The following is a 72,089-nucleotide window of genomic DNA, read 5'->3' as shown; positions in this document are numbered from 1 at the left end:
GTGGGTGGGGGCACTGTTATTATTTGCATGACTCACATCCAAGTAAACTCATCTGCACTGAACACAGCAAGAAACTGCCAAACACATATACACATTGTAAAATCCTGCATTAGGGACAGAATAACAACAATCCACAAAGCAAACAACATAAACATTAGCTGTCTTTCATGGCTCTTGCAATAGGAAAACCTCAAGGAAGTAGAGCTTTGAAAATGAGACAAATTGATGAAACATCCACTAAAAATTACTTAGTCACAACAAGTTCCCTGCTCACCAGCAGATTGTTTTGAGAAGCTGCTATCTGGAATATTTGAGGCAAGGCAGCTGTTTCCAGCCACCTCTCTCCACAGTGAGCTCTGCATGGAAAGTGTACAGTGAGAATATGTGGAGGCAGTGAGTGCCTATATGATGTCACTCTGAAGCAATCAAACATCTGAGTTTTGTTTTATTTCATAAGGCTTTTTTCATTAAGAAAGCCAAATGTCATATTCTGTTATCCTAGTCCTTCTCACAAAAGGATTATAGTTGTCTAGTTTATCAGAGTTCATTTTTTCACTAACAATGCCCACATTTCCTTCTCCTTACAGTATGATAAGACATTAATCTTCATGTTTCTACTAATCAGTCCAAGGGTTTTAACACTTAACACTTTATGGCCAGAAAGCAAAAGAACTGTTGGCATGATATAATTAAATTCTCTCTCACTGAGCCTTAACATGTTTAACATCACCTCTTGCAGAGACATAATTACAGTAAATTGGAAGAGCTTCCAAATTCAGTCAGATCTCCTGAACAGTAACTGCATTCTTCATTCCTGAACCCACAGCTGTTAGCATTGCTGTTGAGATGTATTTAAAGAACCTTCAAAGAGTAACAATGACATACCCATAACAATATTAGGTAGAAAATCCTACTTACAACATTGATGATTTGTTAGATATCTGCAAAATGCTTGATTTTCTATTTAGAGCACAGTATCCAGGACTTAATCAAAACAATTTAGTAGATGTCTCTCTGCTCTACTTTCTCAATAACCAAATGTACACTAACAGATATCAATTACAAACATTTCTGATTAGAGATCCTTAGGGGAGTATCAATGCCCAGGCCCTGGGCTTCAGAAAAATGAATACCAGGTACGGTCATTTAGAGGTAAGATTCAAGAAGAGATATAGAAAAAATTAATCATCAAAGCAAGCTTTAAGCCTGTTTGTCATTCTCACAGACAAAGTAAGCCAGAGTATCAATTGCCTTGGGTCTTGGGAGAGTCCACCCTTGAAGTTTGAGAGAGGGCCCCCTGATGGGACTGTCACAGATACCCTAAATCAAGATTCTTCTTTTTGCTATTAGCTTAACGTAACTTACTCTCAGTTTTAATCCCTATATGTATAGGATTGCACAGACAATTCCGAAGTTAAGAAAACAAGTGTTTTGTTTACTCAAATGTTCTCTTTTGCAATGCAAAACTTCCATGCAATGACAGCTGGAATCACTGTACACATCAAAAAACCCCCTTCCAATATCATCATCAAAAATAACTCCAAGAAGATACTGGTTTGCCATCTGCATCCTCTGCAGATCCACTTCCTGACTATTGATTTATCAGAATTTCCTTCCCTCTCTGAGCAGAATCGACCATGTACAGTTAATTCATTGACCAAGTGAAAGAGAAGACGTGCATTTCAAGGGACCTCACAGCTGAGCGAGTGCAGCCACCCTTCTGATTCACACCAGCACATCTCTGTTCTCCATAAAGAACTTCCCTAGTCTTTTCCTGCTGATCAAAGTATTGCCCAGTGATAACGTGGAGCAGAAATGGAGGTTTCTTGGTGGCTGGAGGCAGACATGATAGCGCTCATGATTAACAGATGTTTCTGCTTTATCAGAAAATGATCTCAGTTTCCACCCTCTAAATTTCTCATGCTAGGGGAAAATCAGACATTCGAGGTGTGGGAGGAGAGCTGTGTTTTCCTTTAACCTAAGAACCAGCAAGAGCTCCAGCCAGCTCTGGCACATCCATTTCCCCTTACTGCTGTTAGCTTTTAGGATGGGCAAAAGCCATTTTCCTCTCTGTCTTGCTACACAGAGTGTTCAGGGCAGATTTCAAGGCTGTTATATGCTTCCCTAGCCAGACCTAGCAGCTGGGCCTGGGGCCAGGAGTCCGGCTCATTGTCCAGAAATGTGATTCTGATTTGGACTTTGTGATGGGTGAGGGAGCTGTGCTGAGTTTCCTTGGGGAAGAAAGGAGTTTGGCCAAAGCTTTGTAACACAATACAAGTACAAACCCCAGGGCTGGAGAATGCATTGTGATAGAAGGAGCTCTGGCCAGCCTCATTTATATCACTTGCAGCACTCCAGGACTTGCAGCTGTAACTGTATTGCATGCTAGTGTTAAGAGATCATCACTGTGTTCACAACCATGAAAGGGCACAGGAACTCTTCAACATATGACCTAGAGCAAATGATTCATGCTCTCCTCACAGCTGTTTGCTCCTACTTTGAACAGCATTAAAAATACATGGAGAGCAAGGAAAGTTTTTGTACTGGTATCCTGCTTGTGAATAGTCCTTCCCCTTCGAAACTGTTAAGTGTGGAAGGGCACAGAGGCAGGTAAGATAACCTTCCCTGAGCACAAACTTGGTGGGATCTTAGGTGGACACAGCTTTAATTATTTGAGCTGTTTGCATTTTGTTTATTTTCTTCATTGTTATATGATTACATAAGTAATCTGTTTTTCATTATTTATTCCTTATCCTTTCAATTTCCTCAGGAAAGAATTGAACAAAAGAAATTTAATAAGCAAAGAAAGGGACCCACAATATTTCCAAGGTCTTCCATCCTACAGGCTCAGGACTAGAAAGAAAGTTCCCAAGTGCATAACTACAAACTATGACTACTACAAAAATAGGTAAGGTGCTGAGAAAGCAGGGATGTGTGCTTCCCAGTTAGACTGGTTTACCTTGCTCAGCAATAATCTCTGGTGCAGGGATGGAACACAAGATTCCCTACCAGTCTGCAAAATCCTGAGCTTTGACTCTCTTTCTCCCCCATTCATATTGGATCCTTGCCCTTATAACATCACCTAACTTCAAGAAAAAACATGGTCAGAGCTAAGAAAGTAAAGGGTGGCCTCTGAATTTCTGTTTTCTTTTTTCTATTGTTTAAGTAATCACTGTTTTACAAAAGATGACTTAACTGGGAGATTGTGCTTTCATAGTTACCTGTGCCAATCTGTAAGAGAGGAGTTGAGGCTTTCACTCAATCAGACTGAGACATCTTGTTTGTCTGTGTCTGCTTATCTGCTCAAGAAAGGAAAGGAAGTCCATCTCCACTGCTCCATTTTAAAATCTATGCTATTTCACATGTAACTACAGTAATAGGTAAGCTTATTTAAGTTACCCACAATATAACAGGATAGTATTCACTAAAAGCAAAAAAGAGAGAGAGGACTGCAAGGATAGAACAAACAACTGCACATTTACAGTCTTCAGAGTCAAAGAAGCCAGGTGTTCCCAGCAGGGCAATCAGCTTTGCTACATGATAGCAGCAGCCCCCAGAAGCAGGAGCCCTGCCTGTTCAGTGAACAGGACTGCAGCGCTGCAAAGCTGGGTGAGGTGAGACAGGTCTGTTCTCACTCCCCAGCTCCTCCTGGGAGAAGAGAATTTTTCTGCAGACAGACCTATGCCGTAAGAACAAGCTTACTCCTGGGCTCCCCAGAATCTCTCCGTTCTCTCCTTTCAGTCTCATTTTTTTTTAATTAATTTTGGCTTTGTGACAGCTTCCCTTTCCTGCCCTGTTGCTCTTTCAAGTCTCACCTCTTCCCTCCACTAGCTGTCAGTGCTCTGCTTTCACTCTCTGGTTGCTATTTAACTTCTTGGTGCAAACCCCAGACCACAGGGTCTACCCCACAAGTCTCTTTTTCCTTTCTCCTCCTTGGACTGTGCTTATAGACTCTCATCTTACTAAAGTACAGTGGAAAAAGACCTCTCCTTATTTTGGCTCCCGTATTTATGCTACCATTATAGAAACAGTCTGTCGAGAGGCAGAACAGCCGTGTGGGTGTTTGGATTTGCACGCTGCACAGCAGGATGCTTTGACACTTCCACCATGCTCATCAAGTTAAAAGTATCAAAGAATTTAAAGTACTAATTGTATTAATTTAAATACTAATTTGACTCCGGAAGGTCATTTACAGTGACTAAGCTGGATAACCACCTAGAAGGTACTAAGCCTTGACTCAGGCTGAAATAGGTGACTCAGGGTGCCGGGCTCCCTTCAGTGATGTCTGACCACATGCAAAAATCCAGTGTACTGCAGGCCTTCCAAGAATTTTTCTCACTACTCAGATATTATCTATAGGACACTGCGGAAAGCCTGAAAAAGCTCTGCAGAAGCTCTTTACTGGATCATGGTGCTGTTGTTGTACGTGAACATGACACATTTTCACCCTGTTGAATCACACTTTTTTAATGACTACATATGGGATCTGGATCCAAAAATATTTTAGTGTATTAGTAAAGCTTTTTCTTTTCTTTGAAATCATGTGTTGAAGCATTCTTATGAATCACATCACTTGATGCCCCAAGTGAGCAGAGACACAGCCCCTCAAGATATCTGTGGAATCTCCTCTTGTCTACATCTTGAAGCTCCTTGGCCATTTGCTTAAATTCTTGGGGAAGAGTCTCCATCTCCTGACTCAGTTATAATATCACTCGTTTTTTAATCAGGACCATGGGGAGGAATCAGAGCACTTAGTGTGTGACAGTTGATGTTCCTGTTATTTCACTGTGCTTTGCTGTGCTTTTATTGCTATGTGTTATACTTCCAATATTTGTGATCAGCGGTATTAGATAGCAATGCTTAACATATTCAAAACACAGAGAGTCAAAAGTGGAATCACTTCTGTATCCAATAGTACAAAACCACTGAAATACTTTCAATTGTGCTGTGGTTCATTTTTAAAGAAAAAAATAACATTTTTACAACACGCACTGGATTATAAATTCACGCTTTGCATGTGAGGACATTCTGTGATCCTTCACTAAAAGGCAGTTAGTTCATCGGGGACCAACACATGCCAAATTAACTAGAGAAGAGCCTAAATTCTCATCAATTCAAACAGGAAACGAGAGAGGAAGAGCGTTTTGTTTTCCTACACATCATTTCAAGATCAATTCTTCTAACACCAAATTTAGAACTGCTTGGAACTAAGCCTGGTTGAAACAATTGAATGATTTACTATTGTTTAAAAATAAACATGACTCTGGAGTATAGTCTAAAACTATTTCTGTGGTTATTTTATTCCTTTTTAAAATTTTTTTTATTTTTTCTCTTTTTTATGTAGAGGGAGAACAATTCTTCTTCTATCCTGCTTTCAACAAAAGGACAAATAATAACTCAGGCTCTGTTAATTAACAGTGGTAAAATGTTTCTTGACTTTGGAATGATTTTTTTTTTAAATTATTATATTGTATTTCAAAAGAGGGGGATTAAAAAAAATATGATGTTATTACTGTATGTACATAAACTGATTGCTAACTAAATGAGGAATATATCATAAGAAAGGCATGACTTGGAAATGGCATCAATCTCCCTCTGTTTTCAATTATACATATTCCAGGCCAATTCCCACAGTTTGTAGTGGAAGAAGAAAGAAGATGTACTCTCTGTATTACTAAAAGCCAAAATATTAAAGGGAATTCTTTGTTGACATGAGGCACCCTACATGAGCTTATATATTTGGGGCGCCTGAATAAAGCTAGGGGGGTGCAGGCAGGTTTGTGTCTTTAGACCTATTGCACAACTCTTGGCAGCCAGTCCCCAGGAACAGGGGAGAGCTGCTCCAGTCTTTGCCTTGAACGCCTTCCCTGACCAAGGCAACGTCTTTTTTTCTGAGAGGTCTTGCTGTGCTTTGTTCCCATCTGTCTGTGATGAAAGAGTTGGCTGGCAAGCCCAACATGATCATGCTGGGGATCATGGATCCTGTACGGGCTTTTTGTTGTGACACATTCTCTTTCCACCCTCCAGTGATCTGTAGAGGAGCTCCTCAGCATTTATTAACCATCCAGACTATGTCTGGTGGAAATGCAAGCACAATGTTACAAGACTTCATTATTTGTCAGCTTGTCAAATCACCATTGAAAGAACTGGGTGTAAGTTAGTTTCTGGTGAAAATTCTTTATCTGAAGAGGTATGTTTTGTGCAGTATCCAGTGCTCCTTGGATTCAGTGCATATCCAGCAAAGTGTGAGCATAGCAGTCCTTTGTCTTTCAGCTTGCAAAGATATGGGTTCTGCACTGACTTCAACCCCCCTCCACAATCCACAGAAAGGCCTCACTAGCTTTCTAGACTTGAGAGAATCGAAGATGAATGGCAACTCTGAGGTAAAAAGATTTATGAACTACTGGAAACTGTGGTTCTATGCATGGAAGTCACTGAGGTAACATTCTTTCTACTATGAGCTGGTTGACACACAAAATCAGTTTTCTTCCAAATGAAAATCCAAAGCTGTCTATAGAGGCAGCAAATCCAGCACCACCTTCAAACAAGACTTGCTTGTCATGAGCAATCAGCGTGCAGCAGCTGACATCAACACATAGTCCATTTCATGACTTCAGACCTCTGTTAAGCCCAGAGAGGTTAAATAGTCCAGCATTTGAGAAGACAAAGAACTGAGCAAATTCCTCAGCCTTTCATTTCTACTCTGTTGAAGTTAAAGTTATGAGAACAATTAATTATATTAATAATAAATAAGAAATTATTTATTATTATTAATGGTTGTTTGGAAAACTTTAAAATGAAAAAGGTTTAATAGAAAAATAAATGCTTTATTTTTCAGTGAAATACAAAAACAAAACGAAGAGCAGTGTACATTTTATTTTCTCAGCTTTTGAGGACAATTCTAAAAATGTCATTTGAGATGAATGCAAAATCCTGTTTTGTTGGTTTATGTGAGCAGGAGTGCTGGGCCAGATGACCACTAGAGATCCCTTCCAACCTCAACCACCCTGTGCTTCTGTGAAATGGTCAAGTGAAAGTCAAAACTTATTCCTAAGTATTTCCTTCCCCCACTTCAAATTAGTTTACCTAATTTGATCCATGAAGTCCCGAGTCCCTCTGGTGTAACATAAGGCACTGCGTATGAGATTCTGACAGAAAACTTTCAAACCCAAGGATATAAACACTTCCTCTCTCATTCCTGAGATACTGCTGTTCTTTAGTTTCAAGTACTCTCTCCACCCCTAGAAGCTGCATCTGCGTTAAATCAACCACTTCATGGGTGGTGGAGTTTTTTTTTTAGTTGGTTTTGGTTTTATTCTTATAGAAAAGGATACAGTATCAACAGAAATAAGCATTGAAGATTTTTATTTCACACAGCCCCTTTTCCAATTTGAAAAAAATTAAAACCCCAAGCAAAGAAAGGCACACTGCTTAAATGCACTATGGTGACCCCCAGGCAACAAATGCAATGCATGTATTTTTCCCCCTTGTTGCCATAGGTAAACATTTGTTCTGCAGTGTTACATCTTTGTTAGAGTATTTTGTAGAAAATAATTTTTTCACCTTACCCAGAGACCCTCTTTTTCCAGCCAGTTACATAACCCCTACTGACTTCCCACTATTCAAAACATACAAAAGGAGATAAATTGGGTAGATGGAACAAGTGCAATTAATAGGAGAAACTGTATCTGATTCTTAAACTTTGTATCTTAAGACCATGTTTTAAAGAGTTTAATTTAATCATATTACTGGAAACCCTTTGAAAGACTCTAGCATGATAGGATTTTTTTCTCTCTTTTGTTTGTCTACTTCTCATTCATAGTCTTTCATGAGTCTTACAATAATGCATTGTTTCAATCTGTAATTTATTGCTGCTATCTCCCATAACACCTTGAGAAGAAACAGGATCAGAGATTCTTTCAACAGGAAAAACAGAAATGAACTCCACTAATGTCACCCTCAGGGCAACAGGGAAACAAGTTTGAACATTAAGCAAGCACTTTCAAAACAATACAGGAAAATACAGCTATGGACATCTTTAAAGGGACCTAGCTAAAAAAAGCCAGTAAATGCAACAACTTTTTTGGCAACATATGAAACTATACTGTAACTCAAACCTGGTTTTCAAGGTAGCTTGTATTTTTCCTTCCAATACATCATATGCTATATGGCCCTATGCAGAGAAAAAAAAAACCAACCCAAACAACAAAACCCCCACACTTTTGGACAACATATGTTCTTAAAGTCATTGACTGCTTCTATACTCTTATTGAAGCTTTTCTCTTTTTCATTGCTTGAAGTTATGCCAATCTCAGATCATCTAAAGAGATTTAAAGAGAAAAAAGTTATGGAATGAATTATTTCAAGTAGGATGAACTCTCCATTTAGTGTATAGAATACACTAGAAACTTAGACATTACAAGGTAAATGACTCAGTTGCATTTTTTATTGTATTAACTACTACTATTGCTGACAGTTTGAAAATAGAAAAAAATCCAGCACAAAGCTAAGTAAGTTTCAGTACTGTTCATGATTTTGGCACTGGCATGTTAAGAAAGCCGATTTGGTTTTCTTTTTTAATTACAAAGACAAAAATAATCACTTCATTGTTTGATCATTGAATGTTATTTTGTATTTGGAAATCTGAAAAATCTTTTGTAAATCTTGTCTGTCACAGGAAGCCCAATGGAAGTTTACTTCCTTGGCTGATCTGTGTTCTTAATGAAGGTTATTTCACTCCAGGAATCCCATCCTTTGGTAAGCATTACCTATGAAAAGGTTTTTTTACTCTGCATAAAACCCAGAAGCTGAAAACTGTTTTGTATTGGTAACTTCCTTTGACATCCGCGTGTCACATATACAGAACAAAACCAGTAAAAAAGCTTTCTTTTAAAGCTGCAAAGCCTCCTTTGCTTAAGAAATGTAACATGTCACATGTCAAACTTCAAACCACTTAATATTTCATATAGATACTGTGACCGAAAAAAAAAAAAAAAAGATAGGGTTAACTCCTTTTCCATCCAGGTGAACATTGCTCTTAGGTGTAATAGGTCAGATTTTATACTTCTATCAAAGACTTACATTTCAAAGTGATACAAAAGGCATTTAGAGTATAAGTTAATGGCAACAACCAACAATCTGTTTTCAGAAGATGACTCCTAACACGTCCCACCTCATCAATTTTTTAATGAAAGCATCCAAGAAAAGTCTGATACAAAATGGAGGGCAAGCTGTGAGGCATTCAGCGCAACCTAGGCAGTTTTGAGAAATGCCCTGTAGATATTTCAGCTTCACTCTGAGCTACAGCTGTAGCTACACTTTTTCTACTACATAATTATTGACATCCCAAATTTTCGTTCGCGAAGCTGAGCCATGAGAATTATTGACATGTGGGTGGAAGAGAGGAATGGAAAGAAATCTTTCTCTTTTCATTCCTCATTCAACAGCTTCCAGTGTTAATCCCCCAGCTGAAGAACTGAAATCAGCCTACCTTCATGATACCTGTTTATTCAGAAAATAATACTCTACTTCCAACCTGAAAATATTTTACATCCAAAGCTTTCATTGTTTTTGAACTGAATGCAGAGATTTCCTTTATTTGATTACCAGTTCAGTGTATTAAATAATTAAAATTTTAAACAAATTAACATAATTATTTTAAACTTGCCATATTTTGCATGTAAATAATCATCAGCTGCATAGAAAAAAATATTAAAATAGCAAATTACTGACAGAATCTAGTTTCCAAACAGACTTCAGATATTTTCACAATCCAGAAGTTACCGCAAAACCAAGGGTCAGCAAGAAAAACTGACTCAAGAGTAATGGTCACTCACGTTCTGATAGCCTGCCAAGAAAATTTATTTATAAAATAATAATAATAAAAAAACCCTCCCTTTACTCAATGGCCAGACAGTGATATTAAAGAACAGATTCAGTCCAGTCCCTAGCAACACTTGCCTAAGTGATCCACCACCACACCTTCCCTCTTGCATCACCAAGATTTTGCTGGGGATTACATGAGTCACAGGAGCTTTATGTAAATATTTTAAAATGGATTCAAAACGTGCCATTTGAATGCTATTTTACAGCATATTGCGGTAGTCTGGCTCCCTGGTGGCAAATACCTGCAGAGAATAGAAGGACTTCAGCTACACTCAGCTATTGAAAATTCCTTTTCAGATAAACTAGTAGAAGTAGCACTTTTAATCCAAAGTTCAGGTCACAGTAGGGACACATTTTCTCCCTGATCAGCTGGGGTAGCGGACTCACTGCTGCTACAGTGGTGACAGCAGTGCTAGGAGGAGCAAGCGTCATGGTGAAGGACTGCAGTGCTGCTGCAAGTCACAGGCCAGTAAGAAAAATCCTAAATCTGATTACATTCAAAACACAAATTTATTAATCCAGAACAAAATGCTGTTCCTTGATAATGCATCTCAATATCAACTCCCAGATCAGCTTTATTCATATGAACACAAAATAATTTACCTACTTATTAGGTAAATAATAATAATAATAATAATAATAATAATAATACTTAACTGTGTTTATTTTTTTTGCAAAACCTCTTATTAAAATGGGCTTGACGAAAAATTAAGAGCAGAATGTTAAGCCATTTACAGCTAGCATGCATCAAAGGAAACTGTTTATCAGTACGAATGAAAGACAGGACATTTGTAAATGTTTTATTTACTATATTAACACAGCCAGGCAGCCCTACTTCAGTTAAATGGTTTTACAAGCACCTTGATTAGAAGAGGGTCCTAAATTCAATTACAATTTCTTTGTAACAGAGAAATTAAAATCAGGCCAAAGAAGCTACTAGATATTACACACGCAATTTGAAACACTCCATATTTCTGGCATTTGTTCACCAACCTTCAGAAGCACCAAGCAGCTCAGAATCTTTTATTTTTGTATCCTAAATCAAAAAATGAGCTAATGTTATTAACTTCTGAAGAAATGTGGACTCAGAGAAAGCTGTCATTGTAAAGCTCTAAGTTTTCCTAAGGCTCAGTCCTAATATTTGCTAAGCTGCTCAGTCACACTCTCACAAAGCTTCTGAAAGAAAAGAGACTTGGGCCTTCAGGGTGAGAAGACTTGAGTTCAGGCTCTGAAGTAAGCCTGACACACTGTAGGCTTGAGCAAGCTGCTGTTTTCTTCAAGTGAAGTGCAACAGTACTCAAAGCACAATCACCTCCTCTGCACAGCTTACACTTGGGCAGGATGGAAAATTAAGAACACTGTAAAGCACCCTCCTTCTCCAACCAAGAGATTTTAGTATCAAGGACTCTCTAAACTAAATCAATTACTGACTAAAGTTGAAATAAACTCTGGTTCTTACAACTGTCTTTTAGTATACAATATTGAGAAGAACACAATTATAGCTTGACAGTCAGCATAAACCTAGAACTGGTACAATTTTTTTGCGTTTAGTTGTAGAACAAGTACATGTGCAAGTGTGTTCTGGTGAGGCATATCAAGTTACTTCTTGAATTAAAGCTTATTTGTTTTCCCAAAATAGTTTTATCCCATTCATTTGCCTTCTTTGTTACCAGAGTCCAGAATAGGGACAATATGCTGGAGGCAAGAATAAAAAAAACACAAAATAATAATCTCTAGTTAGTTAGTTGTTTAAGATGACACACATTACACTTTTCAAGGTATTTATGATATGTACTCTGATTAAGTAAAAACCAGTGCAGTAGAGACAGCACCTGCATAGAACCTCAGAGCTTCATCTACTAGAAGGCAGGCCTGCATTTTTGGTGTTTTGGGTTACATATCAGTTTTGGAATGTCTCTCAGAGACTTCAGAGGCCTGAATTACAGGCACAGTAAGACGTGTTCAACCCTCAACTGCCCTCATTCTTATTGCCATTGAAACAAGTGCAGCAAATCAGATAAAACTACCTTAAGTCAAAGCTCATATATTAGCCCTACGTACTGCTGCAATTTTCACACAATAATAGTTTGGAATATTACTGCACAAAACCAGAAAAATATTTGGATACATAGAAATAAATTCCTACATATCAGTTTGCTATAAGTTTACAATATTCCTGCTTTCAAGGATAAATACGATGCTTGACATACATTCATGTGTGGTAAGATGGAAAGCGTGTGTGGAAGACAGAATGGAAAGCTAGTCTGCTACTGAGGACAGCAGAAGATCCTTTTACTTTCTCTGTGAAAAGCCGTCTTAATTCTGAAGCTGAGACTGTAGCAGCTAGCAGGAGTTTGCACAAGAAGAGCTTGATATGTGCATTATGTAGGAATTCACAAAGTGCAGGGCAGGATCCCATTGTAACAGTGGCTTTCAACCATTAGCAAGGCTGATCGGCCCTGCACGAGTGAAAAAGCTTATCTTAAATGGCCTTTACTGGGTAAGACGGAGTTACACACGCAGCCAAAAAAGATACAGTACTCAGAACAAATGAACAAAAACTCTACCACATGGCTGGGGTAAGAACAAGATGCTAAACCAAATTTTTTACAAACATCCTGGATTCTTGTTACTATTCAAAAATTTTGTATGTTTTAACTGAGCAGTTCTTTTGATTCATGTCAAAGATATGAGCAAAAGCTTTCCAGGGCTCATTGCAGTGTTCCTTCACTTTCCATTAGCAGTTTCTTGAAGTACATAACATAGTGGTTTATTACAAGAGAAAAACATCAATGCACAAAATTTAGAATGAAGCAAGGCAGAAAGAAAAATTGTGTTACAAAAATGAACCTTTAACTAGTACAAACTGTATCCAGTTGGCTCTATGACTATGTAATTATCTCTGCCAGATTAAGATATCTAGTGGGCAAGAAATAAAACACATTTGACCCAGGAAAAGTAATTTAACATCAACAGCTAAACAAATTTGGTTGAAAACTGACTTTTCAAGTTCTTAATGGAAGATGAAATAAAGGTTTAGTTAGGTGTGCTTGACATTGTAAGAATATTTTTTGATGCTTAAAGAAACAAATTGAAATGAGTGTTCTGGACAGTGTTCAGGTCATTAAGTTATGAAAATGTCAAAGCAATTAGGGTCATATAATCAAAGTTAAATGAGAAGTCCGAGTTAACACTTTTCATTATTGATGTGCTACCTGAAGTGATTTTGAAAACATACTTTTTGGTGCTTCTTCCACACCATCTGAAGCATGTTCCAGCACTCCTGTCTTGTTCTGGAAAGACTTAACAACTCCTAGAAACAAGGAACAGTTGTTTTTTCTACTCCGTCTCCTCTCCCCTTCACAATTTTCTTGGATGAAGAACCTCAACCTCCTCCCAACACAAATGGAAGCAAACTAGGTTAAAACATTTAAAAAGATATAAAGGTTTATTAAATGAATCCAGATTTGACAGATATTACATAAATTAACAGCAATAAAGTTTTACTAGGGTTTATGTACAGATCACAGTGATTTTCATTGTGCAATGAGGGCTGACTTTGTAACTTTGAACAGTACTTATACATGTGAGCTACAACAAGCAACCAGCAACATACAACGTTAATTCAAGTTAACCTCGCAAGTCTAGCAGTTCAAACTGATTATGCAGCACACAAATGCCTGCTACCACTATCACTACTTACTACACAACAGAGTGTTTATAGAGCAGTCAAGGTTTGCCATAGAAAAGTGCAAAACATAGAAAGTCTGTACACAGTACAGTACAAAAAGGAATCATGCTACAGTCATTGAAAGCTGAAAAACAATTCTATAGCATAGGAAGCACTGCATCACAACTCTTCTGAATGGCAAGCAGATGGGCTGAGGAACAGCCATAGCTTAATTGCTTTCAAAACTGCAAAATCCCTGTTCATCCATTTAAACATAGTTTAGTACCTCTATTTGACCCATTAACAATGACTTTCTACAGTGGAAGATCACACTAGTTAAAGCTCAGTAGCACACATATTCATTGATCAAGCTAATTTACAGGAAAATTTACAGCATGTTCTTCATTGAAATCATGAAGCATTTATATAATTTGGTTAGAAGGCAATTGAGTTTACAATGCAAGTTAATCACTTAAAACCTCAAACTGGGCAATTAAAAATATATATATATATATATATAAAACTCAAAAATAAAGGTTGGTTTTTTAATGTTTAACATTCTTGTTCACCGACGTGGAATACCAAAGGCCTAGGGGCTCTTTTGCAAGACAACAGTCCTCCCGTAACAGTCTATATGCAAAAACACGTGTTAACAGAAGCAATCAAAGTAAAATGAACTTCAGAGAATACCTTACTTGAATAGAAAATAAAAAAAAGTGTTCCAGTCTTCTTAAAAAAAAAAAATAAATCCATAAATCCAGAGCTCTTAGTGCAGTGTATATCTGCATGAACTCTCAGACAGAACTACATTAGTGGGCCATGAAGTCCCAGCAAAGACTTAATATAAAACAGGCTGACTTGTGCAAATAAATTAAATGGTCTGGTAATAGTTCATTAAGTCCAAGACTGTAGAAAAAAATAACTGATCACTTCAAATAATGCTTAAAAAACGGTTTGGTTGTAGTTTTTAATTCAGGATTTGAATTAAAAAAAATTTGAAAGCAGTTTTGTCCTAGAAAGCATGTTGACGAGGTCAGTAGTTACAGGAGTATGTACACATGGCTCTGGAAACAATGTAAAGTCAATGTAATAACTTTTTGCAATTGATGTACTTCAAAATCAATTCCCCTATATTAACACAAGCATCAAAATACGTAACCTCAAAAAAAAAAATTAAAAAAAATTCTAACTTGTATACAATCTACCTTCACGTTCATGTGCATTCATACACACAGATTCATATGCACATGATGATATTTGCTGCTACTTAAAATGAAGCAATATTGCAAATACTTCCAAAATACAGTGTACTCAAGTTGCTAGAAAGACATTAGAGCAGGATGAAAAAAGACTCCTTACATCTAGGGTTTGAACCCTATACATAGGAAATTCCTGGCAGCAGAGACTTCGGGACATTTTTTAAAAAGCAGGAGCAGAAAAATCAGGCTTTACTATATATTCAGTCTTCCCTCTGATATTCTGAAGCACCCAGCATTCAACAACAACTATTTGACTAATGAAAAAGGTCTGTTATGGCTCATGCTTGGAGAGGACAGCAAGCTTGAGACAGAACAACTCCTGTAAGAGCTAGCTAGAGCCCTTTTTCAGTATGCACTGAACTGCATGTTTACAGTGAGTCTTCATGTGAGGAATCTCACTTCAGACAGCGTAAAATCATTCAAAATCCCGGTTTGCAAAGAGACATAATTTTAACAGAACTTCTTGAATTAGCCATTAAGATGCACCTTAAACAACAATAAAACATGCCCTTGTCTTTCTGCTTTCAAGTACTATGGTTGCAAGTGTGAGGCATTGGAAATTTTAGGTACAAATCTTTTTTAAAACGTAAGTATTTTTATTTTTTACAAAGAATTATAAAATGTATATAAGATGATGAAAAACTCATTTATCCTTTTTAAGATTTTTATTCCTAAAGAACTTCTTGAAAAACATTATTTGAAAAATAAAAATCATAGACTCTGCAAAGTACAAAAATTTACATCTTTGCACAATTCCTGTGCTTTAGTTGTTTTGTATTCATTATATACATATATACTAATTTGTGCTTTTAATTACACAAGTTTAGTATAAACTTATAAAATTCAGTCTATGAGTTAACTACGCAAAAAAGATCTGAGAATAGCAGGAAACTTAACCATAAGTTAAAAAAAATAAATCCTAAAAATACTATTTTAGTGAGTCTACTTCAGAGTAGACTACCATTATTACAATTAACTAAACTAATGTTAAATGTTTACAGCAAAAAATCATTCTTGCCTGCCTCCACCTCTTTGGGTATTTACTATATACTAATACACACGTGTGAATTCAGTATCATTCTTAGCCACAAAGAAAATTTTCATTTACATATGAACTCCATCATTCTTCAGACTTGTTCTTAGGACTTCAATTTTCTTCCAGCTTCTAAAACAAAAAAAGGAACACAAAACAGAAGGTGGAGTATGTGAACTGAATAACAAGTATCAAATTATCACAGTTAAAAGACAGAATCCAGGGTACAGAATTAATCTGAAAATCTTATTCTTCTAACTAAAGCCTGCATTCTTAATAGAAAAACCTTGCAATTAAGAACAATCACATTACCTTATCTGTCAAATCAATCTAGATATTTCTTTTTAACACATTATTTTAAAAGATTTAAGGACAGGACTTAAATATCTCTATGCAAATAATTCTTCATCACTGTAGAAAACCAAAGCCTGTGAGATAAGTGATCTTTATCATTCCATAAGCCATTATGAATGAGAAGATGTAATTTCTGAATATGGTTCTCACTCTGCAATGTTTTCAAGATGGCTCCAGACATTTGGACATACCTCATCCATTGTAGATGTTGCTTTCAGAAGTTCTTGAAAATTTCTAGATCTTTAGGAGGTACTGGAGGTGTCTTATTCCAGTCATCTTCAGGATAAGCTTCAAAATTGGAAGTATCTCCATCATTGGACACTTTGGGTACTATAGGAGGCTAGTCAGAAAAAGCACAACAAAAACGTTAGTACAGTTTCCTCAGTGATCTCCCCCCATCATATTAAAGCAACAATTCTGTAAAAGACCAATTAAACAAACAGGGTACAGATTTGCAGTTCACAGATTTACAATTCACCTAATAATGAACGGCATGACAGAGAGAAGCCTGCAGAAACACATACACATTCCCATACCTTGTCTATTTTGCAGTTAAATAATGTGGTTAAAACACACTTATAATATAGAGACCTATGTTATTGACACTACCTCTAGCTGCTTTGCAGACTGAAGATAACTACTGCAAAACATTACTACAACTAGGCTTCCAGGCACATGCCATCATAGCATAATCTGCCACTCTTCTTCCTCACTCTTCCCATCATCTGTGGCCTATGAACAGAAAGGAATGTAATCATATTAGGTTCCTTTCAACTAAGAAAAAGTCATCATAGCAGTGTGGGAGACGGCTTTCTAATTGAAGGAGAAAAGCCTCCTCTTCTCTTTGGTTTTGAATAGATTGATGAGTTTTAAGGTGGCTGAAATGACTAACTTCTCTATATCTCACACTACCTAGTAGGTAGTGCTTTTTCATAACCTAGCAATAAATTCAAACAGGTAAAGAAATTGCTGCACCGTAAGTCATTTCACAAGGATGGCTGTAAAAGCAACTTAATTCAAATGGATCTTTTTTATGAAACCTGAAGGTGCTATGAGAAGTATCTGTTTTCTCTTTCTCTCCTCAGAGGATCCTTTCAGTTTCTAGTACTGCCCACCAGTTTCACAGTACCTGTAGTTTTTCCTTGTTTTATATTTAGCATTCATATTACTTTACCCTTCTGCCCACAGGCTATGAGATAAACCTCCTTTCTGAAATATTTCATTAATTGCAGAGGTTAATGTAAGACAAACCCCTTTTCTGTTTCTTAAGGGACATTCATCTCTCTAACCCCTTCTCAGCAACTGAGAGCTGAACTATCATTGTGAGTCCAACAGAACACTTTAGAATGAGAAAATCTTACAGATGATCACTGAACTGGCTAATACAAGTTATACCACAGACAGAACTATAAAGTATAACAAAATGTTACTCTGCATCTCCTCAAAAAGATGAAGGTTTGGCTTCCACTGCTTGTGAGACCTTATCTGATTTTCTGGGCTTTTCAAATCGATGTATCATCAGTAGGGCCCCTGAGAGGTGATACTCCTAACCTTCAGCCAAAAGCAGAGTCCTACTTTTGCACCCGGCAGTCTCAGTACACTGCCCAGATGCTTAAAAAATGTGTAGATTCTGTTCTGTTCCAGAGAACTGTCTGCTCCACTGTGGGCAGCGCCCATACCCCCACCTTCCTGTAGGTATTTTGGCAGGAAAAAATAGTTTTGTGAAGCGACACACAAAAAGAGACAACAAAAGAAAAGAAAGAGAGAAAGGATGATTAACGAAATTATTTTCTCTCTTTCAGCCATTAGTATTATTTATATAATACTGATACTTAAGACCTTATTAGGATGATGAATCAATGAGTCATTTGCACACTAGAGAAATTCACACCTTTTACAGGGAAAAGGGAGCATTATGTGCATTATTTCATATTTTCAATCTCTTCATCAATATGAAATACAGTGAGATTGTGAAAGCAAATTCTGAAGAATAAAGCTGCCTCTAGAAATCACCAAGCAAAATTCTGACCCAATTCACATCCCTGCTCTGAAGTTTAGTTAAGCAGTGTCTTGTCTTCTAAGAACTTAATGTAATCATCACAAAGATTAAGAAACAAGTTTTAGATTCACAAGTGTGACAATGACTCTTTTTAAATTTTTTTAATTTAAAAAAAAAAAAAATTAATTCTTTTTAAATAAAAATGCCACACAAAGGAGGTTTGGACCTGAGATATTTGACTGTATATCTAGCAATCAGGTTTTAATTTGTTTAATTTATTTGTTATTGATTTGGCAATAGAGAAGGTTTTCAAAAACTTCAGAATTTAAATACTTATAAAACAGGTTATCATCCAGATTGTGGTTTTTTGCAGATTTTCATGAACAGAATTTACAGTAAATAACTTGCAAAATGTGACTTCATTACAACACATTACATAAAAACGTGTGTAGTAATGATTAAAAATAAAACAAACTTAAAAATTTATGAACTTATTTCTGGTAAAGAAAAAAGTCATCTACGGCTTTGTATTAGGATGTTGTTTACAAGAATGCATCAAGAACGTTTTAGTCTCTTCTAGATTTTTGCAAGAACTCAATTTAAGATAACTAGCCAGAAATTAGGTGTAAGAAACTAAAGCAAAAAAAGAAAAACAAACATTTAATTAGTACTTGATTGACTGCATATGGCAACCTCTGTTACAGAAAATCACTGCTGTAAGAAATCATATGAGTTAGAACTCTGGGGAAGGAAAGAAAGAAGGTAGTTTTAGTTCCAAAGGACTTGAAAAAGCATTTTGTAATGTTGATAGCTTTAGCAAACATCTGCCCTCATACAATACTAGAATTCAGTGCTGTTAAAAAGTGTGTTAGAATTACATTCATAAATCCTTCTCTTTCACCTTTCCTATTCCTCCTACTCCCATATGCTTTACATTTTGTTAAAGCATTTACCTGAATTGAACTTGGCACAAAAATTTAAAGCCCAGAGTAAAATACTTCCATAAATGTAAGGGCAAGGAAAAAAAAGAAAAAGAGTAATCAAACCAACAGACTACCAATCCCCTCCATCCCCCTAAATAAAAAAAAACACATACAAGTAATTATTTATAAAACCCTAAAACTGAAAACTAAATGTTGTATTAATTAATCAACATAAGCAAAGCAGGCTTTTTTTTTTAGACATTTTGTAAGTAGACAAAAATGCAAACAGACAGTCATACAATTAATTCTGCATTATAAAAGGGCAAATATGCATTTAATTACTGAAGTGTGCATATAGACATTTAGTCATACACACACAAACACACAGATGCAACAGCCAACAAACCTTCAACAGATCAGCTTAAATGAACAATGAGTTCTCCTTGTGATGTCCTACACAGTATTTCGTGGAATATACCTTTAGTCTCCTTTGAGGTACAGCGTCCCAATCTATAGACCTGAACCATCGATGTCTCTTCACATCATCTGCTCCATTCTTTAAAGAAAAAAAAAAAAATCAAAATAACTATTTTGTTAGTTATATGTATTCCAAACCCTGTATTTCAGCATAAGACCTGTGGTATAAAAGCAGACTAACAGTCTATCCTTTTTTCTTTTTTCGGGTGATAATCATTAAAAAATTCTACAGTATAAATTCATAGTGTTAATTCCCTAGCAGATCCTGAGTTCCAGCAATAAGACCCAAATGTTTGGTTTTTTGTTTGTTTGTTGTTGCTGTTGTTTGTTTGGCCTGGGGTTTTTTGGTTTTGTTATTTGTTGGTTTTCTTTTTGTTGTTTGTTTAGGGTTTTTTTTTGTTTTATTACGTTTTGGGGTTTTTTTGCATTCTTCTGACACAAAGGAGATCAAGAACAGGCTTTAAATACCCTCAAAACCATTCACTACAGTTCTATTCAATTTTATATTCCCCAACATTTTTATTCAGATATACTTTCTAATTCTTACACTAATAAAAAAATAACTGAGAGTTGTTGGTGTCTTAAATAAAATAACGTCTGGGAAGCACAAAGTTTTCTCAAATATTACAGAAGTTTAGCGCTGACAGCAAGAGATTCTCAGTACTGTTACAGAAGTAAATATATTAGAACATTTGTTTTCATTTCAGATATACAGTTAAAGGTGCCTGTTTTGATTATGTACATAAGGAACAAAAATGTCTTTTTCCTTTTTCATGATGAAACTTGTTTCAAGCACAGGCTCATTCTCAAGGGATTAAGCACTGGGGAAAAACAGCTGGTTCTCTGTTTCAGGCCTGATCACAGCATAGCACTCAAGATCATACCACATTCAACTCCACAAAATGAAGCATATCACACATTTTCAGATTTATGTGGAGTGAGACTATCCATTGCCTCATATTCTATGAGGCATCAAGAAGAACAGTATATCACCTAATTCCCTCAAAAGCAGATCTGCCTCAATGTTTCATCAGAAAGCGTCCAGTGGAATTTACCTCTTTTTAAACCAATTACAATCATGGAAAAGGATCAGACACAAGTCTGACCTACTGCTCCAACCCCACAGCCTGCTTTTCATTAGAACTGGTTTTGATTTTGACATTTTAGTCAATTGCAGGGAAAAACCCCAAAACAAACCTAAGCAACCACAGACTAAAACCGACCAAAACCAACACAAAAGCCAGCCAAACACATTTTCTAAAACCTATGTTTGAATAAATCAAGGTTTGCTTTTGTTTTTGTTTTCCTTCAAAACTGTCAAAAGATATAAAAATTCTCACTGGTCAATCAGTTTTAAATTTTCAGCTTATGAAATCCTCCTGCTTCCACCCCTGAAAAACACTGCAAAGGATTCTGAAGGGATTCTGAAGGATAAGAAAAACATAATTTCCTGGCTTTTCTTGCCAGTCTGACTTTGTGCCATAAAAGACTCCAAAATAAAACCCTGGACAGCTGGTTACAGCATTTACACTTATATCAAAAATATCTTAAAGACACCTGTATGACTATGCATCTTCTAATTTCTTCACTTATATACACCATTCAATGTGCTTTGGGCAAAAAAAGTAAACCACTAACCTCCCTTGCCCAGAGAAATAAAAATGTTATTTGCCCCTAAAGAAATAAAAGATTACCCAAGCTAATTTCGGTATCTGCCACACTGTAAGAACAAGAGCAAGTCAACAAATAAAGGATTAATTTACTTTGCCAGAAGGGTAAATTAACCTATACTGAGTTCGTGTGGTGTTCTGGCTAGCCTGTTAAAGTACTTGAGCTAATTCACATGCAGCTAACTTCTCACTGAACTACCAATCCCAGCTGTAGAATCAAATAAGTTTGTCATACAGCTCTCATCATCTTGACATCATACATAGTACTACATAAGGACAGCTCAGAGAATTCAGAGGACTGCTTTGTGTTTCTCCTTGACATACCACAAATACAGGTGTATTTCTGAAATGCTACCCAGGACATGTGAGCACAGTCTCTAGTAAGTTATTACTTTCAGAAGTCTCTTCAGATTAGGATGCCTAATTCTTCCTGGTGGAAGACTATTTGGCTGTGCTTAATCAGCCCCACCAAGACAATGACCAAACATCATGGTATTACAACAACCCTTATACTCTTGAAAATAATTTTTAAGTTCCAAATATGATTAGTGCTCCTTCCAGGATTAACAACTCTAAAGAAAGAACCAAATGAGCTGGCCCTGTGTACTACAGGACTTAATCCTATGTTCCTGGTCTCATCTAAATTTTCAAATTAATGAAGGGGGGTGGTAGTGGTGAGTAGGGAGGGAAACTATTACGAAGGATAGCATTAACCCAAATAGGAGTATGATTTTCGGAAAAACAGGAATACACAGACTAAACTTTGCATTTGGGATTGCATAACCAAAGTAACATATGGGAAACTGTAACTTTCATGCTTATAATAACAAAAGCTATAGAGGAGCTGTTCTACATCTTTCCTACAGAATTCTTTCAACTTTGTGCTGTTAGTGTTACACCTAACATTTTACACTGACCTTCATATTTCCTAGTCGTCTTGTTCTGTCAACCACAAGCAGCTTCTTAATAAGGTCTCTGAAGTAAAGAAAATATGTTCTCTGTTAAACAAAAGTTATTTATATTTGACTGTCACACAAATACAGACCTATTTCCCTTTGACCCATTCATTTCCTCATATTTGAGAACATTTTAGAGGAAATGATAAAAAGAATAACCTGTTTCAAAAGGAACTTGCAGAATTCTTGCACCTTCAAGAAACAAAGGAAAGAAATTTTCTCCCTCCTCTGTCCCTTGCTAAGTAGCACTATTTCTTTCTTTGTATTTTTCTATTTTGCTGGGCATTCCAAATCTCAAAATGGATCTCAAACCTCTTAGGCAGAACACAACCCTAATATATATAAAGCAGATAACGCTGCACCCTTAACTTTATGCTAAATATCCAGAGAAACCATGGAAGAGTTAGTCACCTGCTTAAAGCTAGTAACATCTGTAAGCTTCATTTCACTGAAAATGAAAATTATTCCCTGAGATGCATTGAACAGTTTTTCAGAAAGTTAAATCAACATTTTAATAGTATAGAGACTCTTCCATTTTAATAGCAAAATACTTTGAATATTAAGCACCAAACAACTACAACATAAATCAAAAGTATCATAATCTGTTGAATTACCTTTATTACTTATGAGTTGAGGAAAAAATATAGCTTCGTATTTCTGCAAGCAGTTACTTTTTATCTCAAAGATTTTGCTATTTTTTGCATAAAGCAGAATGGCAGCAAAGAACAAAAGTTTAACCATCCTTATTTCTACAATCTCAAATAGACCTGAGAGATGACATACTGTATGAAATGCTGGGGAGCTACAGAGCATGGTTATTTCTAATTTTTAACTTTACAAAAAATTTAAAAAAGTGTCAATAGCCTTATTTACAGAAAAGAATGCAAATATAATAATGACATGCCTGCCTCTCTCCATCCCTATCTGTAACACCTACTACCCAAAAATCAAAACAGTATTGTGTCACCTATGCTTGAAATCACAAAAGCCTTTGCATAAAGAATATACAAACTGAGAGTGAATGTGCTGGATTGTTTGAAAAGCTGTTGTATTTGGCAGGAATACAATTCTAAAATTCAACTGGAAAAATATTCAATTGCAAGATAAAAGAATAAAAAAGTCCATGTTGAAAGTAATTTTTAAAACTCTCATGATCATGCCAGACAATCAATGTTTGGATTAGATTAAATCACGTGACCAACTCCTTTTACAGTCACCTTCACAGTTCTTCACAGACAAGACCTCTCCTTACGGAAGAGTCAGTTATAGAATTTTTAATTAGAAAAACCCATTACACCTGCAATATACCTCTAATGATTGCAAAATACTATAAAACCCACACATGCATATATAATACTGCATATTGAACTAGGCCCCTGCTATCACAAATTTAAGCTGATTTTACACTAGGACTTCTGAAGTACCAGAGTTCATTCAAGTAGTTATGTTGAGAGTGATTTAAGTGGTACGTATGTATACAAACCAACAATTCAGTGTTTGCTTCCTGCTCTCCTAATTTTTACTCAAATTATCTCATTCTCTTTCTCCTCTTTACTTTTTTACAGGGACCTGCTACCAATGAGCCTTGTACAAGGTGGAAAAGCATTTAATATCCTAGAATATGCAGAAAAGTAAGCGAGTCATATTATCAGCTTGAAGTCTACCAGATATATAAGTTTATCTGGACTGCAAGTGTAAATGCAACGTAAAATATTTTCCAACATGGTGTTTCAGAAAAGCAGAATCTTGTATCTTGTCTTCTAAGAAGATCCTTCAGAAACAGTGCTTGGGAGATGTTTAGAAAGTAAAATATAGTGTTGGAGTCACAGACTTACTTTACATATAAATCCAAATGCCTCGGGAAATCTATTTTGCCAGCAAGAATCTTCTGATATATACCAAATGGATTGTCATCAAAAAATGGAGGAAACCTATTTTAATACAGAAAATTTTTAGAGGTTAGAAAAAGAAGTTCTAAAAATCTTATAAGCAGTATTAGGTTATAGCAATTCCCCTCGGAAATAGCTGACTACGTCATTCTTTTTGGTAGGGCACCATGAACCAAATCTTAACTTGAAGAATAACTTAAGGCTCTCATTGAAAAACTGCAAACATTTCTGTACACAACACGCTGAATGTAGAATTAAAATTAGAGGATTACAACAGAATAGAAAAATATAAAAGTGTTACATTAATACAGTAAAAATATAATTTATCAAACAAATTTTCAGTATTAGAAGTAAAAAATACTTTGCCTTTATCTGTAAAACCCATGGGTATAGTTTCCAAAAGAGAATTACCATTTTTGACCTTGTCCTGTAACTGCAGGCACACTGTTCAGAACTCTCAAAATGTAGCTGTCTTTCTGTGTGGGACAGATTAAGTACTTATTTCATAACCTTCCCACGATGATCAGTAAATCAAGATGCAATTAAAATTCTACACTTACATTTTCTACAAAGTTCTTCATGAATTTATGAGCTAACAGAGACTGCTTCTTGTTGTACAGCTACAGTAAGAACTTAAAGAGTTTTCTGTTGTGCTTCCTTTACCAGCACAACATATTACCATGATTACTGCGAGAGCCTCAGAGTACATCAGGGTGCATCAGTACAGCCAGTATAGGCAGCTTAGCCCAAGTGCCAAGAAATTTCCAAGTGTCAGTCATGTTTTAAAAAGTTACCACAAGAAACCTTCTAAGAGAATAAAGAACTACTCATTCACTAATCTCAGTCCTGCTTTGCCTTCCGTAAATGACTGAAGCATCTCTCTTACTATGCTTCTGTCTCAAAATGCCTACAGAATAAAAATTTAAAAAAATGATTTTGAGTGTCAACCATATTCACAACATCCAAATACTATTACAGTTCAATGTTTAAAACATTTTCACATGACCCTAACATTTTATAATTACTTTCTAAGAGAACTTAACTGTGTGTATACACACACAAATACAATGCTGGTGATTTTGGAAATCACTGATAGCACAAACAAGGGTGAAACCAAAGCTTCTTCGTTTCATGTTCTTTCTTTAATTTTATGGTACTTGAACTAGCTTATTCCTCAACAAGTACTATACATCACTTCTATTCTGTTTTCAGCAGTACTAATTTCTTCATTTTTCAGCTGATGGTCAAGTGGATTAGCATTTCCTTTGAAATACTGTAAAATTTGGCCATGGGTAAAATCAAATTCCATCAGAATAGTTAAGTAAAGGTGTCTGTAGGCACATAGTAAAAAAACAAGTAATAGTTCAAAGCACTGAAATGCACAAAAAAACTATATGGTTAAGGAAAGACTAAAGAACATTTCTTGGTGGTGTTCAGAAAGCCAGAGTAGTTTCATTATGAAAATCTACTTTCCAGGTAACTGGAAAATAGAAGAATCTCAGGAAGAATACTTTGGTTACCAAAAATTCCTGCTTTGACGCTAAAGAAAGGAAAACGCTATAAGTATTTAACATGCACAAAATTTTCCCGCACAAACTATCCTGCACAAAGTTTTTTTTTTTAGTCAGGTAATACTAATGTTCTTCACATTCTCCACAGCAAGTTGACAAACAGTACACTCAATTTTCTATTTGTTATTACATATTAGCATCTATAAATGCATAAAGCTATCACAATGAAACTTTGTGAATATGTATTAGAAAAGTGCCAGCTGCAGTAAACACATTACTGTACACTGAGGTGTGAAATCAATAAGAATAAAAAGTGTGATTTTTTACATATTTACATGTTTAAATTGCTCTCGGCTTTCCCACTTTGAAAATTCAAAATTAGAATGTCTAGAGCTCTTAAGAGAAATTTAAAATCACACTTGGCTATATAATAAGTTTATGGCAATGCTGCTTAAAGTGTATTTGAACTATATACAAAATGAGAACCGCTTTCAAAGATTACATAGTTTTCTTACGGGCAAACCAAATAACTTGATTTTGATGCTTCTTGTAAATGTCTGTGTTCAACACAGCACAGTTTTTAGACAAAACAACACAAGTATTGTGCTGGAAGTACCTAATAAATCATCAAAAAAACCCTTGAGCTTCAGACTGTCTTCACACCATAACACAAAAACAAACAGCTGCCTTTTTTCCATCAACTGAAAACAAGTTATATTATAAATAGTAATATCTCTGTAAATGGGACAACAGCTTCAAACCATTCCTTTTGCTAACTTATGCACAGCAATGGCACTGACATTAGTCTCAAAGATAACAGATAGTCTGAAGAACAGAAGTTGTAAAACTTCAGGTGAAAACACCCAAGTCTGAGAATATGAATCTGCAGACAAGAACCATTACCACCTAAAATGACAGACCAGTACATCATGTATGACCACCAATGCAAAAAAACCCCCACAAACCCCTCATTAATAGGCAAAACTCAGTTAGCTATGTATTCTGATGACAGTACAATTATGACTTAACATATTTAATGTTAAATAACAAATATATTTTCCTCTATGGGAAATTGTAACAGAACTCTTTTACTCAAACACATCTTCCAACTCTTTGTATTGACAGTTTGTTTAGCTTGTTTAGATTAACTCTGTGTTCTGTAAAGATTTCTTCTCAACTTTGGTTCTCCCTGTTTTTTCCCTTTCCTATATCTTACTATCTTAAACCTAAATAGGACCTTGCCTTAAATCTAGTATGTGCAGAACTAGAATTCCATGGGCCTCTAGAGATTAAGACAGGGAAATAAGACACCACAGAACAGGAAAGTGTGGGTTTGTTTGTTTGTTTTCAGAAAGATGATTTCCTTACATACCCATCTACCAATTCTTTTCAATTGCTTTTGGGCTTCAGAGAGACTAACTTCAGGAAATAACTACCAAATGTCTTAAGTTAATTTACTTGCAGACAATAATTTAGTCTTGAAGTCAGGTTTTGTTCACCTTAAAAAAATTTCTGTATTTCTTAAAACTTCTTTGGGTTTCAAAGGATAAAGTTACCCAGGACTGTTTATGCTTTAAAAGCCTCGATAGCATAAATATCAAGCCACATCTTCAGTTGGTGAGGAAAAGCATTTAAAAACACTACTGTCAACAACAGTTAAAAGCTGATAAGACACTAAAAGCATCTGCCCTATGTGACAACCCATCTAAAGGGAACACATACAAGCCATAATCTCTGCCTCCCTCTATCCCCCCTAAAAAAAAAAAACAAAACACAGACCTAAGTAGTATAAAATTACATTCCCCCCCTCAAAAAACCAAAAACCCAAACAACAACCGCCCCCAAAACCAAACAAAAAACAAAACAAACAATCAAAAAAACCCCCAAAAACTCCAAACCAAACCCTATCCCAGTTTTGATAATGACTGAGAGCTGCTTTTTATTTTTTAGTTTTGGATGGAGTCCCTATTCAAAACAGCATTCAATTATGAAGAGCACGTCTACACAAATACTGTAGTAAAGGCCATGAAAAACTCGCACGCAGCTGACAGCTGCTCTGTCAATCAGCCTATATAAGGCCTCAACTGCTTTTTAGAAAAGTGCAATTTACGTCCATTGGTTAAAGGTCTCTAAAGCCAAAGTGTTCAAATTAAGCCACCCCACCCCACCCCCCCAGAATCCAGATTTCATCCCTTGAGCCAGATGGTGTCATGACACAGAAGGCCCTACACAGAAATGACTGCAGCTGCTCCCTTTTTTCATGAAGAAGATATGCCAGTCATATTTCAGTAGAATATATAGCAGTCATAATTCAGCACCCTCCAGTCTTGAGGTCTGACTCCAGAAATGAGATCTTGCTCGATTACCACCTGTAGGCAGCATATTAACTTAGTAAAATAGAAACTTTGCTTCTCTTATTGCTCTAGTAGAAAGAATCCCATCAACATCTCTGTAAGGCACACAAAGAAAAAAGGCCTGATATCCACTTACATTGAGACCACATAGACCAGAGAGTGGTCCCACTGAAGCCTGTGGCAGGAAGGTAAATCACTCAGACTACAGCTGGGTGACTGCAGCACCTGTGCTCATGTTACAGTACCAGACGCTTTCACCTACAGTTTCCTGCTGTCTAGGACTAAGATTAGCAATTCCCAACAAGACTGCTGGGAATTGCTTTCATCCCACTGAGAAGGATTCCTCTTGACCAACTTGGGCTGCTCACTTTACAGGGAGCGACAGAAGAAAGGTGAAGCCTGGTCTCTGCACAGATCAGCCTACATAAATAATGACTTTGTATCAGACCAGTCAGCAAAAGCTGCCTGGGTCTGTAAGAACTATTACACATTTTTATGCTTTTCTGTCTACAAATTGCCTTGAGATTCAAAGTCAATGCATATGCAAGCCTCCAGGATATTAAGAAAGCAAGCAGTGGGCAGCAATACTGTCCTGGGATAAAGTTTTGATGCTATTGGGTGGACTTCTTCACAGTAATACACACAATGAATTAGAGCTCTGAAGTGATTATCCATCCCCCCAGGGAATCTGCTCGATCAGGCAATCTGATGAGCTTGTCCAAACACTGGAAGAGTCACCAAAGTTACTCTGAGTGAGAGTGACAGTGCTAACTAGAGAAAAGGATGAATAAATCCAAGCAAGGACATTTTGTTCTGATCACTCTACAGGGCTGCACATCTACAACGAAAGGCCACAGAGGCACCCTGACACACATGTGGGGACTGAGAAGGCATAGAGCACACTCAGTCAGGTACCAAAAAGAATTTCTAAGAAACCAAACTGATGAAATATACTATGTTTCTTCAGAAACTATGAAGGTCTTGCTTTTGCCTGGATTTGTTCTACACCATGGCAAAGCCAATTGCTTTCAGAATCTCTCTCTTTTCTGTAAGCACCTTCATGCAATGCAGCCACAACAAAAAAAAGCCAAGGAAAAACATGCAGATGGCCTTGTTTAGTACATAAGCAGAATTTCATATCCTCCCTAAATCAGTTATTTATTGTACTAAAAACAGTATTTCTTTTTTGAAATCAGAGCAAACTAAGGTAATTACTTTTATATAACTAATACTAGAAAGTTATAAACGGTTAATTATATTAATGCCAGTTAATTTAGTTTAAATTTGTATCTTTAGGAATCATTGCTTATCAAACAATTTCCAAAACATCAAATGTAGCATTTGAACAAACAGATTTTAAATACACTTTTAAAGCTTTTCCCTGTTCTTCTTCCTCTGGTTTAAAAAAAAAAAATAATTAAAACATAAGTGCTCAGTAGTAATACAAAGTGTATCAATACCTCCCACTTGCCATTATGTATTTTTACAAACTAAAGCTCCCACTGCAAGTATTATATTGCTATGCTAGAAATTAATTACAGAAGTAACCCTCTTCTTTAGCCTTTAAAGGATTTTATGAAAAAAAATCTAAACTTTGACAAAGCCTGAATTTCCAAAACAGATGGGGAAAAGAGCAGCTGTTATAAAAGTCTTAAGTAAAACAAAAAAAAAAAAAAAACCCAAACCAAAACAACAAACAAAACCAACAAATTCAAAACCCTAAAACATTCCCATAAGAACAGTGATATCTGTACACAGGAATTGTACAGCTTCCCAATCCTTGCTTCAGAAGTAAAAATTAAACTAGTATATCAATAATTTAGCCCAAATTTGCTAATCTAAATATTGTAAACAGAACTTGTAAAGAATTCTGTCTTACTGTATTACATAATATTGCTGTGATATAATAATTATCACTTACCCTGACAACATCTCAAATATAAGAATTCCTAAGGCCCACCAATCCACAGCTCTTCCATGGCCTTTACTTTGTATAACTTCTGGTGCAAGGTACTCAGGAGTGCCACAGAGAGTCCACGTTCTGGGAGTAAAATAAGAAAAAAACCCCACAAAACAAACAACAAAATCAGATTGAAGTTAAACTGAAACACAGTAATAGGAAAAAACAAACACACAGATATACCTTTGTATTTATTGTATACAGAAACAGAAATAAGGCCTCTACAAGATCTAAACAGACTGCTTTGATGATGCTCTCCACTTCTGTAACAGAGATACATGGAAATGAAGAAACTTCTTGGCTGTAGAAAATGTCTGTGGACTGAGTTTGCTGACTGGTGGTATGGTACTCTATCCATTAGCCTGCATGTTTCTTTGAGAGTACTAACAGTGGTTTTCACCCTGTGAGCTGCAGACCCTGGGAGTTCATGGACTACTACTGACAGGCACAGCAGAAGACAAGCTTATTGGCCTTTTCCAGAAGAAGGAAGAAGTTTTGTTTATAAAAACAAAGGGAAGAAGGGAGTTAAAAAAGTAGTAGTTTAAATCAGTAAATAGTCACACATACAAGACAGATCCATTTTACAATCTAAGTAAAGTTTTTCAAATAGTATTGAAATGAAATCTGTTATCACTTCCACAATATCCATTAAAACATTTTGTATTTTTTAGTTATTTAAAATATTTACAAGGTGTAGTTAAGCAAATGTGAGATATGTAAGCAGCACTATTTTTGATATATTTTAATGTCATTTTTAGTCACAGCTTTCTATGATAAGGTAAGGATAAAACAGTGTTATACTGCTAACTAATTGAAATGTATATTTTGAGTTCTGTAAAGACATGAAATAAATTGAAATTAAGCAGATATGTTTACAAAGATCAAATTACAATTTGAAAAGAATATTCTGAAACCAATTCTTCCAGAAATATATTGCTCTTCTTTGTAAAAATGCCCAAGCAGAATTTGCCTGGCTTCACTCCCCTGATTTAAGTTTAAGTATACATTTGAGAAAAAATATGTGCTTTCATTCTGAATAAATTGCACTTACTCAATACTAAGTCAAAAGATGAAAAAGTGCTCACCAATTCAGAGAAAATGAAATAACAGCACAGAATAAGAAAGAAAAAAGTGTATCGCATTTTAAAAACAGTTCTAGCTAGATATGACAAAGAATAAAGTCACAAATGGTCACTGCACATGATTTCTACCTTGCACCAAAAAAACCTCTTATTGAATATTTGTGAGAGCAGGAAGAATCTTTTCCAAGCAAACTGGTAACATGCTCCTGAACAAATGCATTAAGATGAGTATCAATCACTTTTATAAGTAATACTAATTCAACAACTTTTCTGAGACTGCAGGGAGGTGATTGTCCCATCCTACTCTGCACTGGTACAGCCTCACCTTGAATACTGTGTGCAGATCTGGGCACCTCAATATAGAAAAGACATTAAGTTATTAGAGAGCATCCAAAGGAGGGCAACTAAGATGGTGAAGAGTCTGGAGGGGAAGCTTTATGAGGAACACATGAGGTGACTTGGTTTATTCAGTCTGGAGAAGATGAGACTGAAGGGAGACCTCATTGTGGTCCTCATGAGGGAAAGCAGAGGGGTAAGTTCCAGTCTCTTCACTTTGGTGATCAGTGATAGGACTTGAGGAAACCACATGAAACTGAGTCGGGGAGGTTTAGGTCAGATATCAGGAAAAGGTTTTACACCCTGAAAGTGGCTGAGCACTGGAACAGGCTCCTCAGGGAAGTGGTTACAGCACCAAGCCTCAGAGTTCAAGAAGCATTTGGACAACGCTGTAAGGCACACAGTGTGACTCTTGGGGCATCCTGCACAGGGCCAGGAGTTGGACTCAATGATTCTGATGGGTTTCTCCCAACTCGGCATATTCTATGACTATGAATTATTTTAAAGAGAGCTTTTGCAAGGTGTTTTTCCCTTGTTTTCCTTTTGTTTGTTGTTTTTTTTTAAGCCTTAGCTTACATTCATGAAAATATTTAAGATAAAGGAAGAGGAGCTGTACAGTCAGCCAAGGCTTTAAATGAAAAATTATGACTTGAATTTCTTCAAGCTTGATTTTCCTATGGCGAAAGCTAAATTACTCCAGCTAAACTGTCAGACTGCATTAAGACACACTGTGCATCCAATGTGCTTCATGGCTCTTGAAACTACCTTCATTAGTGTAAACAACGCATTTTTAGTTTTTATCATAAATTTATCTAAAAAGTTTAAACTCTCATTTTCCAGATCAAGCATACTGAAGAAAACTCTTACTTTCAGCACTGCTTGACACTACTGCCATCTAGCAGTTGCATGGATCAGCACTACGGAATTCAGAAAAAACAGCAAAGCTCTGTTGTCTTTTAAAACAAAAATTTCTCCCTCTCCCAAATTTAAAAAGCTATATGCAAAACAGCATTGTATGGATTGTTAATCATACTGATTTAGCCAGCTCTGCAAGCGAAGCAGCTGACAGTTTTATTGTACTTGGGAAGAAGAAGGTTTTCATCCCTTATCAAGGTCATTCACATACAAGAAAAAAATAAATCATTTGACCATGACTTCCACAATGTACTGGGGACAATGTAATTAAAATGACTCAGTTACCATACAGGTTATTAACAAGATCTTTTTATGGAAGCAAGAGGAAAACTGTGAATTAAGCAAAGGCTAACATGACTTGAAGTCTCCTAGCTGCACGAGGAAATAAAATTTATTACCACCAAGAAATTTATTCTCATTGACTACACAAAAACAGGGAAGAAGCTTGTGTTCTTTTCCAAGCTATGTATTTGTGCTGTAGTATGTGTAAGACTTGTGTTTCCCCTTTTGTTGGTCAAGAAACAAACTACTTAATATTTTGGAAAACACATAAAGTAAGAGCTATAAATAGATAACCTGCCTAAGGTATTTTTTTATTATTACTATTTTATGACTATTTCATACTCATCTGAAACACCAGATCATCCTTTTGAAGATAAATTACAATGCAGAAAAATAAGAATAGACTGTTCCCTTCAAAGTGCTAGAAAATATCCACTGCTCTGGGTTTTCAGGATAAAAGCTGAAATGCAGGTAAGCAATAGTTGATAAGGTTGAACATTTAATTTTAAAATGTGGAAATAAAACAAAGAATCTACTGTAGTTACAAAGGTAAGCTATAAAATAATTATTTGTGGGACTTATTAAGAGTACTATTTGAAGAAGTTAAGTCTCGATGGTTCATGTATTTTAGCATTCTACACCATTCAGCATCCATCTCTGTAGTAATTGACAGGCTTCTAGCATATGAGCCAGAGATTACCAAAAATGTTCTTTTTGGTATTCTGGTTATTTGTTTGTAATAATATTAATAAAGATTGCTTTGTTTCCAGCCCACAAAAATTTGTTCTGCAAGACATTCTTGCTTGTTTCTACAGTGACAAAAAATACACTTTGTAAACCAGACTTACTGTGTCTCACTTAGTTTTTTCTCTGCAGTATCCACTCTGTAGAAAAATCATGAGGCACATTCAGCTTAAGCAACAGTGCAGAACCATCCTGAACATATTTAGGATTAATCACTTCAAGTTTCTAAAAGACTTTCACAGGTAATTTTTTTTTTAGGAATATAAACTGAAGAAACTAAAATTAACATTCCAGAAAAAAAAAAATGAAAATTTTAACTTTACCTAAAAGTTTTATAACTTTCTGAGTGAAATCTGAGCATAAAAAAATATACAAATCCATGCAGATTAGTTTTGAGCTTCTCTGAAAGAACACAGGAATTAAAAAAAACACAACCAAAAGTATATACAAAAAAAGACCAGATTAGAAAAAAATTTTAATGAAAATACTATACATAAAAAGTGGTATATACTTTTCAGAAAAAGAAAGGTCTACAAATGTAATGGCTGTAAAGTTCAAAGCAAATCCTTTCTAGAACCTTCACGTAACAATAATTTATAAAAATCCCCTCCCCATCTCTCTTCTTGACATTGCCCCTTTTTTAAAGTATGAATGTACTTACAAGAAACTAAAAAGGTTATTAAGTCTTCAGTTAAGCAACATCAAAGTGGAAAAGAGAAGAAATAAACAGCAGCTGAGGCAAAGACACACTGTTTTGGAGAAAAATTTAGAATTTTTAAACGTACACTACGACTGCAAAAGGAGGAACAAGGATAAACAGGACATACCAACAAGGAACAGAAGGAGAAAAGAAAAACCTCCTCTCCTTCCTCTGTCTATATAAAGAAAATATTAAGAATCTAGCACTTCAGAAATTGTACTAATAAGAAGGTAAACGTGTAGGTTGCTTCCCAGAGTGTGAACATGAGCTATGAGTCAGACACTTCTTCTAAAGAGCAGCTTAACTGGAGATGGACATGGTGAACGCTTCATGTTTTCACACAGTTTAACGGGAAGGAAGGAAAATGTGTACAGCAAAACCTCAATTAAGCAGCTACAGAATCTTTCATGTGAAGTATTATGTATCAAGAATGTGTAATTGCATCAAAGGTCTCCTGGAGACCATGCTTTAATTTCCATATCATGTCTTCTCTCTAGGAATATATCTGTTGATCCCGAGTGGCAGGTTACCTCATAATGTTTGAAAAACATTAATGCTTCTTGTCTTATTTTAGCAATTCATATACACTGTATATATACACACACATCTACAAATGTGTACATGTACATGTAAGATTCATATGTACAGATGTCTGCCAACATAAAAATGACAAAACATAATTTTAATTAAATAGCCTATGCCATAAAAAAAAAAAGAACTTACTGGAGTGCATTTGTGGATAAATGGTGACAATTGTGTATTTTTACAGTGACAAAACCAGGTTCATAAAAATGACTTCAGCTAATATACTAGCGAGTGTACTATTGGAACTATCGCGTAGTTCCAATAAAACCAATAACACAAAAAACTAAACCAGACTTACACAGGTGCAAGTCTGTGCTCTAACTGATAATGTTCTTGCTCCTTCCAATGTTATGTTCTGTATTTATATTACCTGTTGTACATTTATAGTAAATCAGCTAGGAATATAAAACTACTACAGTCTTCTATGCTTCAATTTAACACAAGCTAAATCGATTTCACTTCCCCTCCAGGAAATATGTGAAACAAAAAAAAACAATTAAAACCAGTAGTGATAACTTGTTTTGATGTCCTAAAATGCATTCGAACCAATCCACTCATAGAGATTTATCTTCCAGGTTGAAAAATATACTCTGATGTGAACTATCACCTTATTTAACTAAAGGTTACTTCTGTTGTGCCTTAGAGCCACAGAAATCCAAATCAAGAATAACCACTAAGTGGCAGTATCTACATGTCAAGAGAAAGTCATAAGAATTTGCAGGAAAATGTCTTATAAAGAGATTGTCCCACTTTCTTACATGGAAGTAGCATTACCTCTTTCTGCAAGAAGTTATTTTGATCTAAAAACAAAGTATTAAAACAAAAGGTCAGCATTTGGATGCCTATCTGCTTGCCCAATGGATATTAAAATGTTGATATTAAAATTCTACGGTTTTCAAACATACTTGCAGACCTTAAAGGTGAATAGAACCGGCTTATTAGTTATTAGTTGTCTACCATTCTTCTGTGCCAAGGCAACCCAGCACTGTGTGCATGTAACCCATGGGGAAGCAGATATTATGACCTCCATAACATGATTTGATTTCTTATCTGATTTTCACTTTGTAAGGGATCCATTAAGTAGCTCCCTCAGATCCACTCTCCTTTCAAATGGATGTTGTAGAATTATCCTCACACACTGAACCATCTGTTGCAAAAGCAGCATCAAACAGGTACACAGATGAGTGAAGAGAATAAGAACTAATATAACACCTAACTAGCTGCCTCAACTAGAACAATATAATACTGTTCCCCTCAAGAGATGGTTCAAGGACATAATACCAAACTTTGTCACATTGCTTTTCTGATACGACAGGTTAGATTTTCCTCCGTTTTCTTGAATCTCAATGCTCTTGCTTCCTTTTAAGAACATGCATGTCATCTTGGAAGAGTAGTTCAAACAGAGAGAAAAACCCCTCTGCATTACCAAAAAGTTTATATATACTATTAAAGCTTACAGTAATGTAAAAGTTAACAGTTAAATAAACCAATTCTGCTGAAGCTGGCTTCATTGGTTTTGTCTAGATTTTTGCAGTTTCATTTTAGCAACAGGCTAACAGAGTATGCAGTTTTAAAATGTTATGCTCACACTTCAAAAATCTCTAAAAGGAAAGCAGAAGGAAACTCAAATTACAAAACATTTAGCCATTCAATATGTATGGAGGATTAACGTACAGATTTTAATATTTGCTCATATTACTTTACTGAACTCCCTTTATATAAGATGACTGCTGAAAACTTCAATATACAAAATCACTCATCTAAAAATATTTTTCTACTGTTGCTTATGTGTGATATTGCTCCTAGTTATACTTAAGGGGTAATATGGGTTTTCATGCAGCCATTTCAAGATGATCACTACCTTCATATTAAATGACTTGACATGTACGAATCACATGGGGTGTCAGATGAAGTGCTGAAATCAAACCTTTTTGCTCATAACTGTTTAGCAAGCAAAATGTAATTACCATAAGAAAAACCCACTTACCTATCCACCAGCTTTTTAGCAAATCCAAAGTCAGTAAGTTTGATATGTCCTTCTTTGTCCAGTAATATATTTTCAGGTTTTAAGTCTCTATAAACTATTTCTTTGGAGTGCAGGTATTCTATTGCACAAATAATTTCCGCAGAGTAAAACAGTCCTGTGCTGTTGTTGAAACGCCCCATGTTGCGCAGGTAACTAAAAAGTTCTCCTCCTGGTACATATTCCATTAACATATATAAAAAACGTTCATCGTGGTTGGTCCAAAATCTGTAATAAAAGTATTATTTTACTGAATAAAGAAATTATGTCTCCAATTTGCTTTAGAAGAAAATTTCCATAAAATGTATGTAACTAATTTCTGATGTCTAGTCTGCAAATATTAAACCCCCAAGAATCCAGCAAGATTATGTAACAGACATTCAAGGTAGCTGATTTAACCTGCAACGTAAAACAGATAGCTGAGGGTGAGTACAGCACAAGTCAATGAAGTAAATTAACTGATAGACTCTGTTGCACTGTACAAAATAGGTCTCTGCTAAGCACCAAATAACTGACTTGATATAAAGACCAGACATTTCTTACACACCTTACATTTTATGTAATGAAACACTGTCAAAGTGATGGGGGTGAGCAGAATCTGCTTTTGTAAAGACTTTCATGACAAAACGTTCAAAATAAGACATCACAGAGTTGTCCTTCTATCTCTTCTTCCCTCAAATACACAACCCCAGCTAAAGCATCAGATCACAATGCTTGCTCTTCTATGGTATCTTTTAACAAAAAGCAATAGGAAAGCAAAAATGACAGCAAAACAGGATTCATTTCTGTGCCTCAGAATTAACCCAACGATAAGTACCTTCCATTCCTCAGACTGCCACCTTCAATTTAAGAACTATTACTGTGGTACAGTCATTATTAGTGTGCAGTAAAGAACAGTAAAGAACAGGTAAGGAAGAAAGAAAATAATTCCATGTGGCTTTAAAATGCTACATTACAGAATACAGTAATCTTCCCTCCCACATTCCCCTAAACTAAGCTGTTTTTCTTTCTATCCACACTAAACAACTCACATACCACACACCCAAATGTAACTCAACTGCTAAGAAGAAACTATCTGGTAACAACACGTTGAAGAACACTATCATTTAAAAAAAAGAGACAGCCCCAATTTTTTAATAAAAGATAGAGAACATTGTATCCCTACCTACTTTATTGATACAAGAAGAGAGGCTACTTTAGCGTCTAGTAACTGCCTCTGCAGTATCACAAATACTTCTGCAGTATCACCTGGCACTTAATCAGAGAGCCTTGGCAAAGACAGGCAGAGAAAACTGAGGTCCCAAACACATGAATGACTTTTACTCAGTAAGGTTTTATTTTTTAATACCAGCACTGAGGCAACCAAGAAAATGAGATGGACTGCCAGACATCACTAACAGTTCCTCCATTCCTTCAAAATGATGAAGAAAGTAGAGTCCAGGTTCGCCTTTGCTTTTATGGAACTTCTTCCCTATGACAGCCATCAGCATAATGAATTGACTATTGATGATGTCCACAGTATCTTTATTGACTGTTTGCAAAAACACTCTGGAGAAGTACTTTAGGTAGTTAATAAATAATAAACAATGAAAGAAGAACAGGAGTGGGCAAAACAAAGCAAACCACATATTTAAAAGAACATGTACGTGGAGAGAAAGAGCAAAATCTGACAAAGAATACAGAGGGGAAAAAGTGGAAGATCCAGACCATTAAAACAAAGTAGTTTTACAGTAGTTTCCACAGAAAAAAATGGATACATTATTTGATATACATGAAAAAGAGCAAAATTAAGAACTTTGATACTTGCAATGCAGATTGCTTTAAATGGTAATTCCAATACAAAAAAGAAGAAAAAATCTCAGAAGCTGTGATCAGAATAATATGCAATTCAGCTTTACGACATGAACTTTCGATACCATTGTGAACTCTTACAAACAACCTGTTTTAGCTTATAGGTCTACAAGACATAGTGGACTTTTATTAATTCTTGTTCTCTTGAAAAAAAAAATCAAATGATACATGTCAACATTACAGCTCACTATGAAGTGCTGCACACAGAGGTGTGATATATCACTCAAACATGCAGTAAAGATTGCAAGAGCACCAAACAAAAAGTTACAAAAAATTGTTTTAAAAAAAAATGTAGATAAATACCATCCATATTTAAGATGGTGAAGCTAACTGAAAATATAAAACCCGAAAGGTAGATAACACAGTTTTAAAGGCACTGAAGCAGAACTGTATCAATTTTTTTCCCTTTTTGTTAAACATTTAGTAAAACACTTTAAAGAATTCATAGAAAAATCCACATCTATTGGGCAGCTGAAAAAAGCTGTTACCCACATAAAAAGCTACAGAAAGTGTTATCTGTCATACAGTCAGTGATAATCACCCATGAAAACTTGTTTAACCTAAAGCACACAAATATTATTGTGACTTAAATTTTAACTACCTCATTTCAGCTAGGTTGCTTTGAGTCTCCTTTGCCAAGGGACAAAGGCATCACATGGACAATTACATGAGCACAGCTGATGCAATGTCTCATTGGACATTTCAACAGAAAAGGCAGAGTTCTAGAAGACGTGAAAAATGTTTGCCTTGCACACAAGTAAACTTCCATTTGAATTGTGTCCTTTGGCAACTTTAAAAATCTGATATTTTGGAAATAAGGTATGAATGAAATTCAAGAAAACTTACCAGTTTGAATTTTTGATCACTTCTGTATGGACATGAATCCTTGCATCCCTATCTCTGACATGTCACACAGGTCTCTCTATTCTCACTCTTCCTGACACACAGACCTATTTAGCTGGGTTTTTTTTGCTGGGTTTGGTAGGGTTTTCTTTAAAGAATTTACTTATGTACATAGACATACACATAAAATCCTGTTCCCCTTGTTCTGTCCGTATTCGAACCAGTCTAACCAGATGCACTCAGCCTCTTCATCTTGCTTTCCTCCAAGCATCTCAAACTCCACACACACCATAGAACTCATCTTACTGATACTGTGCCATACACAGGATTTCTGAACACTAGCTGGAAACTAATAGCATCATGATGTTGGAAAAAGCAACAACACACCAGAGAAAAAGCCTCCTCCTGCAGGGCTCATTCCATCTTCTGGATGACTACCCTGCTGTTCCTTTGCTCTCTGATACTTTCTGAGCCCTGGGAGGAGACTGCACTCCTGGCAGCTAGAGACTAACTAAGGCTAATTTTGTCTACTTTTATGTAAAACTGATTAAGGCAGGTAAATGCAAAACAAATCTTGGTCAATAGCCCTGTATCCATGCATGAGAAAATATAAATGGAAATTAACTTGCAATTACCCACAGTTTTAGTTATCCAATTAATAGATCTGGACTCAGATACACAAGAAATGCTGTGATGCTCTGAACAGAAAAGTATGATACCTTCTATCTTTAACAATGGGATTATTGGGATCATTAGAATTACTATAATTCCATGAAAAAAAAAAAAGTGTTCTTTATGAATTGTGTTTAAAACATGTTTCTCAATAGGTTCCATCACTTAACAACCTTAAATACGGGAATATCAAAGTCCGAGAAGTGATGCAGTTATTTAAACTCCTTAAAAATAAAGTTTCCAAGAGTTCACATAAGTTTTTAAAAAGCAGATATTTAAATTTAATAATATCTTTAGCTAGATACCTACAAGATATACATATAAAAATACTTTTATCACATTTCTAATATCAAGAATCATTCTAGAAGTCATTTTGATAAGCAAATCCTAACAATTCTTCATTAGTGTTTTCCCCTCACTTAAGATTTCTCTTCTGCAGTATGAAAATAAGAGACAGAAAAATTCTTATCATAAATTATTGCTTGAATGTTTAAATTATGCATCTTGATTTTAAATTCTTCATTCTTCTATAATAAATATTTTAGTCCAAAGTCTATTTTAGTCTGGATTATGTAATAGAAATTAAATGCTCAGCATTGGTTAATTTACATAAGAAGTTGCAATGAGACCCTGGAATATTTTAACTGCACTCAATGCATGAGTTAAATGAATTAAAAAAACACAAGAACTTACAATCTGATCAAAAAGGGGTGGTTGACTTCTTTTAAGACAGACTTTTCGTTGTGCACGTGTTGCTCTTGCTTCAGTCGAATGACATCAGGAATGCTCATTACTTTCAGTGCAAAGTAACGTTTGCCCATTTTTTCCTTCACCAGATGAACACGTCCAAAGGTACCCGTGCCTGAAAAGTTGAAGTAGAAACATCAATTTATTGTAGAAGGAGAAAAAAACCAGTGATAACTTGCTAAATCAAAACCTACAGGAACCCAATTCCAGGTTAGTTTGTTTTGGTTTTCCTCATATTTTCACATATTCTACCTGTTTTCACAGAATTCTTTTTCTTGGGATTTCTCGATTTTGTCAATAGTGATTTGATAAAAAATAATGGTATTGTGATACTGCAACTCTTTGGATAGATACTGGAAGCGTTTCTTGCAAAGAAGAGAAATGGTCCTGAGAAAGGGTAATGGAGATGCACACAAAAAATAAGTATGTAATATGTAAGTTTCAAATGTAACCAATATAAATGGAAGAAGCGAAACTGCTGCCAAACGCAGAAGAAAAGCTGGGAAACACTCTCTTCAATTTCATTATTTCCATTTATTAATTATTAAAACTAGGTAGTTCAAAATCAATCAAGGCTTAAAATGTAAGAATTCATAATGCAAAGAATACAAAATACAGAATCATGATGACAACAAAAAAAATAAAAAATATTCATCTCCCAAGGTTCGGTGACTGAGAACAGCTCCAGTCTCCAATTATTCAGGGTAGGGAATTATTCCCTTAAACATGCACAGAGAGGTGAAGTGATTCAGTAGGATAAGGAAGTGATGGGAAAACAATACTTAAAAGTTGCTGACCTTTCTAAAAAGAAATTAAAAAAAAAAATCTGCTTATAGCGCTGCAGCATTTTATCACTAGGAAACAGTAGCTCTCTGGCACCCTTTTTTCGGAGTTAATGTATTCCTTTTTCAATTCACTCTTAAAAATATAAAAGGAAAATAAAAAACATATTGACTTTTAAATAATGTATTAGTATTTGTCTATTCAATCATCATCATCATACAGTAGTCATTAAAGTTCCTTTTCAGTGCATTGAGCTCATGACAATCATACATAACTGAACTATTTCTTTTAGTTTCAAATGAAAGTTAAAACTAGAACATTTAACCACATTACTATCTGTAGTGCAGCACAGTGTTACACATTTGAACACACATTTCAGCTTGTTGCATGGTTGCTTATTATTTTTCAGCTCATTAAACAATGCCATGTAGATTCCATTACAGAACTACACCAGATACTTTTAATCCCATTCTGACAGAAATATGGGCTGCTACTTGGCATTCAAACCAAGTGCCTAACTTGTAAAAGGTCACTCTCTCCAAAAAAGTCAAAATCTTATACTTGAGCTCACAATCTTCCCTTTCCCTGCACATACCCTAGAAAGGCAGCCCACAGATGCATTACAGTTTTATTAATTGGTATGTCAATTGATTTCAGATTGTGTTAATCAGTTACCATCAATCCATACTACCAGACAATTTTAATTTTCTAAGATGTGTAACATGTGCAAGGAGATGAGTACGTATGTGAAAGGAAAGGGGAAAGAGACCAACAAATGAACTTTTAAAACTGCACTATTTGGGGAGAAAAGACAAGGGAATTTTTGCCTCTGGTAAATTCAAGAAACTTGAGAATTTATTTTTAAAATGTTTGTTTTCTGTATGTCTATTCTGACCTAAAACATTTACATTTTATTTAACAGTTTTTCTTTCCAGCCATCTGTAATATTGTTTAAGACAACTGCATTTACTTAAAAACAAAACAAAGTACTCATTTTACAAACTAGAAACTACCAACTCCAGCAATCCAGTTTTACGGAACTTGCAGCTCCCCTAACAATACAGTTTTCAAAGCCAGCTTTTGAGATAAAACTTCTCACTACACAAACACATCAATGATTACCATTGTCCAAGCACAAAAGATTCTATCAAAGAAGTTTTACGTTCCCACCTGTCCCAAGTTACAGTTCTTTAACCATGAAAACTCTACAGAGGTCTCAGAAAAAGCCTGCTGTTATAACAAAGTAAGCCATCAGGTTACCCTGGAAAATTTATCATGCAATTAAATCCTTTAATAATGTAGTCACATTACATGACTATACCTGTAAACAACTTTATTTGCTCAGGGACAAGCTTTTGCAGTAAAAAAACTCCCATACAAAAAAATTAAGGACCAAAAGCTTCCAAGCAGAGACATCTGTTCAAGCTGCTTTGAATACTGATTATTTACATCTACGTTGAATGAACAGAATAAAAAAAAGTAACTTAGGTTATTTCAAAATTAGGAGTTGAAATTTTAATTCTGAGTAAAAACACTGTGAGGGATAACTACAGTCATATTGCACACTGAAACTAAAAATCACTCTTCATTTTTGCAACTTTCAAATGTGGACTCAGGGAAATTAACAGTACTAACCCCATCAGCAAATGTGGGTTGTACATGCATTTTGATACCTGTATGAACAAAGTGCTTCCACAGACATATGCAACAGGAAAGTCAGAAGTGAATACATACCTAATTGCTCCTAGGTCTCTAGTGATTGCACGTTTCATGACTTGTTCTACTTGTTCTAGAAACTTTTATTTTAGAATGCTTTACTTTTCCTTACGCTGTTGGTCTAACTGTACAAACTGCTGCTCAGAAATAACAAAATCACAAGTTCCATCCATTTTCAAAGAACCTGTCAGGGACTTATTTAGCAATACTCCTAAGTTTGAAAACATGGCCTCCTTAAAAATGTCTCTGCCAGGAACAGCAAAGCTTGGCAAGCTATTCCAGAACAGTGGCAAGCACCTAATCTAGAGTGCCTCCGGGAAAACCAGAAGACCACACAGACAGGCGAGAACACAGAACTTCCCTAACCAGTTTTATTTTTGAACTGATCGCAGGCAGTCTTTTTTCAAACATCTTTAACCCAATTTCAAGCAATGATGGAAATCAACAAGACTGTATAGACTAAGAAGCCATCTAATATTTGTTTTCAGACATCTCTCATAATATGAATTTTCTAGCCATCATCTGCATTTATAGCTAACCCAGCCACTAGGCCTGCATTAGCTGGCAGTACCCAGACACACACCCACCACCCTTCCATGGGACTAATTGTTAAGCTGGTTTTTTTTATGCTCAGCCAGTCTTCAAATAACCAGATAAAGTTTGCGTACAAAACCGACTATAATTTAAATATCTGACTTCAAACTTTTGGTCTGGGTCCCCTGCTCATACTTCTAGCCATTTCTGCAAACATTTTTTAAATTTTCTTCCTTGCAACTGGGGGGGCTGGGGGAAGGAACAGGTGACGGTCAAAGTGGAAGGCTGAGACAAGATGATGTTATGGTTGTTTAGCATAGTCAAGAAAACCTAACTCTTTTATATAAACAGGTCTTCTTGTGACTAGGTGTAAATTCTGCTCCTCAGATTCACAGTAAGAAAACTAAAAAACTGAAGCAGTGAAGTGGCAGTGTGTAAGACAAAGGCCCAACTCCATAAATTTGAGGGAAAGTTTTTGGAAGCAAAGAAAGGTAGGGTTACCAGCCTTCCATCGAAGCACCACTGCCTTTTGTCCTCCACGAAACAGACACTAAACTCACAGAACAGTTTCTGTTAATCCCTGTGAAAGGACTGTTCAACCTTTTTCCCTGATTACCTCAGAGCTTAGTTGAATGAACTAAATGAATTCAACCTTTTGTGACAGACAAGTAAACATTCCTTAGGATTACCTTAAAATAGAAATATTTTATACTCGCATGCTATGAACAAAAGGAAATTCAGTATATACAAATCTGTACTTTATTCTACTGACATTTATTTCATACTTGGTTCAAACCAAGGGAACTTCAGGGACCTTGTACCATTCTGGATGAGTTCTGAGAATTACCAAGTACTATCCTGCTGAAGGAAGAGCAATGGCTACATACACACATGCATATCCCTACCTGTCTTCATAGCACATATTATTAGAGTTTTAGAGCAAAAAAAGCACCTCAGAAAATTATACTTCAGCTATTATTAGAAGGTCGAAGGCAGATTTGTGCAGTTTAGTTTATTTGTGCAGGCCCCTTCTCCCTGATAAGGCATATGGCAGGTGAAGGTTTCTGGCCACAAAAGAAAGCAAAGAGTGCCTGTGCTATTTACAACATAATTCAGGATTTTCAGGACTAAATGGGCAAACAGAATAAAAATATGCAAAATGTTAACCACTAATTCAGTACATTCTGCTTACAACAGAAACAATAAATTTTTTTGACCCCACTGCTTATTTTATATGGTTGTAGAGCTTGAAGGAATGCCAGCAATCTTCTCTATTAGGTAACCTTCTCATGTTAAACGCACACAAAGGGCCAAAACCTGCTGAGGACCAGCTTGGCCTAAATATCAAATGCAAGAAAGGCATTTTCAGTCTTACAAAAGCTGGATTCCCTAATGCCATGCCAAAATACCACAGCCAGTTTCCAGGATTTTACTCTCTTTGAAGCCTGGTAGAAAAGAATAAAGAATGTGGGAACATTTCTGATGCAATTTTAGATACTTTTGATGCTAGGAAAACCAATCCTGCCACTTTTGTTTAGCTAAAACAACTGGTGAGTCGTCATGTAGTGACTATTTTGCTATTGATGTAGGTGACTAATTTAATGCTCAGTTTGCCTCTTTATTTGCTCCCATTAATTAGGCCCGGCTGTTCCAGCTTCCCATCCTTTTAATCCCCAGCTCTTTCTTAAAACCAAGTTTGCCTTGCTTAGATAGATACCATCTGTTTTAATGAAGAATAAACTAGGTCATGTGAGATCTACCACCCTGAGGGCTGCTTTCTGAGTCCCAAAGGGTTTGGTACCGACTTCGACAGATGCCTACAAAAACCATCAGATGCATTCATTTTTATTTACAGTTAGAAGAAACATTTCCTACTGTGACACATATTAGTCTTTATTGAGAGCCACAAGCATAACAGACTTAATTCTGTTGAATATCAGAGATGAACTAAGCAAATTGTATCACATTACAAATTCACTACTGAATGTCAAATTCATCTTCCATTTAAACTTTGTCTCATTTTGGGATGGAACTTGAATAGCCTAGTCTGGGAAATGGAGGCTGTTACTAATTCCTGACGAGGAAGTGGCACAGCAAAGGAAAAGAGCCTGCCCTAAACAGACCAGTAATCAGAAGATTAACACTTGAGAGAGAGATATGGGGAAACCACAAGGCACAAGTAACTGTGGGCTTCTACAACAAATGATGCAGATGGCACATCAAAGGACAACGCAAAATGAGGATGATGATTTTGGACATCATAGTAGCCAAGTTCACATTTTTATTAATGTTTCAACACATAAACCAGTGTCAACTGAAAATGCCAAATTCAGTGTCTTTGCTGTTCTGCAAGTCAGCTGCAGATTGCTCATTGTAACTCTTAGACCACTGCTTTTATAGCTCTGCATCACTCTAGAGGGTTCAGATCTACAACTGAAAAACATGTCAGAGAAATAATGAAATTTAAAAGAGGTTCTATAGGAGGCCTTTTTTTCTGTCTAGAACTGCTCATCTCATACTCCTGAATATAAGAAGGAAATGTCAACCCACAATTTTTGTAAAGCTTTTGCATATCCTTCAATGATATGCAGTGAAATAAGAGACAGTCTGATTAAAAGCACTTAAAAGCACAGAAAATAGAGATGCATGTGTAGTGTTCACCCTGTGCAGCTCTGCCAGAGCAGCTTGCTTCTATGATGCTTTTCATTCATGCACTGTGCTATGATTCAGTTTACACCAAGTACCCCGTGGATAGAGAAAATGTCTTTCTACTTAGCAAGCACGTGAGATAACAAGAACACAGTAGGAACTATGACCACCACATTCCAGGTAAGACCATCACTGTTCAGACTACCTGTCCCAAATATGGTTTTGCCAGTGGCATATCAGTGGTTTTCCCTTACTTCTGTTTTGGATTATAGATTCACCCCTTGTCAAACCATTTTTAAATTGGAAGTTCAGTATCATTAATTCTTTATACCAGCTCAGCTGAAGTCAAAAAGAAACTAGCAATGCATGTTCAAAGTACAGCCTAGCTTCTGACTCAAAGGGGCTGCTGTAAGAAATTTCCAAAGATTCCAAAGACTTAACATATTTTCATGTTCCTTCTTACTTGGTATACAAGGAGTCTATAACAACACACCATTAAAACTGCATTTAACAACCTGGAATTCGTTATAGTCTCTTTTCTTAATATGCCAGAGAATACCAAGGAATTGTGTCAACAACTCTCGTTGTTGACCCACCCATTTAAATCTTTCTGAACTACAATCCTAATGAACTAAGGACACAGGAAAAACTACGCTAATTAATAGCCATCAGTCAAGTTTCCTGTTTTTCACATAGTTCAGACAGGTTTCCAATTTCCAAAATGTGCCAATCAACTGAACGTTGATGATGCAAGTTCCTTTATAATCCCAGATTTATCTATTTTTTTGGCTCACAAATTATTGTCTCTCTGTAAAAATACTTTAAATATCAAGGTGTCTTTAAACAAAACAAGCAGAATCCTTGAAAATTTCTCCTCTCTATATTCTTTATTTACTTATTTGAAATACCAGGGACCAATAAATAAATACTGCTGGTGATGGTAACCTTAAATCCATTCAATTTCTAAACAGCTCTTAGAACACTGAATTTACATGCATGTCCCTTCACAAAACTTTAACATCTACAATCTTCAGAACAATTCTCATAAAACTGGTATTTCCCTACTTGAATGGTACTTTTGCAACTCTTCCCATGCCTTCCTCTACCTATGACTCGTGAGACACTGATAGAAAGAAGATGAATAAATGAGCAGATGAAAAGCTTTTCCAAATAGGAGATTGCAAAGTCATTATTAATTTTACTTTTACCTATTTAAATATTGCACTTGACATATAGATAGGCCACAACTGCAAAACTGTTTTTTTATAAAAACAGCTCAAACAGAAACCTTTAAAGATGAACTTCCTTTTCACCTAGAAACTAAGCTTCACACTATTTGCTGAACTAAATTAAAGCCTATTGAAATTGCATATTTTAAATGATACCAAACACCTTCTAGAAATTAAGTGTATCAGTCTGTCTTGACCTGATTTTAAAAAACCTTAGTCTATCATGTTTTAAAAGACAAACATAGCTAAGCTAAGAATCAGGTACCTGTCTGGCTAGCAACACATGCCAAGCTAGAACACTAGAAAGTATTAAATTCTCTCTTTCAACTGATGAGAATTTCAGGTAATCAAAGCATTATCAAAAAGTGTCAGGTTTTAATAGTTGGAAAAGAATCTGTAAATTGGAAATTATACTAGCAAGATAGACCATCTCTGGACTTTAAAAGGTTATTTCATTCAAATCCTATTCAGAGAATTACTTCTTTCAGGTAGGGAGAGGTTAAAATAAACACATTAACTGAGAAGAATGCAAATATTAAAGAGAAGGATTTTTAACCTGTTGGTTTCTTTCTAAATAATTCCTCAAACAACAAAAGCCAGACATGCAAACCCCACATCTAGCCAACTTCTGTCCATTAACTGGTGCCCAAAATTCCCATCAAGTTTAGAGTAATTCAGTATTCTTTCTAAATCAATTTGTGCTCTAAGTTAATCTTTTATAATTGCTTTAATTATTTTTAACTGTTTAAAACCACTACGAAACAGCTTCCTTAAAATGAAACTTCAAACAAATTGATGGACATTTAGGCTAAAAGTAACTATTTTTATTCAAGGGTGTTACACTTCTACTTACCACAAACAAAATGTGTCACAAAGTAAACCAGACTCAGGCAAAGAGAAGGAAAACCAACAAGATGAATAAAGTAGTATTCTAGGTATCATAAAAATCCCAAATAAAAATCATTAAAAAATCATAAAAATCCAAGACTCCTTTTGATTGTTTAAAAAATGTAATAAAAATGCTATGACAGAAACATTTTTCAATACAACCCAAAGTGATGAATCCTGATCTCTCTTCAGGTACTGTTTGATTTTGCGTCTGTGAATGGGTGTGAGTTGCAAATATATAGGTCCTGCTTCTTGAGCTGGGATTAGTACTACTCTCAGTATTTTGAATTGGATGTCCCAGAAGCAGTCTAAGCCAAAAGGGACTGACTAATTTTCTATGAGGACAAATGCCTTGCAGTTTACCTCTGGTAATATATAAATAATCAATTCCAGTAAATCATTAATACATCATTTTCACTTATTCTATTCAGTTAATGCGATAGAAGTGTTTCCCAGTGATTTTTTTTTTCCCCCTCTCAATGAAGGTAAGAAGCAGAACATATGCAGGGACATCTTAACATCGGAAAAAAACCAGCCAAACAGAAAACAGATCAGTTGCTAAGTTTCATTCCCACAATCAAGTTTTTACCCAAGAGAACAAACAGTAAGGCTTTCTCTCTCCATTTATCAGCACTTCTATCTTCACCTTCAGTTTCCCTCTTTACTGGAAGCATTTACAGAACTGTTTGGTTTGTTGCTTTACTCAAATTCAGCATGGAGATATTTAGTTGATTTTTCACCAAAAAAACCCTCCAAAACAAAATAAACCCCTCAAAACTAAACAAATTGCCATGTCACAGTCAGGAGCAGACTGAAACCCTTTTTAGGTAACTTCAACTAAAAGAAACAGTCATTTTGGTCTTAAAAATTTAAAACAGCACCTCTATAGAAAACACACTACTGTTCAGGTACTTGAAATATTGTTCCAGCAGCTTTTGCTGTCAGTTGCTACAGCTGAACATATGTTGCCATGAAACTATTATATGCACAAAACTCACAATTCTACACACAGAAAACAGAAAACCTTAAAATAAAACTGGCCAGCCAAACAACTACAAAACATGTCTGTGCCCAAAACTCATGTTTTCATCTGAGAAAAATAAATAGAAATAAAATTTTGATGATTAAGAAAAAAACACAAATGCAATAATCTGTGAAGGATTATGGAACTTAGTTCCATAGAAGTTAATGCTACATGGATTCTGATAAAAATCAGATCCATGCATGGATCAAAACTTTAACAGCAGCCTCCTCTGAACTGGGTAAGCCTAAATGGGGGTACTTCGGTTGCAAATCAGGTCTTGGATACCTACTTTCTTTTCAACCCAGAAACGTCTCTACACACTTGTTGGATTTTTCCATAATCAGCACCTTTTTGCCTGTCCTAAAACTCAGCTTTTCAGAAAGAACTACTTGCTGCAAGTCAGTCCCATATTAATGCAAAGAAAGCATGAGGCTTAATATCCCTGTGTCCTTTTAAAAAGCAAACAAAAAAAATATCTTGTTGAAGTACAAAGGTTTATTATTGCTGACTAAATGTAATAAAAGCCACATTGTTGGTACTTGACCAATTTCCTCCTTCACCAGTGCTGGACAGAAGCCTTTGAGGGACTAGTACCTCTTATAATACATCCCTTTCAATTACATTTCACTTCCATCTTCATCTAAAGCAGTGTTAAAGGAGTAACAAATTGAGAGAGACACTTCACATAGTGCATAAAAACTGTCTTTTTAAATACTTTTCGAACAGATTAAAAGCATTGTAGAAAAACCATATTAAGTGGTGAACAGATAAAGTATAAAACTGAAGAGTAGATTATGTTGAAGAGCTCCTGGATGAAGACAGATCTAAGACTTAGACTTAATTTAAATGCACTCAGCACATTTTAGTTCTCTCATGCATTTCAGGAAATAGCTAAATAGGCAACTAGTAGATTACCTAGATTACCTATTCTCTGCTATTTTGTGTGTTACCACATAATTCAACACAGAAGGCCCTGGTCCAGAAACATACTTGCATATTTACATACACGTGTACCACCAAAATTGAGATTCAGCTTGAAAGGCCGGGTTCAAAACCAGATACATTGATATTCAGAAAGCAAAATGAAACTAAAGCTCAGTGGTACTCAATACCTACTTTTCCATTCTTTTTTCCAATCACACTTTTGACCTCCATTTTTAAATTTTAAACTGACCTAGAGCTAATTCAGGCTATAGGAAAAAAAAAAAAAAAAACCAACCACCAAACCACAAACCTCTGGACATTCCAGTGAAGACAAAGCCTGACCACTGAATAGTAGTTAAAGGCCTCAAAGCATCAGAAAGTTCACTGTTCACAATACATCTTAAAATCTTAGGACTGGTATTTTTGTAAAATGTCATACTGGAGTTCTTTCTACATTCAAAGATAAAAGACCACCACAAAGCACCACGTAGCTCCATATCATCTCTTTACGGCTGGACATTAAAAGATACAATCCATGTATGTTCTGAAAAACTGCCACTGTTCTTGCCCTGTTTCAACTTATGATGGAAACTTAAAGTCTTTCACAACACAAAAAAGTCAAAGTAGTAATGTTGCAGGTTAAGGCAGTACTCCAAACACAAGGCGAGAGACAGAATTTTTCCCATCTTTTAGGCAAATGACCAACAGTCTCCCTAGACACTTTGAATTGGAACATCCTCACTCATTACACAGCTTACCTTTGGACCAGATAGGTGGAATCCCCTGCAAGTCAACAGAGGAGAAAAAAGGCACTTCTATATTCAACAGAGTAGTTTTACAAATCCAATTCATGAACACAGAAGTACCTATTTACCTCTGTTGATTCTACACATGTAGGTTTGATAGTCATTTACTCTGCATAGGTCTATATTAAGACAGAAGAAACCAACGTCAAAGTTATACAGTCTGATAAGTGCATGCAGGATTTCATGACATGGAAACTATTGACACAGAATGTGCTAATTTGTTAAGGAAGTACACATTTGTGAGGTTCAAAAAAGAATTGTTAGCAACTCACTGAATTCTTCCTACATCATGAAAACTATGCCCAATGATACCTATATGACTTTACAATCTTCAGCACTGTTATCTAAATATAACTTACTGGCACAGTGTCACAAATATGCTATTAAAATGCCAGCTCATTCATCTAGCATTTTCTTTTTAAATCCTGATAATAGTTAAACATTACACACAAGAAAGGATACAGTTTGTACAAATAATCACAGTTCAAACCATATCCAATTTGGAAGCTTGAATTTATCCATAGTCTGTAATTTTACATGTTATTCAAGTTTATACAGCACAATAGTCTTAGAAGGTACTTAAAACTATTGTTATATTACTCTCACTTCAGCTGTTATGCTGGCAAAAAGAGAAAAATATTTCTGATATAATTAAGACCTTTTCTAAAATTTCTATTTAGTTTGATCTTCATTTTGAATGGGTTGTACTGAGTACTAGAGATTTTATTATAATATGTACAAAGGACTTAGTGTTGTAACTACAGCAAAATGAATACCTTCACGAAAGACTCAAATAATAACTCTGCATCTCTAAGTTACAAGCAGTGCACTGTGCCACTACAACTCTGTATTCTATCTTCTGTAAACAAAGTTTTACAAAACAAAATCAAGCTACAAGCCAGTAAGAATCTCCCAAAATTCTTTATCAATCTGGAAAATGCACTGCAAATTATTTATTTTTCGTTACGGGTCAATACACTGAGAATTCATGATTGGAACAAAGTATTCCTCAAAGGGAAGGCTTTGTTTATATTTATAATGCAGCATCAACTGATATTCCTGAGAGACTACAGCATAATGATGCATTAGGTATACAGAATTTACTTCACGTGTTCATTACCTTTCCAAATTCTCACATAGTATACCTTACAAAAATTAGTATAACTCTGTACCAGACAAGGTGATGAAATCACAGTTGTTTGGCACTAGTATGGACACCATAATATTCTCCACATAAAGAACTATTATGCAAGAAAGCGCAAGTAAGTCTACAATATTCAAATAAAGTTATATCTGATATGGAACTGGAACAAACACAGTAAGTTTCAAAATCCCAGTCTTCACTAAATTCCATTCTCGAACATTAAACATTTTAGAAAAAAATCTCTATAGTGCCCAAGAATTACATTAGTAATAGAACACTAAGAATATTATTTGTATTAATATCTGATTTTACTGAAGACATGCCAATGGTAATTTGACAGTTTTGTCTTGTGTAAACACTTAAATTGTCTATCAGAAAAGGACCATGGTCTGAATTTTTCATGCTACTCAGAATTGTATGGACCACTTGTTGCTTTTTCTCTACAATGCAGAAAAGTAAGTCTAAACTTAAATTCTGTTCTAACTTCAGTTCAGCCTAGTATGCGACTGAAACACAGAACGGACACATTAATTTTTTCTACTGTTACTATAGTTTCTTAATAGGAAAGAAAAGCCACTCTACCAATTTTCCAACAGTTTCAACTGCCCTTCTCAGTTTTTATGCACACACTTTCCCTCCCACCTCAAAACTGGGATCCAATCTCTTTCTCCACTATTATACCTCTGAATATCATGCCCAAGAAACCCATCCAAGTCAACAAATAAGACTTTAAATAGAATGTTGTACATAATTGACATTATTTAAATGAACAAAAATGAACCAAGACAAGAACATTTGAGAATTTGTGAAAAACGACACCCAAACTTTCATGAAACAACTCTGATTTTCAAAGTGACTCAGGAAACTAAATGAACAGGAAAACAGAAATCAAGAGGTGAACAGGTCACTACAGTCAATAGTAAAGTAGGTTTCAGAGGCTGCAGTATCTATCATAACAATATCATTTATTTTGCAACAGTAAGGATAGACTTTTTGACAGATACTTGATGGCATTTCTGTGGTAGACATTGTTTCAATACAATCTTTTTTTTTTCCTTAAGCATAAAGTCATCTGAGGTCCAATTTTTTTAACAAAATTTGTATTAAACGTAGTTTGCAAATTTCATACATCTGAAAACACAGATGGAAAGATGCAATATGTCAGAAACAGGCAAGGATGTAGGTGAACTCCCTACACAATACTTTTTTTCCCATGCAAAAGCAAGATTGACATACAAGATTATAGAAATAAATCTCATTTAAAATGACTAGTAGCTGCTCCTGAACAAATATATTTAAAGAATAAATATATACGTATAATAAAGAATTTATCAGATCTGAAATTATTCATGAGTCACATTATGAAACCGACAATCCTTCATGTAGTCACATGAAGAGCAAAGAGAAGGATAAGGTTCAAAATTCAATACCAATGACACAGGAAGTAAAATATCGTGCACTACTTATGTCCAATCACACACAGACCAAGGAAAGCTTAGCAAGCTGCAGAGTTCACTCTAAATTTCCAAGCTAAACACCGTGGAAGAGCTAAGCTTGTTACTTCTTGGACTATTCATGACAAAATGCAGGTAGCTGATTTCACACTCATTTTACACTATTTGATAGCTAGTTATTTTGGAATGGCCAGCTTACCCAATATTAAACAATATGTGTAGTGTGAGAAGGTCTAAATCTAAGAAAATCAAAACCTGCACTGCAGAACACTAAGTCCCTTCCATTAAAGGCACAGTATATGTGACTTTAAATTGCATATAATCTTTCAAAATACAGATCTCCAGTGCCATTCCTGATGGCATTTGTGTTCAAATTTATTATTTCTCAATTGTTTATGAGTAGTTCTTTCTTAAATATTATCTGTCAATTCAAGGACTGGTTTCAATAAATGAAAATAAAACATCATCTCATCCTCATGGTGTAGGATTTGAACAATATCATATCAATCAAGAAGGAGGAAAACAGTAGGCACATACATGAGTGTGTACCCTACACAAATCTTTCCATAAGACCTGAGAACTTGCCATAACATCTGACAATCTTTCTTTCATATGTCAAAAAAATTTTGTTCCGTTTTTAAATGCACTGAGAGAGGACCATGTAACTCTTCACATATATTGAGTTTGGGCTGACAAAATCTCATCCCTTCTAATGACCCAGTGTTCAAGACTCCCCTCAAATTGCAGAATCTCATACTAACAATTAATTGGATTCACACATTAACATGATGGTGACTAAGCACAGGGTAGCACAGTGGCAAATCACTTAAGATGTGTACATAAAAGAAGTCAATTGAGATGTTAAAAAGTGCATTTCAGCACAACTGTTTGGACAATACACTGACTCAATGCACATGGACAGCTCTCCATTCTCAGTGGACTGGCTAATTTAAGGAACGTCTCAAATGGAAAACAAAGCTTTAAACATAAAACAACACAAAACTCCCCCAAAATCCCATCAGTTACCTGTGACAGTTGAAACCACCAGGAGATCAGAATCTACAGATCTAAAATTGATTAGTCCATAATTAGTGTTATCCTTAGTACACCCTTTCTCACAAACTTCTACTCTAGACACAGTAGTTTAACTTTTACATATAGTGTATTTAAAATACTGACAGAAATCAACTATCAGCATTAAGCATTTACTGACTGCTTTGTTCCACAGGCGATTTCTCAGTTCTTAACTCATAATGCTCTGCATGGTCATAAAGAGTATCAAGTATATTATATAGTAGTAATAATAGTGAAGACTAGCAGATAAACCTTACTAATAGAAACAAAATCTTCAACTCATCATATCACAATTACAGTCACAATCTAGTCAGCCACACAGAGCCTTTTTTATGCCCACAGTATTCTCACTTTCCAGTCACTGAAAGCAGTTAGCTAGTCACCAGTTCTTGGGGATTTTCATGGACGAAAAAGCTGGACATGACCCATAAATGCACGCTTGCAGTCAGAAGGTCAGTCACATCCTGAGCTGCATCAAAAGCCAGCAGGTCAAGGCAGGTGAGACCCCACCTGGACTGCTGCACCTGTGCTCTGGTGAGACCCCACCTGGAGTGCTGCATCCAGCAATGGGGTCTTCAACATAAAAAAGATGTGGAACTGTTAAAACGGGTCCAAAGGAGGGACAAAAAGTTCATCAGAGGCCTAGAACACCTTTCATATGAAGACCGGCTGAGAGAGCAGGGGTTGCTCAAACTGGAGAAGGCAAGGCTCCAGGCAGACTTCATTGTGGCTTTCCAATACTTAAAGGGGGCTTACAGAAAAAAACCTACTTCATATGTGGGCAGATAGCAACAGACAAGGGGGAACGGCCTCAAACTCAAAGAGGTTTAGGTTAGATGCTAGGTTAGATTACTCAGAGAAGTTGTGGATGCCTGGTTCCTGGAAGTATTCAATGCCAAGTTGGTTGGGGCTTTGAGCAACCTGGTCCAGTGTCCCTGCCCATGGCAGAGAGGTGGAACTAGATGGTCTTTAAGGTCACTTTTAACCAAAAGCATTCTATGAGTCTATACATACTCAAAACTTGAAAATAAAACCAAGTTCTCTTTTTTCATCAGAATCAACATTTTCTTCTAGATTTTGTTATTTCACTCTATCCTATGTATGCCTTCATCACACATCAACCTTCTTAGCAACATATACATATCTATATGTAGATAACATATCCATATAAGTAGATAGATGAGTATACATGTATATGCATGCACCCATTTACCCAAACTCACGTTTATTTATTTTGTTGTTTGCTGCCATAGTTGCTTTTCACTTCTACTCCCTTCAATTCTCTCACGCCACACAATCTCTGAATTATCTGAACCTAGACTGATATATTTAAAAACAGGATCACAGTCTGCAGTAAATGGAATAATGAATAGGAAATCCAACACTACTTTGATAGGATAGATTAAACTACAGCTAATTGAATTCATGAGCTATAGTTCACATGCCGAGAGTACTTGACGTGCCTTTTGCAGACTTTCTTTCTCCAAAACTGAAACATCATTGCTGAGGGTCACTTGCTATTACAGCTGACACAGCACACAGCTCAACAGAAATATAATTTTAAATTGTATTCAATTTAAAGAACAAACATTTCAAAATAATTTAGGATTTACGCCTAAAGAAACAGTACACAAGCTCAAAGATGCTAAAATTAGAATGCAGGGACAGATGTAAGGATCAGAAATAAACACAAAACAAATCTATCTGGGCTGGCTCATTGGTTCATATCTAACTCAAGTCAGTTGTAACTGAAAGCTACTGGTATCTGCTGGTTAATAGTTTATCATCCATTAACACTTTTACAGGAGGTGAAGCATGTGAAGTTTTCAGTAGCAAAGACAAAAGGCATACTTCTGCCCTGAAGACAGATGAAATACAGTTTACAGAATATAGTTTATTTTAATAAATTCTAAAACTGGATAACTGTCATAGGCTTTACAGCATCAGGAACAGATGTGCCCCAATTTGTATCTACTTTTCAAATGATGAAGGATGAAATGTATAAAACTGAAATTAAAAAAAAAATTAAAAGCCTACCATTTTTTTTACCCCAGAAAAAGTATATTTTCCTGTCTTTGAAAATATTTTGCATTAACTTTGATGTTACTTCTTTTTTCGGATTCTTTCCAATACTCTTCTCTGTTACTTTTGTTTTCCTTCTAACGGTTCTGTCTTGTAGGACACACTGTCTTTCTCACACCTTCTTCCCAGTTGTCATTTGCAGCAGAAAAAAAAAAAGTATCAAAATCAATTTTAATCAATTTTCCATTAACAGATCCAAAGAACCACTGCTAATCACTGTAAAAATACTAGAAGAGATGCAGAAAGCTTTCAAACAGAATATTTTGAATTAAGGTGCAATACTGGGAAAATTTTAGAAAGGTTCTCAAATTTATTATAACCCAAATTACATTATTTCCAATTATGTAAATGAATGAGCAATTTCTACACATACTGTTGCTAATATAAATTTATTTTTAATTAATTGAACTATGTCGTTCGTCACTAAAAAAGGAGGAAGAACAATGTTGCTGATTCAGCATAAATTCGAAATTCACCACTTTTGAGTGTGACAACTGGGTGGTTTAAATAAAGACATACTATCAAAGTTTTTATAGGCCTCTGAAAGTCACAAAAGTCAGGGAGAGGTTAGTGGCCTCAGAACACAAATTCAACATACAAACAGGCAATGTGAAACATTTTAATGAAAGAGGGAACAGGAATCCCAATTTAGAAACAGACTGACCAGCAGCTGTCCTCATTGTTTGTTCTCCAGAGACAGACAACGAGTTACCCACTAATCTTCCTGAAAACAAACTGAAATTTCCAATGCATACTCTGAAGTTATTTTTGACAGGCCATGCAAATTAAAACTGTACAAGCTATCATCTCCTGCACCCAAGAGCTGTAGGAAGCCAGTGTCAAGCTGGAGGGGGGAAGAGGTCTGAGGTTGGAAGTCTGTCATCAGTTTGGGGGCAGGTGCTTAGAGGAGTCTGCTGTTATAGCACCCAGAAGTTTACCATAAACACAGTCAACCACCAGCTTCTTAATTTTTATACTCGCCATCCATACAGCTATTACAGTGCACTCTCATGAGTAGAGCAGCAAAGTAAAAACCTTACACCCAGTTTAGCCTGTTTTTGAAGAGTCTGTGGAGGGATAGCTCTCTGAACATCTACTGAAATCACTTTAGAGCATTTAATTTACTGACTGGAGCAATACCTGAGAGGCATAAAAAGCAGTACTAACTAGACATTTCCATCCACAGAGCACTCTGCACCTTCAACAATAATGGCAGTGCCATTACCATAAATATTTCAGATTGCTCAGTCTCCCCATATTCCCCAATACAAACAGAACAACACTTACGCAAATGCCTGGGACACTGTGTAAGAAACTGCATTTTCGCAAAGAACCATACCAAAACTCATAAAAAATACTGCATAGTGGACACCTTAAACGGTCATTTTATGTGATTTTGGTAACAAATCATTACCTCCTTTGTAAGAATTATGTAAAGAAGAAACTAACAAGAAAACCAACCAAACAAAAACAAAACAAAAAAAATCCCAAACCTTGGTACCTTCATATGCTTTCCTCTTGTAGTAGTCAATGTCAGTGGTTCTAAAATCCCACTTTCCAGGCAAAATAATGTACTGCTTTCATAGTTTTAGCGCTTTTTACAAACATGCATGAGACAATGCCAAGTGTACACACAGAAAATAATGCATGTCCAAGGGTACAACTTCTAACAGTTTATACTATATAGCTCTTCTGAGTTCCTTTTCTCAAGTACTCCAATAAATATAAAATATAAATCATTACACCTGAATATGCAAATCGCATATTACAATTAAAGTAACAAGTATCAGGTACATGATCTTTCCTGAAAAATTAGCTCAGAACCAATACTTTAAGGAAGCAAAAAAATCCTGGCTTAAAAATTAAAAAAAAATAAAAAATTGCTGCATGCTGTAGGTACTATATGAACAAAGGTCTGATAAGTGTGATAGCCATAAAGAAGTCCACATATGTTGACAGAAAACGAGCAGAAGACTTACATATTCTCACTCTTCCTACATCAAGCTGTGGAACAGTAAAACTTAGGGTTTATGAGTTTGTATAAATTTAAATATATATGCATATTTACATATAAAATGTAAAATCCAATAGGGAAAGCTGAAGGTGATATTCAAACTGAATATCCAGAAAAGAAACAGAAGAAAAGATTTCACATAAAAATTAGTCTATTTTAGACACCGCAGCTTGTTGGTATAAGGGCTATGAAATACACTGCAAACCAGCACTATATAACAAATCTACTTTTACTTCAGTAGTAAATAAACACTCCCAACAAATGAGAGGCACAAGACTAGAAAATCAGATACTGCAGGAATGGTTCCACTACCAGATCAACTCAACAGACAAGTCTAACGTTCCCCTACCACTGGTGGCACACCATACAGTTTAGTCACATAGAAAGGATACTTCCCTCATTGTATTTAATGTGCTTCAGTTATACATAAATAAATAACACACACAAACACACACTAGCCATTTGTCTGATATGAAATGTATCAAAGCATACCAATTGATTCCCTGGAGAAAAACGACAACACATTTACAAAAAGTTACTCTCAACCAATTAACAGACCAGCTAGCAACTAGTCCAAACTGGGATGGGAGCAAACAAAGCTGGCAGAAGAAAAAGGGCTGCCAAGTGGAAAGTTTGCACTACCAAATCCTACAGATCACCATCACTGATCCATCTTCAGTATTTAAAACAAGGATAAAAAAAAAAAAAGTATTTCATATAAAAAACTGAACCACTGCTCTAATGGGAAGTTTGAACTGTGCACCTAACAAGGTAAACAAGCTTCACAAAGAATGTTGCATCTTATATGTCTCCCTTCTTCACTTAAACAAACCCAAACAAACACACTTGTTCATTCATTTGAAAGATAATCATCTAATGGGAAAGCAGAAATAGCCTAATTTTGAGAATTGCTCTTCCCTAACACCTGAATTTCCCAGGTGCACACCAACACACTGTACTCATCAGAATTTCACTGACCAACTTCTTTGAAGCTGCTAAAAAACCCTCCAAAACATTGCAGAGATGGAAGGGTGCCTTCCCGTGTAAAGATAACATATTAAAACTCCAGTAGTACAAGCTAATGTTGAAAATGTTTTACACTGCTAAGTATCAACAGTAAGGGAATTATATTGTTCAACCTAAATTTGGTTAAGAACAGCTTATACCCAGGCAAGACCTTGAAAGGTAAACACAAGCTCCCATCTTTTACTTCACAAAAATTCACTTTTCATCACTGTATACACATCTGTGCCGCTCATAACAAATTCCACCACATTTGTCTTTTTTCTAATTATACTGCATATCATCCTTAAAAGTGGACCAAACTAGGATTAAACACACTTTAGGTAGGAATTTGCCTCCTTAAGTTTTCATGATATAAAAGCCAAAATATCAAGGTATCCATCTCCAAAAAGCTGTTCTCCCTGTCCACTACAAACAGTCCAGACATGCAAACTCAGGAACTTAAATACAGAAAAAGGTGAGTCAAGCCTTAAGAGCCTTCATGCTCTCAACCACCAGTACTTTAAGTTCCTGCTTCTTCCCTTTGAAAGAAAAAAAATTAGTTCAAATTAGTATTTCTCTTCAGGTTTCATACCTTCTTCAGTTTGGGCTGACATACAACACTTGACAGAGAAATTTCTCAAAAGTATTTTCACCTGGAACATTACTTTTATTTAAGCATAAACTTGGCAGAGGAAAGAAAGGCATGGTGTTAGTTGCTTTTCATTTTGTGGGAGAGTTTTGCACGGTTCTTATTCCTGAAATGTTAGCAGTAGTTGGGTTCCAGACTACTTGATTATTTGCATTGCAAAAGGCACTTCTGGGCATCTCTGGGCTATTTATAGGACTTAACAAATTACTTATCTCCAGAAGTATATGTGAGTGTCAAAGCCTACTCTATAAACATCTATAACACCTAACTCTATAATTCTGTGTTAAATTCACAACATCAGACAAAGAATAATGAATTTCTTTCTGCAATCAGTTAAATATCTAAATTAAACTCAGACAAAAGAAACAAGTGACAGGCAAACACTGACCATTTACCTCAAGACTGATTTTAAACACTGAAGATAGAAAAGCAGAAATGTGAACTTTCAATTTTCACGTGTTCAGACTTCTTCAATACACTCTCACTTTCCTGACCTCTCTGAAAGATAAAAGAAAATACTTGTTTCAATCCATTTTTTCTAGCCTAGTGAGAAAAAGAACCTTATGGGAAAGAACCTGTTGCTGCTTAATCCACAATAAACATTATGCTACTGAAATTCACCTCAGCAGTGGATAACAGGAAAAGCAAGAGAAGAAAGCTGAGTCACACCTGGTCATTTTCTCTCTAGAACACCAGCTATAACAATAATAAAGATTTATTTTGGGACAAGTATCATCTTGTGGGAGTGAAAAATGAAGTAAGAAATATAGAGACTGAAAACAAAGTCCAAGTCATTTAGCTTTATGACTAAAGCCTCAAAGATGTACAAACGTAATGGTGAATTCAGGTCACCATTACAGTCACAACATTCAGACCATGTTTTCTTTCAAAACTTGTGGTATTTAAAAACACTGCCAAGTAAAATCATGGATTATTATTTATCATTTTAGTATCAAGAAAAGGTGACAAAACAGGAAAAAAATGCTCATACATCCCTTAGAATATTTTAAAATAGCGGAGGACCTCGACAGTGAAACAAAAAATAACACTTGGTAAGAAACTGGAGTAATTTGAGAACTGCCATCTAAAATTCCCCTGGCCCCACCTCCGGGGGGGGGGGGGGAAGCCACCAGCATTCTTTGGTGTAAAGAACCGGGTACTATGTAGCAGAATTTCTTACCTAAACAATACGCTGGGAAAATAGTAGTGCAGTGTCAATTCCTACAGCATTAGACTACAGTTCTGTACCTACTGTCCTGTTGATACAATGTCATTTGAAATTTATTTGCCTAGCAACTTTTGTGTGTGAACATAGAGAAATTAGGTATTTGAAAATACGCTGCACCTCATCTTTCCCATGAACTTTTTTAAATTTTCCCATGCTCACAGAAATGAAAATACTGGTTTGCCCAACTTTTTATTCTGCATTTGTTTAGTGTAAAGCACGTCATGGGAACAGTAGTTTAAAGGAATCTTTTTGCATGAAAATACTGCTATTAAAATATTTCAATCAATTGAGTAGATTTACAAAACCAAATTTACATTTATAAAGACTACTATGGAATTCACTGCACTTTGAAAAATGGGCAAGAAACATCTCACAGAACAGAGGGCAAGAATAAGTTTGTCATCTTTCTCCTCCTGGTGTTCTCTTCTTTCTCCCATTCCTATTACCATACATTTCAATTGGGAACATAACATTCCTTCTGCCAACTTCACCTACACAAAAGTGAAGAAGTACCTTCTGGTTTTCCTGTACTACTTATTCTAGTTTACCCGAATTACTTTTTCATTGTGGCATAATTAAAAATTTAATATCTCCATTTCAGGATACGTGTCAGGTGTTCTGGTTACTGGAATAAGAAGGTTGCTCATGTTAAATGCTCACTAAAACCAAGTGTGATTCAGAAATTATGCCACTACTGTTCACAGTCTCCCTCTTCCACTGACCGGACCTACAAGAAGTTTGAAATTAGTTCAGATAAGCAGAAGTAGTCCATGAGCTTTCAGCAGTTAAATTTCAATGAACATGGTGGTCATGGCATATTAATTTTTGTTTCTGTGCAGCACAGAACTAAATCAATCTTGGCACAGCTGAGTATGTAAATTCACTAAGATGCACACAGTATTTCAGTCTGGCCTGAGCAACAGTTTCTGCGTGTGCTGAGCAAACATCTGTATTTCAATCTCCTTTGAAAGGAAAATTAATTCAAAACAAGATGGGTATAACCAGGCACCTTCAATAGCTCCAGAGCAGGAGTGTTCACCTTTCATATAAGACTAGTTAAAAACTCCATACAATTCAAAGGTTCAAACCCACATCTTCAACCTCTCAGATAGTATCCTTAAAGAAATATTTTTCTTGTTCAACTTCCACTAGTGCCAGAAACCACTATGCACCCCAGTCCTACACCCTCCCCAAATGCATAACTTCACTTTATCAACTAAATATTAGGGCACTTCCCCCAAAAGCATACCTGTACTCTGGACTCTGCCTTTTAACAAAGGGCCCACAAACACCAAACCAAAGGTTGAGCTCTGGGATGTTTGGGGGAGATAAATGTCCTTGAATCATTATGCTAAACTGTACTTCCCTTTTGCTCTTCCTTCCTTCCTTCACAGCAAGTTCTTTGCTAAACCAGGCACAGTGTCCCAGCAGAAATCACAGAGAACACATGCAATTCAGCCTGCATTATGGTGGTCAGGTTAACAGAGAGAATTTAATCCTCTCAGACTATGAAGGATACTTAAAACAGTAGTTACTATATTCAAAGCAGATATTGCATTTGACTTTTTTTTACATGGCCTTTATTCCGTCCTCCAAGAGAAGATACCTAAAGTCATGGATGATCATAATCTCACAGACACCAACATAATTTTTTTACCTTAAATACTACTCGTAAACAGCTGTAAGAGCATGGAGCTCACTGCCCTATTTTGACTCTTTCTGAAGTTGACTGTTTCCAAGGCCCTAACTATTTCTAAGCTTGGGTATATCTATAAGCAACAATGATTCTAGCAAAGAAGATATCAGAACTTCCTGTTATGTAATTTCTGAGCACTCCTCCTCTCCTCCACAAATATCTCAGAGCACACAGCTTTTGAGAACATCAGCAGAAAGAAAATGATTTTTCTTATCAAAGCAGTCAAACTGCAGACAACTCTAAATTGCTTTAGTGAAACTGATGACATTAATCTCATCTATTTGTGCAGGGAGATCAAAATGGAAGATAGGGTAATACTGACTTAAACCACTGCTAAAAAGAATTGTAGATATACTCTTTCAGTACCTGTGACATAAACCTACAGTGTACTTAACTAAATTCAAAAAGGTATAAACCAAGCAAAAAAGTTTTTCAAGGTAAATTACACATCTACATATTACCCTGCACTATTCTGCACTGATTTAACTTGCAGCCCATTTAACTCAGGAATGCAATGTAGCATGTTAGTAGGTGCACACGGAGCAGCCCAACCTCAGATCTCAGATGCACTACAGAGACATCAGAAGGGCGCTGCATCTCATAAACTCAGTCACTCAGAGGCAGGTACAACTGTGTTCAGTTTCAGTATCACTTTGAGGCTGCAATATTGCTTCCTGGTCAGGAGTGACATCCTGTCCCTGTCACAGCCTTCTACTGAGATGCACAGACACGTCATAAATTCATTTTTAAACCAACTTACAGTAAGACAGATCAGTTTCTTTGACAAGGTGAGGCCTTATGTATTTATTTGTGCACATTTTTATACCCTTCCAGTTTTGCATTTTGTCTTCCTTCTCCCTGCAAAACCACCAGTGTCACAGTTCAAAAGAGACGCAAAGAATGGTCATCTTCTCAGACAGAGCTATTTGAGAAAAGAAGAAAAGAAAAAAACAATCAAGCTGGAGAAGACAGAAAAGGGAGACTGAGTATTCTGTCAGTGTCCTGACAGGCAGCTATTGCTCCTTTCACATTTTATTCTCTTCTCTCTTTCTTCATATCAAGCAGTCTCACTTAAAGTTTCTCTTTATACCTTGTGGAATCACAACTTTGTGCTTCCTTCCTTAACCTTGAAGGAACACCTTAAAGAACCCTCTAAAAAACGTGTACCATTTCCACAGTTCTTCACCGGCCTCAGGAATATTTCCATGACTACTACGCCTTCTTTAAAAATTACTGTTTTTCTGCAATCTGTGTTTCACTTGAAGTCTTAATCATCTGTGATGACAGTTGTATCAACAGCAACTGGCCATGATGTAATGAACAAGATCAACCACTTCTAGAGAAAAAACATCACAAAGCTTTCAAGAAGTGTCTTAATAATCTCAAATAACTCCTCAATAAAATGCCCGTTCACGTTTCAAAGTGGAAAAATATATCAAAAAACAACGCACTTGAAGAGAACATGTTCTTCATCAATAACTACGCTCTTGAGCCTTTCCAACTCCATTTTTCAAGACCTATTAAAACCATCAACTTCACTAAGAAAGGGTTTGTATCGTACGTTTTTGGCTAAAGAGAGCTTACGGGAAGTTCAGATTTACAGCACTTACTGAAATAAATCTACCCAAAATAATTTCACAGTCTTATAAAGAAAAAAGTGAACAAAACTTCCATGTGGTTGAGCATACAAGCTTTCAAACCAGGTGCAAACACGCCTGTAACTACACGAATGTACGTTCAAATGCAATGCACAGATATATGAACACAATGAACATCATCACTAATGTCCGAAATGCCAATTTATTACACACACGCATTTACTCCACAATGCCACTGACTACACGTAGTTTTCAATAAGTGTGGTTCATGTGAGATGCGACCTTACCTTCTACCAAAATTCTACACACGCAAAGCATCTTTGCATCAATATTCCAGGCAACAGCGTGTTGGGTGTTTGACATACATTCAGATGTATTCAGTTAACCTGTTTGATCTCTTCACTGGCCCGACAACTACATTTAAATGATGAATTTTTTATCATGATGCAGGTAAATGAAGTTAAACCAGATAAACCAGGTTTTACACCAAAAGGTCTTTCCGCTTCAGCAGTGGCTGCCCCCGCCTTAGACAGGCCAAACCCGGCTACAGGCTCGCTGTGCTGCAGATGAAAGCCGCGATCCCGGAGTCGATGGCACCGGCACAGCACCTGGAGCAGACAATGCCAAGAGCCTCCCGCAGACCCGCAGCGCGGCTCCCGATCTGCGCGGAGGCTGTGGCGCGTCCCCCTCGGCCGCCCACAGCCACCGCAGGCACCCGAGCTGCCCGACACCGGCCGGCGGGGGGCGGGCGGCAGAGAAGGGCGCGGACCGGGGAGAGGGGCACACAGGGGAAAACCGAAAAAGCCTAAAAGGAGGCGCTGGGAAAGGAGGCAGCCGGCTGTTGGGGCACCTCCTCCCGCCGGGCACGGCCGCAAGCAGGCACCTCAGCAGCTCCTTTGTTCCACCCCTTCCCCTACTCACCCACGGTGGCCAGGGTCTCCAGGTCCTCCAGCTTGTAAGCGGCGGGCTCGAGCGCGGCGGGCGAGCCGGGACCGGCGGGGCTGGGGGCCGGCGCGGCGGGCGGAGGCGCGGCCACCCCCGCCGCCGCCGCCTCGCCGCCGCTCTTCGCCCCCATTTTGGCCTTGGCGGCGCTGAAGGCGTCCATGGGGCCGGGCGGGAGCCCCGCGGCCGCTCAGCGCATGGAGGAGGGCGAAAGGAAGGGGGAGGAGAGGGAGCGGCGGACACGCAAAGTTTCTGTCTTCAGCAGAAGGGGTGGCTGCTCCCGGGGGCTGGAGCCCGCTGCCGCCTCTGAGGGGGCACGGAGCCCTTCAGCATCGCGGCCGCAGCCGCCGCGCCGCCCGCCGGTGCCCGCCGCAGGGACCGCCGCGCAGACAATGGCGAGGGTGCGCCCAGCTGTGCCGCGCCGCGCTGTGCCGAGCCGAGCCCAGCCGAGCCGCGCCACACGCGGGGCGGGGGGGCGGGGTTTGCCGCTGCGGCTCCGTCCCGCTGAGGGCTGGCGGGGCGGGGCGGGGAGGGGCCGGGGCGAAGCGCGGCACGGCGCACAGCGGGAGAGCGGTGATCGCCCGTCGCCGCGGGCGCGGCCCGCGGATAGCTGGCAGCGCTTGTGCTCTCCGCTCGTCCTTCCACACCCCTGCGTCCCGCCCGAGGGGCGGCGCGGCGGTGCTGCGAGGGAAGGGGGTGGAGGGGAGCCTGCCCCCGCGCTCCTTCACTGCTCCCGGGCGAGGGGGAGGATCCCGTCCGCTTCCCGCAGAAAGTTAAAAATGAACGATGAGGCCCCTACGAAGCGGCCTCTGGGTCCATCCGGCTGCACAGTAACACCTATGGGAAGGGCCGGTCGTTCCCCACGCGTGGGAGCTGAGTAACGCGGCTGTTCGGGTGTCAGCGAGTGTCCCTCACCCGCACGTCTTCTAGTAGCGCTTCTCACGCCTTGTTTAACTCCCCGTTTTCTCGCAGGTGTGGATACTGCACCGACCGCAGCCCAGAACCGCCCCCTACCCCATCCTGCGGGATATCTGTGTGGCTGGGGATGGCTGGCGGGTGTGCTGGGCTGCTCGGCTGAGCCGAGGAAGCACCCACCGCATGTAGCAGCAGGAGCAGCCGAGTACCGAATATAGCTCCTTCCTCAGCGGCCAAGAAGCTGTTGACGATTACGCTGGAAGACAGGGAAAATTGGTGTGTGAGCCAAGTCACTGCGAAGCGTAGGTGTCAAAATTGGGAAGGAAATCCTAATTTTTTTCCACGCCTTATTCTGGCCCAGTTTTACCCCGTTCACAACTCCCCCCGTATGCTCCAGTAAGCAGGATATCTGCATAGCTGATGTGTAAATCAAGTCACACGGCTGGCTTTTGGCATCTCCTTTTTATTAAATGTGACAACATGGGAATATAAGGCCTATTAGTTTCTATGTGGAGTAGGTTCAATAATAACGGGAAGTAATTGTGTGTATGCAAAAAATGAAAACAAATATATGTTATTTTTAAGAATTACAAATTTATGTACATCTATCTTGAATTTTAAGACATCCTTACTGTGTCATTTGTAGTCATGATACTCAGAGGATATAACATGCATTTTTATCTTTTAGCTTGTTTACATGAAGGGTTATGAGTAATTTGGAAAAACGTTAGGTCATCTCTGTTTCCTGTCAGCCTGTGAAGAGTCACCAGTCAAGGAGGATGACATCACTTTTGTTACAGAATTTCAAATTTCATTTGTGAACTCTCTGGAATGGAATTTTTGCACTTCTATTTTGCTTTACTACTTTACTTAATTTCTTTTTGTGTTTCTTTATTGTGAGGGTGACTAAGCACTGGAACAGATTACTCAGGGAGGTTGTGGAGCCTCCTTCACTGGAGATATTCAAGAACCACCTGTATGCAATTCTGTGCGATGTGCATTAGGATGACCCTGCTAAAGCAGCGAGGCTGGACCAGATGACCCACTGTGGTCCTTTCTAACCTGTGATTCCATTCTGTGACTGTGTTTTGTACATTATATGCGAGAACTGCCATGATTCAGGCCTTGAATGGAGTATTTTCAAGATTCCTTAAATGGAAACTGTAAGTGTTCTGTTAAGCTATAAATTTAATTCCTGTTTGGTCAAAAGATGAGCAAGCCAACAAAGCTCTCTTAACAATAACAGAAAATTTGTTTAAGATAACAATTTGAAAAATAAACATTTATACATTGAAGAAATCTCACTGTATATAAAAATGTAACGTTGGTTTTTTTAGCCAAATAGTTGCAAATTGAGAAAAAAGGTATAAGCTGATTGTGATCATTATTTTCAAGAAAAAGTACCTTAACTTCAGTCTATCCAAGAAAATTGATATTTGATCTTCCTGAAACTTTTTTTTTAATTAAAAACTAAGAAATCATTCACTGCTCAGATGTTAAAAAGGACATAAAGTACTTTACAGAAGGTAAATTACTTTCAACTGATATTTCGATTTATGCTACAAACTTTACTTAATGATTAAATTACTTCCATTCAGGAACTTAAAACTTTCTTTTAAAGAGCCTCCTACTGCCATGCTTCAACAGTTGGTGGCCTGTACAACAACAGATATTCAAAAATACTATGATTCAGCAAGGTTACTAAGCACAAGATTAGTTCCATTTGATGCAGTGTTTTAAGATTAAAATTAGCTTACTTCCTTGGCATCCAAAGCATTCACTAGTTGTAGTTGTAGCAATGTAATTGCAATGTTTATATTTAGAATGTCAACATACTATTAGTGTGCTTTGCCACCTCTCTATAACCTACTTAGAATTTATCTTGCAGATACTGATTATAATTCACAGTACTTCAGGGAAAGAAAATACCATTCTTTCTACATACAGCGAGATTGAGAATCAAAACTCCTAACTTCAGAAGTTGCAAGTGGAAGTAGAGATGACCACTGGGTTGCAATAGTGGATATGAAACATAGTTTCTTGCCCAATTTGGACGTAATTCATAAGCAAGTCTGCAGCCCTGTGTGCTCCTTTTTTCTTTCAGTTTTTCCGCTGTTCTAACTTAAAATGTGAACTTTTGGTCACAGGTACTTTTTGAATAATCTTAGCCTTTCCCTTGCTCTCGGTAATTCATAGTTCTCAATTTTTTCACTTTTTCCACACATGCATTAGGTACCTACAGCTAGGTTCCTGTATTTAGAGGTTACTGCCTTATGTTTCCATTCCTTTCCCTTACAGGTACTTACACCAAAGGTTAGCTCTATTTTCATTTTCCCTCAAAAGTATCAGATGTTACAGATGATCCTTTCCAAAGACAGTAAATGCCTTTCTAAATAAAAAACAAAAATCCAGAGAACAGTAGTTTAAATCGTTTTCTCAGTAGTCATGACTTTAGATGAGCGTTTATTCTTCCATTTCATCTGCAAAAAATATTCAGTGTACTTATCTTCCTTTATAAGCTCAGAATTTTGAGGATCCAAAAGGTCCCAGATGTCAGTTTGGTTACTTCCTGCTGTCTTTTATGTATGTAGGTTTGCCAGACTCCAGCATGTATAGCCACACCAATAGTTCAATGATTATTTGGGTCCTAAATTGCTAACCTTCCTCCCATTCCTTCCTTTTTGTTTGTTTGTTGTTTTTTTATTTCCTCTCAAGAAACCTCTAGTAAACTAATGGAAAGGATTACAAACTTTTTACCTTTCAATAAATTGGTATAACATATCATTTCTCTGTGATTTTGAGGGGACACTGTGGTACACATACTGTGCAAATGGAATGTGATTAAAGCACCTAACTCTCTGGGAAAGGAATCAGTCATTTAAATGTCTCCATGACTGCAGACAAAAGAGTCTTTCCTGTGGTCTGAGCAGGTTTGCGTTTGTCTACCTGAAAGCCTACTTCTTTCTACCCTGCAAATATATGATTTTCCTTACAAATCTTGTTAAAGCCTATCTTTACCATCACTGTAATAGTAAAACTACTGCAACAAGTTTGCTACAGAACCTGTTAAGACCTGTAGGGAGGAAATGGAGAAGTCCTTCAATGGTGGTTGTTACTAATGAATAGGTCTGTATCGTCTCCTTTAGTCACATTACTTACAGTGCCTAAAAACGTGGGACTGCATTGAGAAGGAAGAATAACTAGTACAGATAATTAGTACTGGTATGTGTTTTTCATCTTCTGTTTTGTTTTGCTAAAGAAGCTCATGATCAGGCAAGCCCTATGAAGTAAACCAGCACCCTTTCGTGCAAGAAATCCTGGCCTGTGACAAAGGAAGGGGGAAATTGTTCCACCCATCTGAAGCAGTTCCTTCATATTATGGAAATAAAACCATTTGTTTAATGAACAATCACACATCCTGTGAATATATCTACAGATTTATATAGCAACTATCACACTTCTATTTGAATATGAGTATGTTTAACATTTTTTTTAAAAGCATTTAAATTTTGATGAGTATAGTGGCTGAATCCAAATAAGAATTTAAACACCAAGAATATAACGTAGTTGCCTACATCCAAAACTGTGGTTCTGTTGAGTCTTACTGAGTTGACGCCTCGCTTCGGAAATGCATCGATGTAGCCAGTTCAAACATTGAAATGCTGTTACTAGGGTGTCTAGACTTCTGCTCAGTCTGAGCAAGTTTGTGTCTAGCTTCTGCCAAAACTAGATTGAGATCTGGAAATAAGATGTTACTTTGCCTACTTTTGCTGAGGAACTTGTTCTGTTGAGTATATCTCACATACATGCAAAACTTCTCCCCTCACAAAAGTAAGTCATGGACAACTTTTCAGAAAAAAATGTGTTAGAGGAATGCTGTGTTATCCAATAGGAGACCCTGAAACAACACTGTGCTGGACAAGCTCTTTGAAGACAGATAGTGATATTTTCTTCAGTGTGAAGATAGAATAAAGTGGCAATGCACCAGGACATATTTTTATTCATTCTTTCCCCCAAACTACTAGTTATGTATATTGACACTAACACATCTCATTTTGAATATCAAGATAACATGCAGGTTAGAGCAGTCACACAGCCAATAGGATATGCAGAATTTTTGATCTGGATTGTATGGAAGGAATTCTCATTCTAACCTCCCTTCTTTAAATTACTGAAGGCAGTTGCAGGACATATTCTCCCATACTGTGCATTCTTGCTTCACAAATGCTCCATTTTTACTGTGCCCAGAAAATGAAGTGTTTGCTACGTTGCTCTCTAGAATGCTGCAAACATTGTATAAATTAAATAATAGTATAAATCATATTACATAAAAAATTTATGATATGCAACTATAGTGTGTTTTTACAATTTTTACAAAATTTACCATGCTTCTGCAAACAGTAGTGTAAAATAATGAATTCCACAAATTAATAAACTAATTTGAGTTTTATCAATAGTTTTTGGTAGCAAGACACACCTTATTTGAACTTTATACAATTCAGTGTAGTCAAACAGAATAATAAACCCCATCTGTTGCTACCAACTTCGTAGAACTAAGCTATTTCAACAAGGAGTTCTCAGTCAGAAAAATGTAAAATTTCTGTGACAAAATCTCTCCCCCTCTATTTAGAATATTTAAGACTTTTAAAGTGAAAATGTCTGTGTCTCTTTTAAGACACACTCATCTAATGCATTAACAAAATAAATCTTTTAATTCAACATTTTTTAAATTCTATTTGGTTTCATGTTGATGTCTTCATATTCAAGACTAAGGATTTGCCAAGAAAAAAGAAGCAGCTAAAATCTTCCTTTAGTCAAAGGCATCAAAGTGAGAATGATACCAGGCTTAAGAGTCTATTGTAACTTCATTGATTTAGTGTCAAGTTTTCCACATGTCCCAATTTATGTGGACTTCAGTCTTAGAAAGGTGTGGTTCATTTTAACCTGATCCAAATCCAGGCTGCTACAGTTCTGTTGGCCTCCTCCCTCTCTCCCATCAGCAGTCCCACCCACGC

General features: G+C 36.6%; 1 protein-coding gene across 1 annotated transcript; it reads right to left on the bottom strand.

Moving 5' to 3' along the window:
- Positions 1–13,310: 13,310 nt before the first annotated feature.
- Positions 13,311–66,540, bottom strand: PRKX (protein kinase X-linked). The gene is made up of 9 exons (XM_032680451.1): positions 66,139–66,540; positions 40,667–40,835; positions 36,572–36,835; positions 29,902–30,021; positions 24,062–24,157; positions 22,188–22,245; positions 19,602–19,679; positions 16,393–16,541; positions 13,311–15,979 (listed from the first exon to the last, which is right to left on the bottom strand). Exons 1-8 carry the CDS (start codon positions 66,320–66,322, stop codon positions 16,416–16,418), a joined length of 1,095 nt encoding a protein of 364 aa, XP_032536342.1. The 5' UTR covers positions 66,323–66,540; the 3' UTR covers positions 13,311–15,979; positions 16,393–16,415.
- Positions 66,541–72,089: the final 5,549 nt, after the last annotated feature.

The sequence above is a fragment of the Chiroxiphia lanceolata genome, chromosome 2 (assembly GCF_009829145.1).
Source record: "Chiroxiphia lanceolata isolate bChiLan1 chromosome 2, bChiLan1.pri, whole genome shotgun sequence".
In the NCBI taxonomy this organism is placed as follows: Eukaryota; Metazoa; Chordata; class Aves; order Passeriformes; family Pipridae; genus Chiroxiphia; species Chiroxiphia lanceolata.
This window is presented reverse-complemented; position numbering and strand designations above follow the sequence as displayed.

Coding starts and splice junctions, on each gene's coding strand:
- PRKX (XM_032680451.1), bottom strand. CDS start 66,322: ATGGACGCCTTCAGCGCCGCCAAGGCCAAAATGGGGGCGAAGAGCGGC. Junction 24,158..29,901: donor ATATTTGAGATGTTGTCAGG/GTAAGTGATAAT, acceptor GTATTAAAATAG/GTTTCCTCCATTTTTTGATG. Junction 19,680..22,187: donor GACGACTAGGAAATATGAAG/GTCAGTGTAAAA, acceptor TTTTCTTTAAAG/AATGGAGCAGATGATGTGAA.